At 31.5% G+C, this 60,948-nt stretch overlaps 1 protein-coding gene across 1 annotated transcript; it reads right to left on the reverse strand.

The window, feature by feature from the left end:
• Positions 1-37,047: 37,047 nt before the first annotated feature.
• On the reverse strand, positions 37,048-56,189 carry LOC131129478 (fidgetin-like protein 1). The gene is made up of 6 exons (XM_058073096.1): positions 56,088-56,189; positions 55,565-55,814; positions 49,113-49,547; positions 48,762-49,064; positions 44,782-44,883; positions 37,048-37,082 (listed from the first exon to the last, which is right to left on the reverse strand). Exons 1-6 carry the CDS (start codon positions 56,187-56,189, stop codon positions 37,048-37,050), a joined length of 1,227 nt encoding a protein of 408 aa, XP_057929079.1.
• Positions 56,190-60,948: the final 4,759 nt, after the last annotated feature.

Below are 60,948 nucleotides of genomic sequence, written 5' to 3' on the forward strand. Positions count from 1 at the left end.
ATTTTGATTTGATTGATTAAAAATCCTCAAATTGGTGGCCTCATGTGAATCTATAACATATAACTGTCCATATCTACGTGTATTTTCTAATGGATGTGCATTATATGCATTATGATAAGTTTGACCGTGTATTTTGAAAAATTGTGGTCCAAAGCTCATTTGTTCTATATTTGCTCCCATTGATGCAAAAGATAGTGCACCATTTTATGATATTATGCTTTTTAAGAATTTTTTTATCAGTTAGAAGTTTTTTCAATAAATTTGGATATTTTTTTTCTATTTTTGTGATTTTACCGAAGTGACAGCAGCTTTTATAGATTTTATTTCGATTTTTTTCTAATTTAAAATGTAAAGCGTGGCAGTTTAAACACTTCTGATCAAGATTTCCGAGAAGAAATTCATCAACAGAATTAGAATCAGTTTTTTGAACAAAATCACCAAGAAACAAATTTAATTTTTCGTAAATAGTCATTTCAAAAAGTTTTAAGACATTTTCATGTCCAAATTTTTCAATATAAACTTGAGAAAATGATTTTGTAGAATTCAAAAATGCGAGAGCTTCGCTAGAAGAACTATAAGACTGTTTATTAATATAAATTAATTTATTATTTGCTGAATCGAAAAATGCCAAGGCTTCGCCCAAAGAAATATCTTGTTGAGTTGAATCTTCAAATTTGAAGTAATGATTATAATTTTTATTTTCGTGTTTATCAATTGGTTTCGCCAATGGCGTTTCATACAAAAATGATAGATTAGATGTCAATGAAAAAACCAATTGATTTTTATTTTCATTTTGTGTGTGATTTTTTTCTGTGTTTTTATCTACCATTTTTGTATGTCTATTGATATTTTCATCGACATCTTTTTTGTTTCGAAATTTTTTAGAAGAATTAGAAAATTTTCGAGACATTCTGGGGTTGATATTAATCGACCAATAAATATTAAAAAAGAACTTCTTTTTATGGAAAGTGTCAAAAAAAGAATTTATTGACGTTTCAATTTTAATGTCAAAAAAAATCGAAAAAAGACTCAAAAAACAAAGAGAACTTTAAATTCCTCATGTTTTGTTAAAATATAAAAAATCAAAACACATATTGTTTGAAAAATTAAACTGTTTCAAGAAAATTAAGACAAAGAAAAAAAAATTTGATTAAAAAATGTAAAAGAGAGTAAAAAGTTGCAAAGAGAACAGAATAGAATGATTTTTCGATCCAAGTTAATTTATTTCAGTTCGAATTTGCGATTTTTTCAGATTTTTTTTGCAAAAATTCTTTTGAACAGGGGGTGTTTTTTGTCAGACGTTATCTTTTTATATATATGATTTGTGGGCTTTCCATGCCGATATTGACAATGTAATTGGATGAAACCAAATTGCTTTGTTCTGAATTTTGTTATGAATTAAAACAGCCATTTTAGAAACAGCAAACCTAATTTAGCATTATGATCCCATAGAGGGTTTAATATTTTACTCCTTTTTTGCATCCCGGGGAACGGGATACAAATTTGTAGTGAATAGAAAAAATCCAGCGAATCAACCTTTTTGAAAAATTTGCCAGAAAAATTTAAAAGCGTCGATAGATGGATAAAATAGCTCTAATTTTGCCTGGTTGAATCTTTAAAGTATTATCGCAGGAATATCATACAGTCAACATTTCGATCCGTCAATCTTGTTCGCATTTTTGTGACTAAAAAACTGGTCGATGAAAATGTTCGTTCCGCTCAAACGGAGGTCGGCGGAATTGACTTAAGTGCCTGTAATAATGCTTTTACAGTATCATTGGTGGTGCCCGTTGCCTCAAAAGTTTCAAGGTCAAGAATGACTTTGTCTTCGATGTTGGCTCATTCTGATGAATAAACCAATAATTTGACATAATTGGTGGAAGTTTCCATTTTTGGAATTGATATTCCTCTATAAAGAAGTTTTTATTTTGTTTCTATTGGATTTGATCACCCAATTGAGACATTTTCTGATTATCCCACCAATAGAGTGGTAGACAGATGACAGAAAAGGGAAACTAATCATCTTGTTTCGGTTGCCCACCAATGGGGTGGTTGATCTTGTGATAGTTTCTCCTTTATTGTAAACTATATAAACAAGATGATTTTAAATAAAAAAAGAAGAATTTTTATTACCGAATTTATTTTTTTTTATTTCTATTTATTTAGTATTTGCCAGTAATGAAGAAAAAGCAGCAGGAGCCGTCTGCCTCCTCTACCGTTCCCAACCAAGAGCATAATCAATCCTTTATGGAGTCTTTGCAACAAAAAACTGCACAGCCATGTCCTGAAACGCGTGCGAATGAACCTCCACGTTTAGACATGGGTAGAGAGGTTGGAGGCTATGAAAGAATTTCACTCTTTCGGGGAATAACCAGAGATGCGGTAAGTGTTCAACTATTTATTATTGAACAGTTGAGTCTATTCAAGAAATTAGACTACCAGGTTAGAGTGGTTTACGTTATGGACCGAAGTGATCGGTCAATTCAAGAATGGTATTATCGCAAAGGAGCATCCAATAACCTTCCAAGTAATTGAGAAGAATTTGAGTGTCTACTTATCGATTACTGTTTGGAGACCGGATTACAGGACTGTAAGAAGTATTTGGACGAGCCATGGTCTTAATATTTTAAAAAGTTACAGTTGGTCGCAAAAGTCAAAGGACTTGATGAATCTGAGGAGATTGCAAAAATTAAACAGTGCAATGCGCCGTCAAAATTTCTGATTTTATTTTTTGCAGGTAGTCTGAGTGTTTCGCACTTTATTTCTACAATTAAGTCTTGGGAAAGAAACACTGATGCAAGACAACCAACGGTGAAGCAAGAAAGAAAAAAATTCTCAAAAGAAGCAAAAAAGGACGTGGTTTGCTACCACTACAATGAAAAAGGACACATTCGCTCAAAATGTCCTAAAAGAGGATCAAACAATCCTAGAAATCTTCTTATTAGTGATGAAAAAACAAAGTGAACACAGAATGCTGTATGGACTAAAGTGGTAGGCAAAACTTTTCGAGTAGTTTTGGACACTGTTTCCAAAAGAAATATAATCAGAGATCGTGTTGCAGAACAAGATTTAAGAGTTGAGGTAAAACAATATGAAAGCTTGAAAAGAATACTTCATTGGAGGCTTCAACAATATTAGAACAGTATGAATTCACCGAAATGGTTAAATGTAAGGATACAAAAGAGCAAGTTATTCTACTTGTGGTCGAAGGAATTAACGTTGATTTAATTTCAGGTGCAGAGTTTACTAATAAAGTATCATTTAGACGGTGTTTTTTTTTAAATGTTCTATTTAAACTCTTCTTGGTAGAATTGTATCTTGGTCTCGTCCTATATGGAATAAAAAGGATAGAGACGATTTTCGAGTTTTGATTTATGATTTGGAAAGTAGAGGAATAGGTAAAAGAGATGTTCACTTTGGTTGAGTCTTGTTTCTTTTTCTAGGAAAAAGAATGGAGCGCTACGTTTTTGCCTAGAATTAAGAAGACTGAATAATTTGGTTGAATTAGATGAATTTCCCTCACTAAACATTCAAGAAGTAGTGATGTCTTTGAGAAATCAGAAAATATTTAGCATTATTGATTTACAGGATGGTTACTTCCAAACAAGTTTAAAAAGAGAAGACCGAGTCAAAACAGCTTTTATAGATGCTGATAATCACTTGATGCAATTTTGTAGAATGCCACAAGGATTCAAAAACTCCCCGGCAATTTTTCAGCGGGGAATGCAGGAAGTCTTGCGAGATTTGATTGGTAAAATATGTTTTGTCTATTTAGACGACATTTTAGTATTCGGAATGGACCAGAATGAACATGACCGAAATGTACAAATTTTTAAAGAGAGGTTGTTTAGATATGGATTGAAAATTAACTATGATAAATCTAAGTTTTCTTTGAATGAAGTAGATTTTCTTGGTTATAATATCCGTGAGAATAAAGTTCGTTCGACTATTAAGCGAACACAAGGAATTATTGATTTCCAGACGCCAAAAAATAAAAGGAATCTCAGACAATTCCTTGGAACTATCAACTATGATAGAATGTTTATACGGAAAGCCTCAGAAATTGCTAAACCACTGTGGGATGCAATAAATGGAAAAGGCAAGAAACTGCTTTGGAATGATAAATTGCAAACAGTTTTCGATGAGGTAAAAAAGGTTTGGGCGGAAAGAATAGAATGTGTGATGCCTGACTATAATAAAGAGTTTGTTCTTGAAACTGATGCCTCTGATTTTGGTCTTGGTCCCGTTTTGCGCCAGGGAGGCAAGCCTGTGGCTTATGCTTCTCGGCTTTTGCGTGGTTCAGAAAAGAACTATGGTATCACAGAAAGAGAGTCATTAGCCGTTATGTGGGCAAAGGAAATGATTCAAATTTATCCTTAAGCTAAGAAATTCACATTAATAACGGATCATAAACCGTTGGAGACGCTTTTTTCTAAGCGAGAGTTTGAATCCAAGAAAATACAAAGATGGATTAAGAAAATATCTCATTTCACATTTGAAATCGAATAAGAGGCTGGAGTAATCGTAGTTTACGCGTTCATCTTGAAGCGCTCATTGCAGGAAGATGGTTCTGATTGTGAATGGAACAAAAAGATACTCGAAATACATCCTAAATAGGGACATAGACGGTCAATTCTAAGTAGTCTAAAAAAAGATTTGTTCATTTGTAATCGGTATTAAAGTGCTTTTAGATCTATGGAAATGTGTTAACGTCTAAATAAGACATACTGATTCACAAGCCTGCTGTATATAAGCATACTTTACATCCAAGTTGGCGTTTTGCTATAGATCTTATGGATGTTAATGAAAATTATGAGGTTCTTGTTATAATAGACGAATTAGTTGTAATCCTCGCGCAAAATACTTGTCCTATAAAAGATAATCTAAGATCCGTCACGTTTTGAAAGATGTCTATGGTGTTTTTAAATTTAAGTAATTGTAAAGATATAAATGAGGCAGATTAATAATAGTAATTTGAGAAAATGATGCTTAGAGAAAAAATAAAGCAGAAATTGACCATCCCTCACTATCATGAGACTAATTCTCGTGTTAAAAGGTTAATAAGAACCCCAAGTGCAGCAATTAAACGGCTTAATGGCCCCCAAATCGCGTATTGAACGCCAATTTAAGCTTATAATAGTTCGAATCATTGTCGTATTGATATAACACCAAAAGAGGCCCTCAGGAAAATAAATTGATCGACTATTTCTTAAAACTCAAAATTATATAGTCTGACTAAAATTTAATAACTGTAAAAAGTTTTCTGTTGGTGATATTGTTCTTGTGAAAAATAAAACAAGCAGAAACAAGATAGATGATGTTTTACAATCGAAATGTGGAGTCACTGAAGTGTAGTAAAGCGATCGTTACGTCATTCGAAATGTGGATTCAAATTTTCTGGTTAGACATGGCTTTCATTTGCGTGTTTGGTAAGGGTTGGACGTTCTTTCTGATGAAAAAATCAATAATTTTTAATTATATGTTGTATCTCAATTTTGGAATTTTTATTCTTCCATAATTAAAGTTTTATTTCTTTTGGACCTGATCACCCAATTGAGACGTTTACGATTTAGCCCACCAATAGAATGTTTAACAGATGACTTAAAAGGAAATCTTATCATCTTGTTTCGGTTGTCCACTAATGAGGTTGTTGATCTTTTTATAATTTCTTCTTCATTAAAAACTGTTAAAACAATCAAAAAAAGCGAAAATTTTTTTTATTACCGAATCGATTTTTCTTATTTACTAATTTAGCATTTGTCAGAATTATACATCATAAAAACACTTTGAGTTCAAACAATGAGGAAAAAGAGAGACGAACTGTCTAACTAATCTCCCGTTATGAACCTATTTTATGAAACAAATTCTATTATCCCAATAATTACCAATTTTTTTGTTAATGGTAATGTATATTGTTATAAAAATTTTTAATATCAACTTTCATAGATGATTTGTGTCTGTTTAAAAATTCCAGAAAAAATCAACCTGAAAATCTAATTCATCAAATCATTTCCAATAAATTGGATACAAATTCGAGGTAGTGAATAGACCAAAAAAATTAACTCGTGATTTTTCAAAAATAGGATTTCCCCTTGTGCTTCCGTCATTGGCAGTTAAGTGTTAACATTCACGATATCACCTTATTTTTCTCCGTGGAGGAGAAAGAGACTCGAGCCAAAATGTTGGAAAAAAAAACAAAATGATATTAAGCAAAGATTTTTGATCAATATTTTACTGAATATAATTCATCAAAAAGAAAGAAAGGAAAAATCGGGTATTTTTAGAGAAAAAGCATTCAAATCGACTTATAATGACGCATATCCTAAAAAAACATACGAAAACATATACTCATTTCAGATAAAATCTGGCAATAACACTCATTCTAAAACGGTTTTATCTTGTTAGTATACCAATAAATTGTGTAAAAATTTTCACATGTAGAAAAATAGACATGGCCTCCATGACATATTACAAAAATATCTATAATTTCAGTATTTTTTTCGTTGAGCAAAACGCCAAGAATACTCAGTGGACATTACAATCTGAAAAAATCATGAAAATGAAATTTCAATGTCTCTTTATCGTATAAATGTTCTTATTGACGTTAAATGAGAATCTAGATCTCACCTTCAAAAGAAGAAATTCTCTTCAATATCGAATTAAACACTATTTTCTTGAAAAATTTCTTTTTTTTCGCTGAAATAATTGAATAAACGAGTGGTTCCCAAACTGAGTGCCGTGGTACCTTAAGGTGCCACAGGCTCTTCAAATGAGTAGCACAGGAGTAGAAAAATGCAATTTTAGAGGCATTTTCTAAAATTCAAATTTTCAAAACATCAGAACTTTCTCAATACCTCAACATAGGATGCTCACAGAACTGCTGAATTTGAATTTATATAGCATCAATTTCACAAGACCTTTGTTTGTTTATTTTTCTCCCTATGAACTTCGACACGTTCATAGTTTAAATAGAAATTAATTTATCACATCTCACTTTTAGATAAAAGTTTTTATTTGAAATTTTTCATACCCACAAATGCAGCCAGAAAAAATGAATTCAAATGGTTCAGGGTCGAAATAAAGAAGTAAAAATGTGACTATGAATACAGGAAAATCAAAGATCAGTTAGTGCTAAAAAGAAAAGAAATTACCAACAAGATTTTTTATATTTTGGATTTTTATCAAAGGAGTGTAAGAAGCATATTGTAGATGGATATTGCTTTTTTTGTGGTACTATCCTTGATAATAGGTCATTGGTTCGATCTGAACCGAAAAGGCACCTCGCAAAACAACATCTCGAGCATATATGAAAAAACAAATCTTTTCTTGAGAAGAAAAAAGCAGGATACGCCAAGAGATCTCAACGAATGATTAAAATCTGTAAAAATGACAATGAAAAATATACGAATGTTTCTTTTGGAATAGCGTATCAGATTTCTAAAAAACGGACTTCCCCATACAATTGCAGAAAAATTCCTCAAAGCAGCGCTATCAGAAATCGGAAACACACTTTCCGATGTCGTCAACAACACAAAATGTCACAACATTGCTCTTTCAAATAATATAATAAGTCGAAGAATAACTGACATATCCATTCAAATAGAAAAAACGACAATTTCTCAACTCTTGGCTAGTGAAAAGTTTTCTTTGCAATTAGACAAATCAACAGATGTTGCTGGTCTGTCGATCTTACTCGTAGTTGTTAAATATGAAATCAATCACAATTTTGAAGAGAACCTCCTTATTATCGACCAAATTGAAAAAAATGCGACAGGAAAAAATATTTTTAACATAATCAATTCATATTTCATAAAGAAAGAAATCTGCCATCTAAAATGAGTTTCTGTTTGTACGGATGGTGCAGCAGCCATGACAGGCAAATTAACTAGTGTTGTGACCCGTATAAAACAGAAAAATCCATAGATACAAAGTACTCATTGTGTTTTACACAGACACGCATTAGTTGTGAAAAAAATGCCACTGCAATTAAAAATGTTCTCAATGAAGCTATAAAAATAATCAATTATATAAAATCCAGACCTTTGCAAAGTAGATTATTCAAACAAATATGTGGATCAATGGAGGGATCGCATGACACTTTGCTTTTCCATAGTGAAATTCGGTGGTTGTCTCGTGGTAATGTTCTGATGCGAATGGCTCAATTGATTCCTGAACTACTTACTACTTATTTTACGAAAAACAAATTTGAACTATCTACAAAATGAGATGATGGCTTTTGGATCTCGCGATTGTTTTACCTTGCCGATATTTTTGCGAAATTGAATGAAACCATCCTGTCACTTCAAGGCCGCAATGTTGATTTTTTTTCAATCGAGAGACTGTATCCGAGCACTTTTAGAAAAACTCAGATATTGGAAATCTAGTGTTCAAGCTGATCAATAGAGATTGCCAACCAGTCTTTAATGCGTCTTTGCTGCAGAAAAAAATAATTGATCTCAATGAACTGGAAGACGAAATTGTTCCTCATGTTGATCAATTGTCAATATCATTTACGAGGATTTTTTCATCCATTGAAGCAGAATTTAACGATTGGATTCGAAACCCATTCAATTCCTTCCGAATCAGACAAAGTTAGTTCACTTTCTTACGAGCAGCTGCTAGAACTCAGAACAAACTCTGAACTCAAAGAGAAATACTAAAAAAAGAGTTTGAAGAGTTTCTGGTGCTCAATTGACACAAAAAATTCAATGAACCTAAAAATTTCGCTTTAAACAAGCTAATAGGGTTTACGACAACATATCTATGAGAATCTGGGTTTTCAAGATATGATGCCATAAAAAACAAATACCGAAATCGTCTAGAACAGGGGTCAGCAACCCGCGGCTCCAGAGCCGCATGTGGCTCTTCAGCCTCTTTGTTGTGGCTCCCTTTGCAATGCTTGAATATTTTTTAACACCACAGTGGGGGAAAAGCATGTCTTTGTAATGAGTTTAAAAAAATCCAACTTTGTGTGAGTCCATGAATGCATCCTGACTGAGTTCTGACTGGTGATTGGATGAGTACAAGGATGAGCAGACAGGATGCTATTCAGTTCTCTCTCACAGGTAAACATTAAGGAAAATACTTTTCATACTTTCCCAAAGCTATTTGACAATTCTAAAAAATAAATTAGAGATCATATAAAACAGCGACATTGGAACTTCAGGTATCAGGTAAGTTTACAGTAATTTACACATATATTTATGTAAGTTTATATTTAATATAATACTAGCAAGAGTACTCCAACTTGTTTTTTTCTTATCTGAACTACTTTGATAGCCCCAAATTCCCTCCAATTTTGTTTTAAACATACTATGTTTTGCGGCTCCAGGCTATTTTTCTTTAGTGAGCAAGGGGGTGAAATGGCTCTTTTCATAATAAAGGTTGCCGACCCCTGGTCTAGAAGCAACATGCGACGTGAGAATTCAGCTGACTACAATTTTACCCGATTTTAACACTTTGACATCTATAAAAAACGATACCACGTTTCTCACTGAAATAAATTCAACAGTACATCACCATGTTTTCTTCTTGTAAAAAGTACCTGAAACAAAAAAAAGTTTGGGAACCACTGGAATAAACCACTTCGAATCGAATGATTAGTTGTGAAGTTTTCAGAAGTGTGACCGAAATAATAAATTCTTCAATCAATTGATCTTATAGATTATATAACAGAAAAGAATGACTTAATGAAGACTTCGTTATTGCATTAATTAAGAGGGTTCGTAATGACCCATCAACGAATGTTGTTTTTAATTTTAAAAATTTATAATTAAGCAGTTACAATAAAAAAATTGTGATTACTAAAAATGATATTATAAATTGCATGATGACTTGTCAACTTGAAGAAATTGATACATCTCAATATTTATATCAATTGATTTTCATGAAAAAAATGCCTGAAAGAACAAAAATAGAATTTCTTCTGTCTCAGATGGAGCTTATCGATGATGTAACAATACAATCGATCAGAAAAGATAACAAAATGCGACTAAATTGACTCTTTCAAAATTATCTAATCAAGCCCCATTAGAATATCTTTTCATTCTTCTTTATTGTAAAAGTATAAAAACAAACAAAATTTATTCAATATGCGTTCTTTCCAAAATTTTTCTCTTGAGTAAATTAATTTTTTTATCCATAAATTGTTTGCAAGGATATCGTAATCAATCCGGGTACGTCAGCTTTCAACACTTAAGAAAAAGAAGCTGAAAAAGTCAGCAGTAATTTTTTTCATCTGTGTATTTAAACTGTTCTGAAAGAAAGGTTACTTAAGATATTCCCGACAAAATAGATTTTAATTATGAGCTAATGTAATATACATAACAATCGTGATAGATAACATAGAGATTAATGAGTCAATTTATGCTTTTATTTGTCATCGTGAAAAACCTGTCACAGTTGACAAAGGTTTTTCAAGTCGGCACGTTGATAACCTTTTGATCAATTTAGATGGTTGAGGTATAGATTAGTGGTTTCTTTCAATATAAAAACATATTCTCTTTGAATCTGATACTTAAAAATTGTTTCGTGAGCATTTTTTAGATTGTTGTCGGAGAATTTTAATTTTTTAAGTTTTATAGAGATTTTCTATGTGCGAATAATCATTTTTTAGTTATGATATTAGTTCTGTTCAGTTTGCTAAACGATATTGTAATCGGCAGATGCTTGGGTTGAAGGCAAGTGCGTTTCTGTAACTTTTCCTTTATTCTTCTTCATGGTTGATGAGGGGTAAAATATTTTCAGTATTTGATCCTTCACCAACCGCAGGTAGACAGCGGTCTACCACATCCTCCTCCCCTTCCCATTCGAGCTCCTCTCCGTCTGCAATAGGCTGCAAGTCTTTCCTATTTAGCTTGTATGTATTTCCCGAAATATTTTTTATCACATAACCGCTTTTTGCCTTTACCTCGACAATCCAGAAGTGTTCTGGCAACCACGTTGAATCCAGTTTCGAGACTCACTCGTGTGGTGGTCGTCGTCTTCGTACTAGTGTGAATAAACCAAGATCTTCCAGATATACATGGCTGCCTGTTTTATTCTTTTCTCTAATTCCTAATGCCTTTGCCTTCTCAATATAGTGATTGCGAACTCTGTCAAGTTCCTCGATTGTTTGGTTTGGCTTCGTAAATGGGATTATATCCTCCAAACTGAACATTTGAGGCTCACGCCCAAAAATTATTTTAAATGGCGATGCTCCTATCTTTGCCATTAGTGAACTCTAGTGATACAAATATCTTGCAAGATCAACGTATTCTTGCCACTTATCTAGATCTCTATACGCCAATTTAACAAATTTTGCCAGAAATGTTCTGTTGAATCTCTCAACTGCACCGTTGCATTTAGGGTTGTAGGCCGATGTGGCCGTATGCTTGGTGCCCAGTTTCTTGCAGATCTCACCCACAACATTATTGACAAATTCAAGGCCTTGACAGAAACAATTTCTTTTGGCAAGCCAAGTCTGAGAACTATTTCTTCAAAAAGAAATTTTGCGGGTGTTTCTTTTGTCTTGTTTTTAGTTGGGCGAACTTCTGCTCACCTAGATGTATAATCTGTAGCAACCAGCAGATATCGATATCCTAAATCGGTTTTCGGAAGTGGTCCGATGACATCGACTCCCTTTCTGTAGAACGGATCTTTGAGATCCATCCAATATTCCTTGAAATTGGTTTTCTTTTTGTCGAATATTTTGCACGTTGTACAGTTTTTAATCAGATTTACAATGTCATCTCTCATCTTTGGCCATTTTACTTTTTCATTTAAGAAATTCTGCGTTGTGTCTCTTCCTCCGTGCCCAGTAGCTACATGAGCTTCAAAGAGCAATTTCTGCCACTTATCATCACTGATTGGACCTTCTTCTTGCAGTTGCAGCTTGTGCATTTTCACAACTCCTCTTGACAGTGAATCTGCTAAGATGTTATCCTTCCCCCGGATATGTTCAAACTCATAATTATAAGAATTCAACTACATTATCCACCTTGCTAGTCTTTCCTTTGGTTTTTTTATTGATAGAAGCCACTGAAGGGCCTGGTGATGGATGAGCATCAACTCGCCATGGGTTCAAAAAAGGCAAATTTATTGAAATTAAATTTTATGATATAGCAACAGTTTTCTATTTTTGGTGCTATATCATTTTTTTGTTTTATGGTTGATAAATCTGAGATGGTTTAGTTCTTTCATTTTTTTTCACTCTTTGTAGTGACCATTTTTTAGTTTTCTTTCGCAAAAAAAGTATTGGAAACAATAAAATTTTTCAAAAGTAGCTTTATTTGTGTTAAATGCTATATATCATCTTTTTATATGTTTTTGTTTCCATCTGTGATAATGATATATTGTGATGTGCTATATTTGAAAAATTACAAACAGATCCCTCAGATGACAGAAGTAAGATATATCAACGGTCAAAGAAAAGATTCTCGGATCTTGGTCCATGATCTCTTCCTTTACAACCCAAATGGAAAGCAAGATTCGCTTTTTAAATGGCGTTGTAGGGATAGAAAATGTCCATCCCGAATCACTGTTGATGTAAACGACATAATAGTGCACAAAACGGAGCACAATCATGCTCCGAATACTCCAGCGTTTATCATAGTTTTGAAACGAGACAAAAGATCAAAACTAATGCCAAACAGTCAGTTGAGGCCACTAGTCACGTGGTTTTTCGATCAACAAAAGACTGTAATGACGACGAGATTGTCCTTTTACCGAGTGAAAAGGCACTTGTGAACATGGTCGGCCGGGAAAGAAGAAAATTTTTCCCAGACTGCAAGCCATCAATTCCTGACATTCCGAAGTCAGTGAAATACGCTTCTCAGAATCGACTCTTCTTCCGAATAGATTCTGGGAAAGAGGAAAGAGAAAGATTTGTTGTCTTTTACACCGACTTTCAAGCTGATATACTCATTAAATCAGAAAGTAAGATAATTGATGGGACATTTAGAAGCATGTCTCATCATTTTACTCAACTTGTCACAATATCGGGCTTATATGTGGGTAAAACATACCTACTTGTCCATATATTTCTTACTTTGAAGACAGAGTCTTTATACACGAAAGCTTTCTCGTTTTTATCGCACAATATTTCCGAAAAAAACCTAGAAATATAATTATTGATTTTGAAAAAGCTCTTGTTAATTCTTTATCTTCAATATTTTCAGAATCAAAAATTTTCGGATGTTCTTTCCATTTTGGTCAAATAATTTGGACTAGAGTTCAGAATCTCGGCTTATCCACCACATATAAAGAAAAAGGTGATAAAAGAAATTTAATCCGAAAATGTTTGCATCTTGCCTTTTTTCCAGAGCAAGATGTTAAAAAAATATCCTATGAACGTAAAACAATCAATACTGTTCATGGAACAAGATGAAATAATCGATTCTTTCATAAAGTATTTTGAAAAACAATTCATTGGAAGTGAAGATGGTTCTAAAGACCCAACTTATAAAATTTCCTTCTGGTCATGTTACGAGCGTGTAAAAAATAACTTACCTCGTACCACTAACATTCTTGAAGCGTGGCATCGTCATTTAAATAGACTTTGCGGCGAGCCACATCCAAATCTCGCCAAATTGTTTTCAGTTTTAGTTCAAGAAGAATTCAGAACAAAACTGAATATAACTCAAGTCATTTCTGGTAAATGTTTTAATATAAGTGAATCCAATCATAAAAAAGAAAAGAAAATATTTATTTCAGTTAATTCATTTTTGCTTCTTTCACAAAACAGTTATTTTTCTATTTTGGATAAATTATGTTGAATAAAAACAGCAGAAGAAAAGGATGAAGAAGAAGAACAGCCTAAAACATAAAATAAAGTTCATTTGTTTACGTTTCCTTTTTTAGTATAAAAAGCACATCAACTCGCCTCGAGGCGACCGTCATTGTCCTTTCCAATGACTGAAGAGACATAAGCAGAAGTGGATGGAATTATAGTTTCTGGACTAGCTGCAGTCCATGACTAGATGGAACAGCACAATAATCAAAGTAAAGTTGAAGTTCGAAATTTTTCTTCTTCGTTCCGTCCACGTGGCTATGTCAGATTCCTTTTTGGTTCAACATATTTTTGAGAATAACCTATAACTAAGATCTATTTTTTATGTGCTTTATCATAGTTTTTCAGGTAAAAATGCGCTGTTAATCGAAAATTTCTGTCTTGTAGATAGCTTGCATTAAAAGTGAAAAGATCAGGAAAACATCTGTTTTTTCGTGTTTTTAAGAAATTTTGATATTCCTTTAATCATATATGCGTTTGCTCAGGTTGAAAATAAAATAAAAAAGTCTATTTACTTGTGAGCTGATTAATCTCCTTGGTTTCGTCTTATCTCTTTGAGTACTTTTCGTCCTCGGTATGATAAAATTTGAGGGGTTCGGATTTACTTCCTTTATATAGAAGGTAATGACATCATCATCTGTTGTGGGCAATTTTTCAACTACCGCTGTCGAAGAATTCTAATTTATTCTTGTCTGCTTGCTCGTCCATTGTTAGGGGTGAGCATTTTCATATTTAAGATTGAAGAGATCATTAAGTTTCTCTTCGACAACCGCAATATGGGTTTTCCTCATAAAGTAGCCTAAAAAATTTTTAATTCTCCTACCTGAATTTACACATAGCAGACTAACATGAAATGAGTTTTATCTATCTGTCACTGTTGTGTGATTCATCTGGTTTATATACGCAAATGATGTTGCTTTAATCCAACCAAGAGGCTCTCAAGATATAAAAGAGCCTGGTTTGCATTAGGAACTGCCTTGCCTTTCATTAAATTAGACTTTTGTATAAGAAGCTTCTATTTTAAAAAAAAATATATATCATTTATTTCTTTCCTAAACACCTATGACACCTTATAACTTTTCTTTCGATCTTGTTTTATCTTGTAAATCTAATATAATTACTTTAACATGTATCTTCTGATTACTGTTTGTCAAAAATTTTATATTAATCTGTTTCAGGTAATTATTTAAAATCTTTCTGGTCGAGCGTTGTGCCGATGTATGGTTTAATATTTCTTTTTTGAATGCTTTTTGATGACATTTGATCCCATTGTCCAATTTCTGGGTATTATTTGCGAATCAAACCTATCATAGAGGTTATTAAGGCTTTCTTTATTAAGATTACTATGATAGCATACACCTAGCAGATGCAAAAGTTGTTTTTGCTTGTATTTGAAATAATTTTGTTCTTTGTTGCTGGCAAAAATGATCTTGACATTAATAATCAATTGTTGAGTATAAAATGAGAGTAAATTCATTTTCCATGCAAATTAATCTTGAATATTCGAAACAACATCCTTTTTAGTGGTAAATACTTGATCACTGGGCGTTCTCCGAATTAACGCCACAATAACATCTTTGGTTGTTTGTGTACTTTATCGCAAATTCATTGTAAATTTATTTATTTCAAAATAAATATATATAAAAAGATAATTACTTTGATAAATTACTTTTTTTGCTTTTCTGATTTTTGGTTTTGGGAAAAAATCGATTTTTTTGCTTGAAAGGAGTCATTTATTGAAATATCTCAATCTTTTTGATTTATAACCGAAAAATGCAGTTTTTCATGATTCAAAATAATTTTAAGAAATTTATATCAGCTTAAATTGAAATAGGAAATGTTTTAAATAAATTAATTGATGTGGATAAGGTGATTGGATTTATCTTTGAAATCAAAAAAAAGCTTCTATAATTTGGAGGATCATTCAAACTGCATATCCCCATCTCTTCCATTTTGAATCAATTTGTGTGAATTTTTCGTCTTCATGCTTATTTGGTCCTTTTATGGCAAGTGAAAGTTCAGAAGTTTCTGTGACAATCCGCCCCTTCATGGGAAGAAAAGGAACAATTCTGTTTTATTTTGAGCCATTAAATAAATTTGAGTAAAACTTTTTTAAAAAAGTGTTTTCTACGTTGACAGTCACGATAATTGTTTGTGTCATCGCAAAAGCTTGTTTGAGACTTCTTAATAGATATAAAACATTAAAACTCTAACACATTCTCATATCAAAGAAATTATAGTTCTTGTGTCAATTAGGAGTTTCTCATATTTTAAAGCAGATTTTTTCTGGTTTGCTCAAATACGCGAACTGAAATTAATCATTGGCTTCAACTCTGAAATGAATTGAATGAGTTCAAAACTGCGTTAATCGAAGTAAAGTGACAAATTCAAATCATAAAGTCGAATCTTTGATAAACTGTTTTCTTTTAAACAATTCGGAAGTTTTTTATAGCTCATTAAAAGGTTAGAATGCTCTATCTATTCAACCAGTGAATTTAACGACATATATGCTTTGTTTTTCCAATTTTATTTCTTTTGATTTTGTCAACTAATTCAAATTACACACAGAGAAGACCCCAAAAAATTGATGGCAACAGCACCTATTCAGATAACACCTAGTCAAAAATTATCTATTACTGAAGGGAAAGGACTTATTGAATTGCAAAATGATTCTTTGAAAGGATTCGGTTATAAAATAAGGACAACTTCGCCAAATGCGTATAAAGTAGAGCCAAACATTGGAATAATCAAACCACTAGATTCAATCAAGATACATGTTACGATAAAAGACAAAAAAACAGGCTCTAATGACAAATTCAACATTTTGATCTACGAATTCGATCATAAAAAAAGTTTTGAAGAATTAAAAGAATACATCAGTCACGAAAAAACACCTTACATCTCAAAAATATTACAAGTTGATAATGTCGTGAAAGAAATTCCTACATTACAGGCAGAAAAGGGCTCTCTGTTCACAATTTTGACTCTTTTAATGTTTATCTTTTTGTTGCCATCACTTATAAAAAACTTTTTAACTCTTTCAATAAATAAACTTATTCTTTCACAGCATTATAGTTTTTTTTACGATATTAATCGGGATTTGAAAAATTCTAAAAAAATTAATGTTTTCATGCAATTAAATTTTATTATGAATCAAAAATTTGGCTCAGGCACAATAAAATCACCCACCTCGACTCCCATCACAGATTTGATTATATTTGCACTTCCTTCATAATCGTAATTTATTTTGAGAAAATATGCTCTCATAAGCTCCATTTTCTTATTGAGTGATCTTAAAAGTAAATGGTTTTTCTCTAAAATGACAAATTTTGTTTTAATTATATTCAACGGTCTTATTCCTATAATTTCTAAAACAATTGCTATATTTTCCAGTTTTTCTTCCCATTCTGATTTATTGGCAGCTGTACTTGTTTGATCTGTCGAATCATCTGTGATTGAGTCCAATTTTTTTTAAATTTCATTTGTTAATTGCAGATCGTTTTCTTTGAATGCGCGAACGCAAAATTCTCTTAAGATCTTTTTATTGAAAGCCTCTTCGATATTTTCCGTGTAGTATTCGACTGCTTTGGCAAAATCTGATCGAATGAAATAAATGAGTTTGTATTCCTCATCAAGTTTGTCTTCTTCGATAACGATAAAATCTAGAGCTGTATCAACAGGCTGCATCTCTTCTATAGATGCTGGACTGTCTATTAGATCTGATTTCTTCTTTAACTCAGAAATTTTTGAACTCGCACGTTTTCTTTGTGTTGTGATATCATCCTCAAAGAATAAAAAATGGAAATATATTTTTTTAGCCTCGTCGATACCTGAAAGAAGTGAGATCAAATCACTTTTATCATATTTAGTTTTCATCAACATTTTTATGTAAAATAATTTGTTGACCGTCTTATCTAGCAAGCTGCAAATTGTTAAAAGTTGTGTCAAGCATTTTTTATACTCAAAATAATTTAAATGGTAGATTGTTTGATTGAAAAGAGACATTTTTGCTTTGAAAAGTTTTTCTAATTGTGTTAACTTTGTTGTTTCCGCTTTGAGATCTTTTTCCAATTGAAGAACATCCATCTTTTCAGAAAGTCCTTTTTCGTAGGTGTCAATCATTGTGATATATTTTGAATATTCTAAAATGAAATCTTCGAGCATCTGAATGCCGCTTTCACTCTCCATACACTCAGAGATCCTTCTTTCAAATACAACTTCCTCTGGCTCCTCTTCCTCTTCGGTTGCTTGTACCTGTTGTACTAGTGAATCTGCTGTTTCTTTTTTTGACACGGATTTATTCAAGACAATCAATGTTTTCTTGGGTAAAACAATATTATTTTCTTCGACGAGCTCTAATATTTTTTGAGCAACTTCAGTTTCTAATTTTCTGTTATTTTTGATATATTGTTGAATGAAGTGTGCTCTTTCACTTGCAGGTGGCAAAGAATCAAGTGTATACACAACCTGCTTCTTCTTTGTTTTAGATTTTTTCTTTTGAACCACATCACTTGTGGAAGAACTATCGTTTCCAAAAAAATGTGACATTCAAGTGATATTTCAAACTTGTATAGCTGTTTTCTACCTTTTTCTTATAAATTTGTGGAACTTGCTCAGATCTGAATTCTTGACAATTTTTTAAGATCTTTTCTAAGGGTATTCAGATGATGAAATTATCTTTTTTTGTTCAAGTCAACAAAAATCGAATAGAAATGAAACTGTGAGAATTGACACAAGTTTCAAAATGTGCTCAGCAATTTGATTTGTTCAGTGAAGGTCCACGTCCATTCACACCCCTCAAAAATCCAAAAGGAATTGAAATATTCACCTTTCAGTGCTCTTGTATTTTATTGATCAAAAATGAGTATAAAACCATTACCACAATCACTAATCAATCACATTCAGTGTAGCATGGCACTGCCTGACAGATTCACAATTGCAAAAGAGGTTTTAGAAAATGCAATTGATGCCAGTCTTGTGTGTGAGTGTGAGAAAGTGACACCTCTCAATCCAACAGATGAATTAGAAAACGTTCAACCTCATGATAATATTCAGAAAATCAATCGTTTCGTAACAATCGATATAAAACCTGCTAGTTTGACCATTTCTGACACTGGCTGCGGTATTCCTCCTTCTGATTTAATGACAGTTGGTAAAAAGAACTGGACAAGCAAAATACCCAAAGAATTGGTTGAACAGGAGACATTCAACACTGTGAATAGTGATAATCAATCTTTTCTGAATACCTTTTTTGCCAATCCAACTTATTTAGGTTTCAGAGGCGAAGCGTTGGCTCTCATCAAAGAAATCGCCAATGTTGAAATCAAAAGCGGACGAGATAATTTTGCTTATTCAGTTAATCTATCATGTAAAGAAACTAAGGAAATCACAAATACGAGTTGTGAATCAGATAAAAAATCAATTTTGCAGAGAGTGGCTTTCAGTCAAGGCACAACTGTGATTATTTCAAATATATTTGAAAATCAAATACTCAAGCAGAAAAAAATGCACAGAGAGTTCAAAAAAGAAAACAAATTGATCTGTCAAATGATACTGGGCTATTTTCTATTTATATTCTATCAAAACACTTTTGAATTTATCAAAAAATCATTTGATGATTTCTCCACGAGAAAGAAATGTTCTAAATGCTATATCTCCATTTCTTTCTCGTTAAAAATTAACGATCAGACCGTTCAGTCCTTGACATTTGGAAATCTAGGTGGTTTGATTGATAAAAATTCAAAAATTGACATTTCAGATATGAAAAACAAAATAACTAGTACAATGATTTCAAAAATAAAATGTGAACTCGCAAATTTAAACAATTTTACTTCGGCATATACATTCAAAGAGGAAATAATTCACCATCAAAATCTGTTATTGAATTCGAACGGTCAAAGTTCGTCTTTACCGGAATATACCGAGCCAGAATCTGATAATAAAATAAAGAAATCAAAAATTTCTATTTTCAAAGGTTCTTCGACCAAGCCACTTGTTATTACAATGGTAAATGGCAGATATTGTAAGAATAAGCAGATCGAAAGACTCGGCCAGAACAGGTATATTGCAGATCAAGCTGTTGAATCCCAAATATTTTATTCTTGTGCTAATAATACACCTCACAAAGCGGCCAGATCGTCATCAAAAAGAATTTTGCCCGTGCCTAGAGCTCTGATTATTTTTATCACGACAGATCTTGTTGATCACAATATAGAAGGAAAATTAGAAATAATTCTTGCACAAGAAATCATTGAAAAAGTTTACGAAATGTGTGTTGAGGAGGGAGTTAAATCTCTCGAAAGGATACCTTCAAAATCTCATAGTCAGATCAAGAACAAAAATGAAAGAGATAGTCAGCCAATAAAAGTGTACAAACAAGAGACCAGCTTATTTGATGTTTTTAAAAGGAATGACGCAAACAATAAAATCGATGACTCCAAATATTTCGACAAAGATTCTACACAAAACCTGAAAATTAAAAAAACCGATATTATCGGATTATTCGAAGACCAATTGTTTGTTCAGCAACGCGATAAAATGCTCGTATGTTGCTTTTCGGATCTTTTACTCGAATATTTGTCATTGATTATGAACTTTGAAAGGAAAATCGATACAAGTACAAAAGAAAATGAGTCCCATAGGAGTAATACCGAATATTTCAAAGAAGTGATAGATTCGGATCACGAAAAAAGAATTGATTGCAAAAATTCTGAAGCTTTTCAATCACTAATCAATGTTGTGAAATATCTCATTTACGAGGAGTTTGCACTGTTGAGATATGACCGTAGCTCACTCGAAAAGGCGATCAATCGGTTACAAGAGATTGAAAAATCTCAAGTAATTTGCGAAAATTTATCAAATAAAATTTCAAAATCACTCAAAATGGCCTTGACCGAGGCCTTCATAACAAAAAATGATCTTTCAACTCTTTTTTCTTATTTGAAAAAACGAATTGACGCTCAAAAATATTTCAAGGAATTGACGGATTTGAAAGCTATTTATAGAGCGGTTGGACGGTAAGTTTGAAATCAATTAAATTAAAATACATTTTTTCAAGATTCAACACATATTTTTTAATATGAACAGAAAAATATCAGGTTTGAAAAAACAGCTCAGAAAGTAATATTTTATTGTGATGTGAAACAAAATTTGATCGATTCAGAGAAATTTACACCACCAATCATGCAAAGCATTCGTTTTGTCTCTTTATCAACCAAGATATATTCTCTATTTTCATCTAATTTCTGAGGTTCAATATTCGATTGCTGGATGTTTCCTTCTGCGATTTTATCGAGATGTGGTGTTTGATAGGCCAAAATTCGTCTATCGACATATAAAAACACCCAATTTTCTAGCTGAATAACTTCACACCCGATATTTGTTTCTCTTATTAGAGTTGTAAGAGCTTCATGTATAAAAAGTGATTTTGTTAAAAGATCATCTAATTCCGGCACAGTGCTTGGCAAAGGAGGGAATTCTTTCAGATTTTTTATTTCAATTGGTACAGGATTCTTTTTCGTGGCAACAGTTGAATTCACAACCTCTAAACCTTCTTTATTTTCCTGATTTGCAATTTCACCGTCTTTTTTGATATTTTCGATCTCATCACGAACCTGAAGCAAATTCACCGTTTTAATCTGTCTAATTTCTACTCTTATCATTCTCATGAGCTCTCTGATATTATAACAGTCGATTTCGATGGCTTTATTCCATTCAAATGTTTGATTTCTGAAAGTCACAGTTTCAAAAATCACGTCTATCAAGAATTTAAGTAATTTTAGTTTGGATTCGAAGCGTATCTGATTGTTTTTTTCGGCCAATTTCTGCTCTTGCGATAATGAGATATTTAAATTTTGATCAATCTCGGTATGTTCAACAGCTGGAGAGTTTTTTGCAGGTGATTCAGGTTCATCAACGGCATCCTGACTCAATTTTACATCTTGCGAGCCATCTGGTCCTTGTTTATTGGTCAAATTACTTTTTTTACGGCTTAGTTCTTTTTGAATGAGTCTTAAATCAACTGAAAGTGGCACAGTTTTTCTAAGAAATCGCCGAACATCTGAAAAGAATGACAATAATGTGTTGAAATTAGGCTTAGATTTAGTCCAATCTGTTCTTGTGTGTTCTAAAATAAGACCATTATTGGTATCTGTAAAATTTTGGTCATCTACTTCTACTTCTTCCTTTTGATCATCATCCTGCTGGTTTTCTGGTGTTTTTTCCTCCTCTTCCTCAATTATCGCCACGCATTGATCTTCCCAAAACAAATCTATCGCTTGATTTACCATGTCCATAATGACAGCAACTCTCTCTTTTTTCCTTTCCAGCTGCAAAAATGTGAATAATTTCTCAAATAATTCATGATAAGCTTGATCAAAAAGATAATGAAAGTTTTCCAATGTCAAATGTGTATTTAAGAGATGATTTTTGTTTTTGTATGGATCTATTTCTTTTAAACTGTCATAAATACCACCTAATATTTGATTTTTGTTATTTAACGTGCCAAAATCACCTGATGTTTCCTTCTGTAGATATTTTGTGTCTATTTTCAAGATTTCCCTAAGTTTACAAAAAAAATCATAAACAACCAAGAAATCTGTCAAATCTGTGCCTGAAATATCCTTGAACGTGAAAACTGGGCTAGTTGCTAACACCTTAGAAATTTTTTCACTTATAGTCACTCGTTTTGGTAAAGGAGGCGTTTTTTGGATGGGTCTTATTGCCATTTTCTCACCGAGATGGCTGTTTGCAAAAAAAGAATTCTTTTCAACCGCAGGTGTTTCTCTGATTGGTATAATATCATCATTTTCATATAACCTTTTATGATTAGAATCTTCAGATTTTGGTTTCAGATAGTTAAGTGATGTGGTGTTCATGTTTGAATATTCTTCTTGTGTTTTATTTGGTATTTGCGTCTTTTTGAAATATCTTTCTAAATTATTAATGCGCCTTGCGGTTTCCAATTTCCTTTGAACAGCATTTTTCTTATTTGCCTGTGTATCTGGTATAGGCGCCGTAAATTGACTAACCTCTTCAATATCCGGCCTAGGTCCATTCTTTTTGTTTTGATTGTTTTTCGTTTCCCGAAAATGAAATTGATTGTTGTTGGTTGCAGACCCTAATTTAGAATTTGGAGTCATATCTGGCGGTGTGTGTTTCGGCTGTGAAACTTTTGAGGATTGCTGAATATATCTAGCATTTTCTTCTTCTAAATCAGCCAATACATTTTTCTTTAAAAGTCTTCCAAACACTCTTTTTTCAGTGACACTAGACAAATAATTTTCGATCACATTGGGTGATATTTGGAGTGGTTGAGACATTCTTTGGCTTAAAGTGGGTAATGGTACCAAAGGCGACTGTAAAAATTGGTGAATAAGTGTTTTTTTATCAGATGGTGAAAGATGCATATTTTATTCAACTAAGAATTTATATATTTATCTCTGAAACAGGAAAATTAAAATAAGTTTTTTTCAAAAAGTTGATTTCAATTGACAAGAAATTTCTTTTGTACTAATTGACCGATTAATAAAAAAATTTTCAATAAGAAATAAGGGTTAAAATCGGAAACGTTTTTGTACTAAGCTTTTTTATAGCATCAATTTTGTAAATGGCTCTGAAAAAAAATTATCACACAATTTTGTACTTAATGAAAAGAATTTCAAATGATAAACACGAATATTTTGATTAAAGACGATTATTGAATGTCAGAAAATTAGTTTCTTTTAAAATAAATAAAGAAGATGAAAGGAGGCATTGTCAGGTAAAAACACCATTTTTATTCAAAATTCATGAAAAAATAAATGTTTTGTGAAAATTAATTGCTCTAAATATCATTTGACATTTATTGATACGTATATTGATTTTTCAAAAAATATTCTGAGAGAAGCTTTTGTAAGCAAATCAAATATAGAAAATCTGAATTGTCTAAAATTCATATTTTTAAAACTAATTTATTGATTACGTGCTCGGCACCAACCACTGGTTAATACAAAAAGTACAATCTCACTTGTAACACCTTGATTGACGAATTCTTCGGCCTGAGAGACTAAAAACGCTAATTTGGCTTTTCCTGATCGATCAAGTGTGAAATTTCCCTTATTTTTGATTTTTTCATTTTTATAAGGAGATTTTTCATCAAATGATATGACACAATCGTTGACAATTAGAAGATCAGCTAATGACAAAATCAATTTCATGACAACCTGAGCAGAATCGATGAAATATTGTACAAATTCGTCTGTTTTTTCGAACTCAACCGTAAGAAACCAGTAGATCAAGTTTTCTGGAATGTGGCCTAGCAAATAATTCAATAGAATGGCATTCGAATTCGATAACTCGTTGCTTGAATTCTTAGACGCATGTGAGATTTGGATTTCTTCATCTGAAAGTGATATATCGTCGAGCTCTTCTGCGGGTTTCAAAAGTGTTTTATAAGATTGTAAAACATTGAGACACCTGCGAATATCCATATCACATTCCTTCCATATCAATTCTTCATCTACCACAAGGTTTTCTTTGATAATTATTTCATTCAGATGCTGTTTCATTCGATCCTTATTAAATTTTATGACCTGTGCTCTAGAACGAATTGGTAAGGACAACCTGGACAGATAATTTGCGCAGAGAATGAACCTGCCTTTCTCCATAATCCTTCTTAGACAGTTTTGTGCATCGGGTGTCAAATAATCGCATTCATCCAGAAAAAAATATTTATTAGAAGGCAGATTACGAATTGTATCAATACCACGATGTGAGGAAGCATTTAACTCTAAATCAGGTGAAAGTTGCAGCGCATAAGTAGTTTTGCCTGTTCCTGGTGGTCCATGCAGCAATAAATTGTGACGAGGTGCGTCTATTTTAAATTTTGGTCTGTATTTTTCTGACCAGAGCATTTTCAGTTGATTTTGTTCTATTTCCTGTTCAACCTATTTCCAGTCGGTCCTCGTTTTTCAAGGGTTGGATTTTCTCAAATGATTCTATGAGTATTTGATCTTACAAAATCATTACAGTTTTCAGCTTCTCATTCTCAACGAGCTATGACCAAAAGAAAAATTGCACTTCATTCAAACAACAAAAATCTGAGAAAAAATGATCGCAAAAAAGCTTTCAACAACAGTTTATTTCACTAATTGAGCAGTTTCACTACTTTTTATCCTGTTTGTTTTTGATTTCTTGAATATTCTCGATATAAACAGCATTTCCTTCACGTCTAAACTGACAAATTAAGTTCCCATCGAGAATTTCTTGTTTGCTATGCAGAATAAGATGTCTTTTAGGCTTAATCTTGATTACCTGTCCAATATCTGGAACAAAAATGTTTATTTTAGTTGATTTGGACAGATTTTTTACATTTTTATTTTCTTCTGATGAGCCGTCAACCACATCACAAAAATCACTGATCTGCTCATTGCCTTCTTGATTTAAATTTTGATCGTGTTTTATTTTTTTCGCCTCATCTTGAGATGTTTTTCTCTTTTGATGTAAATTGTCACTCGTTTGAAGAGTATTTGTGAGATTTTTTATTTTAAACTCGTTTTCCTCTTCATTTGTTGAATCATGAGATGTGTTCAATTTGACTTTTTTTGGATTTGAAACAGAAATTTGCTCATTTACGAGATCAGGTTCTTCTGAATTTTCTTCATTGCTTAAATACTGCTGCTCTGTTGACCCGGTTTTATTTTCAGAAGAATCGAGAATTTCAAGTTTTTTATCGATGACTTTCTCTTTCTTTGAGTTTTTAAATTCTCTAGAAAGTAAAAATTTGAACTTTTGCATCCGATTTTTATGGCCATGAACAAGTACAATATTTTTAGGACTAATTGCCTTGAAAAATGTCATCATCATATTGCTATCGGAATGTGCTGAAAATCCAATTGATTGGATTTGGCATTTTGCATCTTTTACCTGGACATTTCCGTCATTTTCTTCTTGTTCTATTTCTGAACAACAATTTCCTGGCAAAATTACCAAATTTTCTTCCTCGTTGCAAATTGATTGAAAAATCTTTTTGGTTACACCTTTCGAAATGAATCCTGGAGAAGAAAAAATTATAGGAGATTTTGTCTCATCCATAGTCGCGTTTTCTGTTTTAATATTGTTTTGTTTTTTATTATTTCTCCAATCCTTCAATGTTTCATTTCGAAATATTTTGAGATCTTTCATTTTTTCACAGACATCATTGTTGAGAAAATCGGCATATCTCTCATATATTTTTATTCCCTGTTCCATTACATTGCTAGCATAGTAAAAATCGCACCTATTTTTATAATGCTGTGGTAAAAATTTGTCGATAATAAGTTTGATCTCGTGCAGCCTACCCAATGCATAGCACGGTAGAAGAATAACACCAGATTTGTCAATATGCTCCATTATAAGAGAGATAAATTTTGAAATCTTGTTCAATCTAGAGCGCCTGTTGATTGTTGCGAAAGTAGATTCGGCAATAAGAAGATCTGGTTGTTGTAAAGATGTGAGAAAATCAGATATTTTTTTTCTTTCTTTTATTTCAAATTCTTTCAACTGATTTTTGTCTACAAGTGCCATATTTTCAAATTTTCTGAGAAATTTTTGCGCACCTGGTAGGTGTAGCTCCCCCTCAAAACAAAAATCACCTGTATAGACAATTTTATAGGTTTCTAAGCATTTAAATTCTGTTTTGACTATGTCTCTCTCACTATTTGATATTGAATTAAGTGAAATGTATCGTTCATTTTCATTTTGAGCGATATTTTCTTGTTTTGTACTATTGTTGCAATTTGTAATAAAAATTTCAAAAATTGCTGCGCCAATGACATGCCCGGCGGTAAAAGCCGTAATTTCAATTGTTTCATCACCAAAATGGTATTTTTGCTTGTCATAAAAGCCAATTGTGTCAATTAGTGGGATAATATGAGTGAAGTCTTCATAAATTGGTGTGAATTTTTTGAATTCGTCCAACTGAACAGATAGAACAGCCTTTGTTGGCATTGTCATAATAATTTTCCCTTCAAATGGTTTGAGTATCATATATTTATCGTATTTGTTCTTAGAAGTTATAAAAGGGAGAAGAGCCGAGTGATCTAAGTGAAAATGTGATAAAACAACGATGTCAAGCTTAGAAAAATCCAAATGTATGATTTCATCATTATTTTTGATCGTTTTACCAACAGAAAAGAATTTTTCAAAAACTGGGAGTGAATCTGTTTTTTCTCCTAGTTTTATCCCACAATCTAACATTATCATACATTTTTTGGTTTCTATAATGTGACAAGACCGTCCCACCTCTGCAGCAGAGCCCAATGCCGAAAATTTTACACTCATTCAAAAAATGCCTGGGGCAACTGCCCTTCACACTAAAAGAGAATCTTAAAATTCCACAAGAGCCTCATTTTATTTCGTGAATTAGAAAAGAAATATTTAACAAAGTTTACAGCTCATTAAATGGAAGTAGAAAACCAGAAATTGCAATATTCGTTGCCATTCGAGCCACGTGCCAAATTTACTGATAATTTGAGTAAAATATTTGAACAAATCGAAAAAAAGAAAATCACACGTGGTTTAAAAGCATTTCATAGACACATTCAAAAGAAGAAAAATGGACAAAAAGTCAAAGGAATTCTCCTCATTCCATACGATTATACACCTATAGATCAAATTATTCATTTACCAGTGCTTTGCGAGAATAACGAGCTGCTATACTTTTTTATTGAAAAAAAGAAATTGACCAAACTTACAGGATACAAATCAACCTGTGTGTTTATAAAAAAAAGAAAATAGTATCTTAAATATTATAAAGAGTTCATTTCAGAAAATGAAACTGGAAAATAAATAAAAATTTGGGTTTTTTACCAATCAATTTACCAATCTTTTAGTATTTTTTGGTAACATTTTTTTTATTTGATCATCTGAAAGACCAAAAACTTCATCAACAGGCATTCCCTTTCTGATCAACTCTGCCCGTTTAAAATCTGTTTCTTGAACAAGATCTTGCAATCCCTCAAGATAACCACCTTGAAATTTCCATTTTTCATCTTGTTGCATGTAAAGTGTGATTTTACAACGTGTTTTTTACTAGGGCTGTAATAAAAAGAAAGAAAAAATCTTTCTAGTTGTGAAAATCTTGTAAACAAGATCGAATTTCTGTTTTTTTTTGTCGAGCCGAATGAAATTTTTCTGAATTCTTATTCGCAATTTATTTTACAAAAAATGTCTTAAAGTTGATTTGTTCACAAATTTATTTGCAAAACAAACACCACTCCTTGTTCAAAATGGCAATTTTGTATTTTCAACAGTTAGAAAACAGAAAAATTGTTTCAAATTATCACACAGATGTTGGAAGACGACTCAAAAGAAATAATGATATAGTTTTTAGCAATTTGCTCAATATCTTGAAAGAAGCGATTGATTCTGCCAATCTTAATCAGAACAATTTGTATAAATATGTGAAAGAAAGTTATTTCTTCTATATTTATTCAGGTAATACTATGTTATTAGCATTTATAGCAGACAGCAGCCTAGACGAGAAAAAGCTCAATATTGTCATCAATCAAATAGAAAGTGGCCAAACATCTGACATACAAAAACTTTTAAACGATTTCAACAATGATAATCTTATGGATGATATAACATCTGAGCTTGCACAAACTAAACAAATGGTTTCACATTCACTGAATCTTATTCTCAATCGAGGCGAGAAAATTGATCAGATGAATGTCCTTTCAGATGAACTCGGACAAAAAGTGAAAAAGTTTAGAAAAGAGAGTGAAAAACTTCTAGGAGGTAAAATGGCGGATCTTTTCATAGGAATCGGTATAGTTGTGTTCATTTTCTTCCTTTATTTCTGGTTTGTCAGGTAAATTTTGTTTCGAATAATTTTATGACAAAATGTGTTGCAATAAAATGTCTTTTTTGTTTGATTCATTTCAAATTCTTGTTTTAACGATATTTGTTTATATGATTTCCAAAAGGATTCACTGAAACAAGAATTTTCGTCATGCATTTGAAACAATTCTAACCGAAGAGGGCTTTGACCAGTTAAAATTTTGAGAATTTTCTGATCAATTTATATTTTTGAAACCTTAATGTGTTCAATCAATTTTACTTTTTTGTTGGTGTTTTTAATCCAAGTTTCGCCCTTCTTCTAAAAAAAATCAAACAAAAGACTTATTTGAATTTTATCAATTTTATGATTGAAATATTACTTTTAGTGATAAAAACATTCTTAAAAATAGTTATAGGTGTTGCGATCTTCGTTTTCGGTCTATTTTTACGCTTGAAATATGATAGGATTTTCAGAACTAGACAGATTGAAAAAAGGCGGCAAAGAAACAAAAATTTCGATGCTTCTCCTCTATCTTTACATAATAATTCATGTAAAAACAAGTACGAGCTCGTCAGACCTGATTTTTTTAAATATTTTCCTTTACAAATTGTTTCATTTGTGCAAAGATAATCCTATTTTTCTGTATAGACTCAAACAAAACGTCATCTATAATTTGAAAAGAAGCTCAAAAATGCTAACATCCGTGAAAGTTAAAGATCTTTGGGTCACTGAAGATTTGGGACCGTTTATAGACCGTATACGCATTCTGACAAAAGAAGAAATCGAAAGTAAAAGTTTCATGAAGATACATAAAATACCAAAGCAAATAGATTATCCCTTCTTAACTGAGTCTGATGCAAAATCTAGTAATTCAATCAAAAAATCCTACATTCCAAGAGAAAAATTTCCTTTCTATGAAAAAAGACATAAAAATACACCTTCATCTTCTTTTAAAAGTCAAAATTCATCTAATAATGAGACAATAGATACCAAAAAATTCATACAAAGTTCTTCAGATCGTGAAACTACCACATCTGACGAACAAACAGAAAAAAATATCACTGAACAAAGCGTATCAGATCAATGTGAACTTTTTGTAGAGAATGATCAAAATTCGATTGATAATAGAGAACTTGAAGCGGAAGTCAGGAAGACATTTCAAGAAATTAGAAAGAAAGAATTTATAAATTCAATAAACGAAGCTTTAAATGAGCAAATTTCGAATGACGAAGAGCGAGAACCAACTTGGCATGATGTGTTTGCACAAAAAGATTTCAAAGAGCCTGAATTAGAAGATCTTTATGATAAATTTTCGAAAAACCTTGATTTAGATCCCGTTTATATCCTTGTACACTTTAATTGTCCAGCTAAAATCAATTTGATACTCAATTTTTCAGTATTTCTTAATGTTGAGCTCAAAATGTCAGTTGGTAATTTTTACGGACCACTGTTGGTAGCTTTGCCGCATGGCTATAAAATGGGAGTCTCATTCTTGAAATCACTCAAATATGATTTAACTGTGGAGACAATTGTTAAGAAAAAATGCCAAAACAAAAAAGAAACACTTTCAAACACAGAATTGCTAAAAGAAGAACTTCTTAAATACGGTGATAGAAAAACAATCACAAAAAAGAATACTTCAATTAACAATATTGTTAAAAGAGTTATAAGATTCAATGCTAAGAAGAAAGGCTTCTATCCTAATTTTCAGTTGCGTCCTATTTCTCAACTTCTGCCACGCATTCGTTTAATTGAATTTGACATTCCAGAGTTTTCAGTTGGCTATAGTATGGCGACCTCAAATTCTGTTGATAAAATTATTCAAAAAAATATTTCAAATTTTTTAAAAATTGGTAATGTACGTTCGGAAATAGCCGAAAAGCAAAGAACTGATGTAAAAAAATGTGATTTTCTACAATTTATTGCACAGATCTTTCAAAATTCTCTAAAATCAACAGCTTATCTAGATGGAACAACTTGGACGGCTTTTTTGCATCATCAGATGAAAATTATGCATGCTTTTGAATTAAGACCTTTGGAGAACAATATAATGCGATCATCTTATGGCAGGCCTAATGGAATGCATCTTTACAGGACGAGTTTTACCATGAAGGAGATTATTGAAGAGATTTCGTATCGCAATGAGATCTTAAATCAATTTCAAGCATTGAATTCTGATACAATCTGTGTAAAAAAAGAAGTCAAAATTTCACAAAATGACAATTTTGAGAAAAGGGATAGTCTTGAAGAAAAATCTCTTGAAATTACAGAAAAACACGCCCCTTCACTAATTAAGGAAGAACACAAAACAGAAACTGATAAAATTGCAAATATCAACCAGGCTGATAAAATTTTTGAACCTCCATTCCACCCAGAAGAAATATCTGATGATCAATCAGTCGATTTTCTGCAAAAAAGTGTGGATTCCATCTCTATTCACACAAATCAAGATACAGAAATGGAAATAGACCTAGGATCTGATTTATCGGTACCTAAAAACCTCAATGACCCAGGAACAGCTTATCATGGCAACCTACCTGATAAAAGCCGAGTAAATCTGTTCAATCAAAAGTATAAGATGGGCCAAATAACCAGAAAAAATATTCTCACAAGACTTTCAGACTATTTCAAGCACTCAATTTTTCATAAAATATTTCCTGATGCAAAAATCACGTCTACAATTGAAATAACTCAAAATCTGACAATATTTACGGTATTAAATGAGTGTTTTGAGAGCAAATGGATCAGATTTATAGAAACAAACCATTCGAAAGAAAATTTATCATTTTGGCTCAATATGAAAACGCAAGAATTTTTTACTCTACAAATAATTTCACAAATAACAGACGAGATCCAAAATTCTTTTTATGATTCGATTGTACATCTGAATTTTTCACTCAACAGCCTAAAAACACTCAAAACTGTTCAATCAATAAGAAATTCTTTCTCAGACATGATTTACACGCCTATAGAAACTTTGAGCACTGTACAGCCAGCCTATCCAGATTTTACGAAAACACTTAAGGATTTCGTAAACAGCCTCCTCTCTCAACAACATCCAAACAATCATGAGAAGGTTCAGTTTGAAAAGATGTCACTTTGCGCAGAACAGGCTGAACAATTTAAATCAACAGATATTTTTTGTAAATCTTTGTCGCCAACTGGAATATTCTTAGACAATATCAAGATAAATCAATATCTTAGCAAATTCAATATTTTGGAAAACAATCAAAATTTTTCTGCTTTCCACCTTGAATCAGAAAAGTCGACGATTCTCATAAAAGACAACAATCCTCTTAATAATTCGACTTTTTCGTTCATATTTCAGAATCCTAGTTTTATATTTGCATTTTTATCAGATAATGCACCATTTCTGCTTTATTCTACTGATCTGAAAAGAAATGTCAATGATGCACTTCTTCCAATGATTTCTTTCAAGAAAATGATTCGATCTGAGCAAGACCAATTCAATATTTTCGATTATTTTGATCCAGCCTCGACTGTGGAAAGACTTTCACTAGAAAGAGAAATGTATACACAAGATGAGAAATCTGAAAAGATCAACATTTATGAAGGTGTCAACACAAAAAATTTCACTTTTAATTTTGAAAGCTACTCCACAATAAAATTGAAGATATCCACAAAAATCCCTGAACGAATAAGCCTTAATTTAGAATATATCATAGAGAATCAAGCAATTGACAATGAGATCGTTATATCAACGGAGCATACATGTGAGATTCTCTTGAAAGTATCAGGAAAGCTCAGTTTAACTGTAAAACCATCGACTGATCAGAAATATACCGTTTCATCTGAATTGTTCTCAGATAATAAAATTGAATATGAAAAACTCGTGGATAATGTGTTGAAGGATGAAAATAAAAAGAAGAAAATCGCCACGCTCGGTGCCGTACAAAAATGTGAAGAGTGGCAAAAAAATGACGAGGGATTCGAAAATAATGAGAGAAAAGACATTCAACAATCAGGAAATGAACATCCAACAAGATTTGAACAAACAATTTCATCGCTCGATCTACGAAAAATGGACACAAAAATCAATGCAGGAAATTCTCTTTCGATAGATGCGGTTTTTGAACTGAGCAATAGCAGAAATCGAATATTTTTCTCATGTAATCAGAAAAACAAACTTTTTTGGGATATTGCACAGCCATATGAAAAAAATGATGCAGAATTCACACTTTCACACTCTCAGGTTACCGTTCCATTGAGCAATTTTGGTATCTTGCAATGTGAAAAGGATCTTTATCGTTTTGAAATGAAAAGTCAAGATAAAACAAAAGCTCGCGTTTTTTGGGGGCAGGTTTATGAAAATCCTTAGAAAAATCATTTTTCTACACCTCTGAATGAGGATTTTTCAAAAAAAAAACAATAGTTTCAGTAAAAAATTAGCAAAAGAACTTTATTGCTTACAGTTTTTTAGTTGATTTGCGATTGTATTTCTCGAATAATATCTATTACCACATTATGTTGCACATCAACACGAGCACAAAGTTCTTTTTGTAACATAACACTCTCACAAATGAATTCTTGAACCATTTCCATGTCAATAAAAGATTTATAACAAATTTCTTCACGAGTGTCTAATAAATTCACGCCAAGTGATTCCTTTTCTGATTGATAAAGTGTTCTTCCAACGGCGATGTATGCAATGAAGTAGCGTGTAAATTGAGTTCAAACAATAGATCTGAATAAAATGATAGAATATTTCGTTTTTCATCGACAAACTTTTCTTCATATTTTGCTATTTGTTGTTTTTCATTTCCATATCTTGTAGTCTCTGGAATACGATGGTATTCTTGATGCACTTTTATCGATTGTCGACCAATTAGAGTTTCACCATTGTTTGACAAAATATTGTATGGTGAATAGCTATAAACCAGCAAGTATCCTGTTTTATCCATACATGCTATGAAAAGTTCTTTGTTACAGTAGAAAATCGAGCTGTTTAACAATCCTTTAATTTGAGCAGATGTCCCCAAAACATGCATTTTAACAGGTTCTGATTGAAAATATAGCAAAGTAATTCCCATATTTAAATCTGATACGACAATAAAAATTTTTATGACATCTAAACCAGTTGTAAACATGTAAAGATCATGAAATGCGATCGCTTGAATGCCCTCATTTTTATCGAATTCGTAGACCATGACACGTGTCGCCAGAATAGCAACAATTTTACCTCTTACGACTGATAAAGCTTGGATTGAACCTTTCGTTCCTTCTGATGCGAGTAATTTGAGAGCTTTTTTAGTTTTTGTGACAATTTTTTGTTTCTTCTGATGTGTATTTTGACTCCGATTAAGATCTTTTGTTGCTTCAGTTTGAGGTTGCTCAGCCTCTTTTTGACCGACAGATGAATTTTTATCACTGGCTATCTCGTTTTTCGAATCAGTTTCTGTTTTGTTTTCATGTATCTCGGTAGATTTTTTAGGTTTACTGACCTGTTTTTGACTGCTTGAAACGACATCAATCACTTCAAAAACAACAATCCTTCCTTTTATTATTTCATCTGAACATCTTTCACTCAAACCGCAAACAATAAATTCTGAAAAATCATTATTTTGATCAGAAAGTGTGAGTATTTCAAGACAACACACATATTCATTGAAAGGCAGTAGATACGAACTGAGTTTATTGAAGTTGGATGTTGCTAAAATGATTTCTTGTCGTTCATTGGCATATTCAATTTCTCTTAGTGTCATCTGTTCATTGAAATAAAAAAACTGTGATTTATAATTTGGCTTTGGTAAAAAAGTGAAAACAAAAACATTATTTCTGTTGTCATGGACCATTTTGTCAATATTTTTTATTTTGTATGATTTTTGCGTGTAATTTTGTGCGTTTTGTTCATAATTTATCCTATAAAGTGTTTTATCACAAAAAGCTAAGAAAAAGTCAACATCCTGATCTAATTTTGCATCTTCTCCCCTTGAACAATCAGTCAGATCACTAACAATTGAGTCCATTTCCATGTTTATATGCGTAAACTGCCCTGTTTTTTTGATGAGCACTTTTTTGTTGTCAAAAACCACAAAATCTTTCGTATTGAGCATTTTTTGTGAGAAGAGCACAAATGTCTTCGATAAAAACTTGCATCCCTCATTTAAAAAGAGACCAGAATAAAAAGAAATTTGATCGCCATCCCTGATCATTACATGTAAAGTTTTTTCGTCCAAATATGCCAAGATTTGATCGATCTGAACATGACATTTTGTGTCTTCAAAGCTTTTTTTAATCTCATGATCAAATCTTTGAGGCAAATCTCGAAATTCAGCCGAGAATATCTTTGAGTTCCTAGAAAGAATTTCCAATTTGTAAGTGTCGCTTTCAAAGTAAACAAAACTTGTTATATCCGAATCAATCGATACGTGTTTGACATTATGATTTACAAAAAGAGGTTGATATTTTTCTAGATTAGATAGCTCAAAGAATAGAAGATCGTCGTTATTTTGTTTGATCAAGAGAAATATCTCATTTTTGTATGCTTTTTCAATTGCAATCTCGAATTGACTCTTTCCTAGTAAAGCAATTCTCTTGTCTGTGACTTGTATCTGCTCATTTCCAATTTTGAACAACAACAGTGTTTTTTCATTCAAAAATGGATTTTGATCAATTATTTTGGATGTATTTAGATCAAAAAGTGTCAATTTATCATTCCAAAAAAGTATATTTTGATCAAGTCTGTGGCAATCAGCAAAAACATCTTCAAAGGTGAAAATCTCACTCGATTTCAAGTTATATATTTTGTTTTTACAAATAAGTCTATCTGTTACTTCGTATTGCTCTTCGAATGTCCGGTATTTGTAAGCAAGCAGTCCAGTTGTAGATTGTTTCTTCAAGATTTGAAAAGCTTGTTTGGAAGACTTCATGCTATTTTTGACACAATCTTGTGGGAACCCTAAATCAATTTGAACATTAAGCAGGTCTGTCTGATCATTCAATTCATTAAAGGTAATTTTTTGGATTTTTTCTTCTTTCAGCTCGGTAGATTTTTCTAGAAGAGCCCAAGAGCCTGAAATTGTCATGAGAAAAGCAAAATTTTTGCATTGTGTTGTAACAATGATATTTTTGTAATCAAAAAAGGTTTGTGGATGAGAAATGCTGATATTTTTAACAATTTGGTTTTCAATCAATATTTCTACATTACAAATGGACTTTTCAGTGAAAAGTGTCAAATTATTGTTCAAAATCAGATGATTCAGGAACTGATATCCGAGATTGATAAATCTACTGAAAATTCGATCTTGATAAAAGAAAAAATGTATCATTTTTCCAACAGACACAACATATCTTTCATATTGAATAAGCCTCTCACCTTGAACATCACAATATTCTTTCACAATTTGATGATTTGTCAGATTGATGAAAAATATCTTCATTTGAATGTGGTCTGGACAAAACAGTACGTACAAAAGATTTTTATACACGATCAAATCAGAAATATTGTTCATTTCTTCGGATATAGAACTAAATGTAAACATGCCAGTTTTAATTTTTAGGAATGAATCAATCAAGTTCAATTCCGTGAAAAAATCTACTTGACAATTCTGAGCTGTTAAAGTGGTGTCATTTGAATGAAATGGTTCAATAGATGTCGCTTTTTGTTCTTTTTTATCGTTCGAAAATTCAGAAATATTACTCAGCAAAGGATCTGAAAAATTTTCATCTTGATTCAGATGCACAATTTTGAATTTAAAAGGACCATAATAGATCAAAAAACTATCATCTGAAATTTCTCTTATGAAAGTGCACAAATGCGTTTCATCGTCGAAAACAAGACCATATAATGAAAAATTGAGATTTTCTGACAGCACAACTACGGAAATGTCACCGCCTTCAAAACAAATGATGAGTCTGTTCTTCAATGGTAGAATTTGGATAATTGGTCTGAAGAAATTTTTCTTTAAAATATGATTCACTGGATCATAAATGTTTAAAATCGTGTTGTTTATCGTTAGAAAGAGTGTTCTTTCACCATTTTTGAAGAAAAGCCCCTTTTCAAAATTATTTTGTGCCTGTTTACGATTCAGAATAAACGGCATTTTAGGGGCTCATGGCTTTCCAGCTTTTTTATATACGAAATGTTTTTTCAAAAGTCTTAATAATGCTAATTTGTGTTATAACATTTAGAAGCACAAAATTTGGCACCCATGACTCTGGATCAAAACACTTCAAAAGAAGATGAAGAAACGGTTGGAGAAAATCCGAAAAATAAATCATCAAATAAAACTATACCCATTCCTGACGTACAACCGTTGAGAAATACCCTGTCTGATTTAAAGGAATCCAAGAAAAATCAACCAAATTGCACCACTGAAAATGATATCAATAGTTATGAAATTGTTACAAGTATACCTGAAATGGATGATTTTGTTAAATGCATCAACAAACAAGAGTCAGAACTTTCATTGTTTAAGAGTCCATCGAGGTTTCTCAACAATATAGAAATTGACAAAACTCAAGATAAAACTGTAGAAATCTGTGCAAAAGGATCTGTAAAGGACATAAGAGAAAATTCACATTGCGAAACAGAGAAAAAAGAGTCAGAAGATGTGGAAATAGACGAGCAAAAAAAGAAAGACAGCACAAAACCTGATGAAAAATATACACAATCATCGATACAAACAAAATTTGAATCGCCCATCGAGTTCATTGAAGCATATTCACATGTTTTCAACGAGCAAGTAAATAAAAAAAGAAAATTTTTGTTCAGCACATACAAATTTCGAGATGATTTTGAAATTTCATATTTAAAATTTCTTCATAAGCAAAATTTAAATGATTGCAAGCAAATTGAGAAAATTCTACTCAAAATGAGAGAAATGAAATATTTCGACGAATTTTTTTATGAATATATCAAAAAACTCTATTTACAGAGTGTTCTTATACTTACTGATCAATCTGATACGAGAATTTCTCAAATGCTGAGTAAAAAGAGCATCTGGGATATAAAAGGGTTCTTAGATGATGTCATCATATTTTATACATTTACTGATCTAAATGTTGACATAAATCTACTTTTTCTTGAAAAAATAACAAAAAACTTTGATATTTACTTGCAAAATCCAAAAGGTCTGCTTAATAAAGTTTTAGAATACCAGAAAATACTCGATCAACTCAATGATAGATTAAAAGAGCTCGAAATCTCAGCTTTTGTATTCGATGCAGAGCTGAGGCCAAAAGTAGATTTGTCATTGAACATTCAGGGATTCAAAAGAAGAAACTGTTATGATTCTGATTTTGTCATTCATTTTATAAATGAATTGAAAATTCACATTTTAAGATTAGACATAAATACGGCCTTTCTACATGTAATGAATATCAAGAATGAAATGGATCGACGTAATATGAATTATAAATGTGTTGAAGAACTTGTTCGAATGGCAGAAAATCTTGTTTAAACAAGTTACAAGAATAAATTGTTTTATATGTTTTTCAAAAAGTTGAGATGTATATCATGCTTTTGAACATATTTTCTCGAATGGTTCAATTCACAGAAATGAAATTCATCAATACCTATATCTATCTTTGTACCAGCACGTAACCCTGAAAATGGTTAAACTGATTTCGACTGAAGAAGCGAAAGAAATTGACAAAGCGCTTGTGGAATCCGGTGCGTCGATTGATTCTTTGATTGAAATTGCAGGTTTCTTTGCATTTGATCTGATTTCTAAACAAATCATTAAACAACAATCGAATGTGTTGGTGGTTATTGGGCCTGGCAATAACGGATCTGATGGTCTTGTTATTGCACGATACCTACAAATGGCAGGTCATTCGGTTTCAATAATACATAATAAAATAAAGCATGAGAATTTGTTGAATTTTGCAGTATATTGTGGTGTAAAAATAGCAGAAAATATCAATTATGAAAATTTTGATTTCGTAATTGACGCAGTTTTCGGATTTTCAGGTCGCATGCCATTAAAAGCACCATATGACGAAATGGTTCTTTCATTCGAAAAACATGATAATATTATTTCGATTGATATGCCATCTGCAGAAAATTTGAAGGTTAAATATCTAATTACGTTTGTTGCGCCAAAAACATTAAAAACTGTGAAAATGTGTATTTGACCAGATGCTTCGTGCCAAAAACGATTTACGATGATGAAAATGATTATTTCGATCATAAAAAGATAAAATAATCTGAATAAAATCTCGATTGTATTTGAAACAGTGTTTCTTCTGCAAAATTATTACATTTTTAAGACTGTCAGTCCTTTTGATTGGAAATAGCAGCCATATATCGATTTTGTCTCGTAAGTCTTTTTTCAATTAAAGATACCTTTTTGATGAAAAGGCATTTTCTCAAAAGAACCATCTTACCACCCTTGAATGCATTTTTTTCACAGGCAACTATTTGATGCCTATCAAAATGAAAAAAACACCAAAAAATTGTTGCCTTTCCAGTCAGAAATATTCGAACGGTTAAAATACGAAATAGAAACACAAAAAAGCTACATTCCAGAGGTTAAAGATGTCAAACAATATAAAATAATCTATGAGCAGGAATTAGAGAATTTAAACTATTTCTATGTTGATTATTTGAAAATACGGCTGGAGAAAATTATGGACGATTTTTACCTCGATACGAGTTTAATGTCGACTAACGAAGCAATTTTCTATGAAAAATTCGTTAATTACTATAAGGAAACTGATCTGTATGTAGAGAAAGGCGAGCAAAGAAAAAGTCACGAATATGTTGCTTTCATAGCACGTCAAAATATAGGAAATGTTATGATTGAAGAAAACTCTGTTGATATTTCTGTCGGTGATTTTTTTATTGTGAGATTCAGCGAAATTGAAGATCTGCTCGAAGAGGGAAAAATTGTGCTTGTTTGATTTACAAAATTGTTTTAAAAGTAATAAATATAGATTTCTAGAGTATATTTTGTTCAAATTAGTATTATTTTGTGTTTGAGATCGTTTTCACGAAAAACTTTCATAAAAATTAGATTAAATTGCCCTGCTAAAAACTGATGCTTTTACAGAATTCTGTAACTGATACGATTACAGACATACAAGTCTTCAGAACGCAAATATTTGTAAGCTCATTCGATAAATCTATTGCTGTTTACAATAACACAGAAATGAAGTCAAAAATTGAGCACAATCTACCAGTTACAAAAATTTGTATTTTGAATGATGAAATAATATTTTCTGATATAGAGGGTGGTCTTAAAATTGGTCAAAATTATTGAAAAACAGCATGTGGTGGCATACAAGGACTTTGTTCGTATCAAAATGCCATCATAGCAGGTGGTTGGAACAAAAACTTGCAAATAATACAATCTGGTCAAATAGCACATACAATAGATTTGAAGAATAAAATATACGTATGCAATGGACCTAAACAATCACATTTTATTAGCAGGTTGTGATTCTTCAGTTTATTTTGCAATGGATCTTAGAAAACCAAATCAGATAGTTTACAAAAATATGAAATGTCCCGTCACTTCAGTCGCTTTAGGAAAATGTGCAGCGATTGGAACAACAAGAGGTAAAATAAAATTAGACTTTGATCCCTTAACGGAGAATCATGAAAATTCCTACACATTTTATGGTCATACCATAGAGACATACGATCGAAAGACATTTTATCCTGTTACTTCTATGATTATGGGTGATACACTGATCTCTGGTGGCAGTGATGGCAGAATTATAGAAACTGATTATAATCAAAGAAGGAAAATACGAGAGATCATCCACTGTGACATCCCGGTTTCAATCATAAGAGAATGTGGCAATCATTTGGTGGCTGGTTTCAGTGATAATTTTGAAAAGAATGAGCTGCTCGGATTGCAACCACAAGTAAGAGTTCCTGAGAAATAATGTTTCAATCTCTATAGATCTATCAAATAATGATCAAAAATGTGAATAAATTGTCTTGATCGACTATATTTCCAAAAACAAAGAGTTTTTTTGAAGCAAATAATTGAAAAACAGTTAAAATTTATTGCCCTTACATGTTCAAAATACAAAAATTGATTAAAAACTGTGCAATCAGTTGCTTTTTTGAAAGAAAAGACATTCAATTTGATTGTCCTGCAGATATTGCAGATTTTAAATACAAAATGGGCAACAATCCTATAATGGTAAAACCATTAGAGAAAATTGCCTCAAAAATTTTGGTATCATCCGAAAATTCTCTTGGCATCTTCTTCATAGAACACAATGTACAGATTTATATAACTCGTCCGTTATTTGAACTGTTAGTTCTAAGATTAAAAGAGTTACAATCTTACCTTGTGGACTATGAAGAAATGCCATCAGTAAATTATAAAAGCATCTTCGATGCTGATATTGAAAAAACAAAATCTAAAATTATTTTTGTTTCATATGGAGAAGAATTCCATTTTCAACGCTTGTCCTTCCGTGTTGAATCATCAAACACCTTTATTGGTTGGTGCAATTATATTTTATATTATAATCAAAAGAAAATCTGTTATATTTCCACTTTCAGTGATAAAAATAGGATAAGCTTCACAGCTAAAAAAGAAAATGTCGATATTCTTGTTATAAACAGCCATCTGTTGCCAGAAAACATGTCAGATTTTCTTGAAAATACAAATTTTAAAATAGCAACACAGAATCATGAGCAAAATATAAATATTTTACCTGAACATTTTTCAGAATCACAAGCTGACAAAGAGGAAATATTACTCAAACAAAACGAAGACAGAGCTAAAAAACGAGGTCTTGAGCATTTTGAAGAGTTTCTGAACAAACCTGTTGTAAAATTATTACCTATGAGATATTGTTACATAGTTTAGCGATAACCAGACAGAATTTTCAAATATTTTATATTTGTTCAGAAAATGCTGAAAAATATATAAATTTATTAAATTCTTTTGGCAAATGGCTACCTGATAAATTTAGAACGGACATTCATGATATGGTGCCGAAAGATAATAAAAATATCATTTTTTCGAATTCTTTGGTTGATCTAGAGAATATACAGCCCAATTCTATCATTTTCTGCTCTATAGATGAATATAAATTGGTCCTAAACACAAGAGACACCACATTTTACTATAAAGAGGCATTTGCGCAATTTTTAGACCGAGAAAATAACGATCATACAATCGAAGATGCTTCTCTTTCTATTTTACCATCATCCTTTGTATTAGAAAACGATGAAACAAAGAACGATGATTTGAGCGACACAGCCACAAATAACAAACAGAACATGGAAATTTTAGAAAGAAACATCTACGATCCAAATTTCTCAACAGAGATAGCAATTCGTGCATGTAATTTCTTGGAAGAGAAAGAACGTGACAAATTTCTTAGGAAATCTCTTTCAAAAGGTAAATTTGATAAAAGAGCAATTTCAATGGAGCATATTGTTATAAATCTGAATGATGAATCCTTTCAAACGGATTACACAATCAAATTGGATCTTTATTTTGATTTAAAATCTGCTATAAATTTTTTGAACCCAAAATCACTGTTTTATCAAAAACAAGGTATTTTACAAGAAAATAACACCGTTGATCTTTCAAAAAAGAGATATCCACACACTTACATCCTCAACACGGCAAATCTAACAATTTTAGAGGACACTTTCTTTCTAGAAAGAATCCCTTCAGAACATCCTTATCAAATAGAAACGAAACCTACAAAAATATCAGAAATCTTAAATGATTTTTTCATTCAAATGAATGACACATTTGATTTTATTGATAAAAGAAAAAAATTAAAAATCGATGGCAACGATGTGACAATTGAGAAATTTTGATTCAATTCAATTTATTGAATAAAAAGTAAATAAAATAGAAAATATTTTATTTTTCATTCTCTCTTTTTCTAACGATTTTAATTTTTATAACCGGCTCACTATCGAAATAAGGAAAAATCGGATTGTGATCAGTTACAAAATCTCTTTTCTCATATTTTTCCTCTTTCTCATCTTTCAACGGTTTGTTCTTCTGATTGGAGCCATTTTTATCATTTTTTACACAATCTGCTTTTCCGTTCAGATCACTCGCCATTTTAAATTTCTCAACCGATTTGTTTTCTTAAATCCTCCTTTGAACAATTTTTTAGGATAAAAAAATAATTTATTAAACTTTTAAGGCATCCCCCCTTATTTATAAAAAGTATAAAAGTTGCCGTTTGTGGTAAGTCGGACTGGACAGAAACATTTTCTGATTTTCACACTAAAATTTAAAATCTGATCGAAAATTACACTGAGACTTAGAAAATTTGATCAAATACACATTTCAATAATCTTACATCTAAAGATTCAAGTATTCAAAGTATTTCATAATAATAAATTTAAAAATATTTAAAAAAAAATATTTTTCATAATGAGTATTTTTCTTTTATTTCTTTACACAATCCATTATACCCCATCTTTCTCATCTGATATATAAAAAACATCTATTTTATCATTATTTACATTCATTTCAATGGCATATTCCTCTAAAGTATCTTTATTTTCTAAAAATGTCTCAGGTGGTGCTTTTACAACAAAAATGAGCTTGTCTGATAAATTAGGGATACTCAAAAGATCCTCATTATTTACAAAAGCATTTGTTATAGAAGATTCTTCTTGTAACATATTCTGAACGGACACGTTCAGTTCATTTATTTCTCTTTCTAAGTTTAATTCTATATTTTCTAACATTTCCATCTCTTCGTCTGTCTGTCCGTCCTTTTGATTTGAGGAATTGAAAAATGTCTCATTTTCTTTGTTTAAAAATGACTGATTGTTTGTCATATTTTCTTTACAGACCTTTCACTGTAATCAGTGATTTTATTTTGACCTGTCACAGTTTGTTGAAATTGATCATTTTTTTGATTAGGCTCATTTACAATAAACTGGTTAAAATCCCCACCAATCCATTCCATACTGTTGACACTCCTTTTTCTGAGATAACCCAGTCCTAAAATATTTGTCACATCATAAACACGTCTTTTACTGACACAAGGGAAAGATGCCAAATTGTTTGTGTTTATTGGTTTTGGATAAGTTGCTTTGAGAAATTCGAAGAATTTCTTTGTTAATGCATAAAGTGAGTTTTCTACACGTGTTGAGGAAAGTCTGTCTGAAGAAGGAACTGCTGCCATTTTTCTTTACAATTATTTTTTCTTGAATTCTAAATTACAATTATTTTTTTTTAATTGTGAATTATTTTATTTTTCAAATGATTTGTTCAATTAATTTAAACTTTTCAATAAGCTTTAAACTGTTCAAACAAGTGTTTAATTCCTTTTTTTTATTTTACTGTTTGTATGTGTTATTTTCCTTAATACGGTGTAAAATCAGTTAATTGTACGTAAAACAGTGTTATTGCCTCTCAAAAGTATCGATTCGTAAAAAGATGTTTCCCTCTCTAAAACACGATTTGTTTGGGCAATTCACAATTTTTTTTGTATTTTTATTGTTCGAGTCTCTTTGTAAAAAAACAGGTACCAAATCTGCTCAATTTAGAAAGATGGGCTCTTTTATTGAAAGAATGACAGAAAGATGGATTGATAAAATTATTATGGGAAATAGCAGTTTATTATATTTTTTTCATTTAAATTCAATCATATCTTTAAGGTAAATTTGTTATAAATTGATTCGTTTACATTTTGATTGAAAAATGACAAAGAAATCATAAAAAAGTGAAATAAAGTGGTTTACAGTGAAAAGACTCAATATTTTTAGAACTTACGAAGCTGTAAAGAAATATATTTTACAAAAAAATATTTTTAAAAAATAAATCATGAAATTTTGATATAATTCTGATATAATTTTTATTTTATAGCATCATAATCAGTTGCTCACCCATCATAGTCCTACACCTTTCACCTATTCCTATAGAATTACACAGTTTTGAAAATGTCTGTGCCATTGGCAGGTCGTCCATTTCTGTGATTGTCTGTGTTATAATTGGTAAAAGTTTGGAAATTACCGGTTTAATTTGTGTTAAAATCTCTTTATTTGGATTGTTGAATAAAATACAGTTTTTTAAGGTGGAAATTTCTCTGTTATTACTGAAATTTATCAAATCGACTAAAAGTAGCATTTTTTCCTTTTCTTTACTGCTACTGCAAGAAAGAAAATAATTTATAACATCTAAATGTTCTGTGATTTCTTTTTTATCTTTTAGTATCAGTTCTGTCAGGTACTCGTTTAATATTTCTAAAATCTTTGAATTATCATCGAATAGATGATACAATCTTAAGAGATTCTCACGATCTCCTCTTTCGTGAAGGATCTCTGCAAGATATTTCACAACATTCTGGTCAATCGGACAAATATCCCCTTTGAGATTGGCCAATTCAAGATTGTCTGATTCTACAATGAGACAGGCAATGTGTTTTGCTAAGTTTTCATCATGAGATGGGGAATTTTGTTCTTGAACAAGTGAATTAATGAGCGAAATTTTATTTTCCATTTTAGAGAACTGTCCGATCAAAGAAAAGACCAATTCAGCAAACGGCTCTAACATTTTCAATGAAAAACACATTTTTTTGAGTGTGAAAAACAGTTCTGTTATAGGAAAATCTTTTTTTAAGAGAATCTCAAAAGTTTTTTTGTATTTTTTACTGAAAAGTAAAGTTACCATCTCACATTCATATGTGGTTTTTAACTCTTTTTTTGAGGATAATTCTGATAAACTATTGCAATGTAACATTCTGAACCATAAAAAATCATTGAAGGTGCTCATCACATCCGTTATTTTGGGATTCTCTGTCAATATTTGATAGATCAATATTTTGAAACGGTCACTTTTTGTTTTAAGCAATTTTGAGTGTTCGATTGAGGGAATTTTCTCACCATTGTAAAATGAAATTATTAAATTTTTGAGATCCGGTGCATTTGAGTCGAAAAATACGGAAAATTCTGCGATCAATTCTATGGTCTCCGTGATTTTACCACATCTCAAGAGAATGAATATTTCAGCAAACAAAAATCTGCCATTGAAAGATTCTACGAAAAGATTGCTATTAGAATATTTCAGTTCTACATATTGTTGAACGATATTACTTTTATAAGGCACAGATTTCTTTACAAACTCATAAAACTCTGTTTCTAAAAAACTGAGCTCGTTATAAAAAATTGTTTGTCTCTTGTTTTGATATCATATTTTAATGAAAGATTCGTATTGAAAAATCTGTAAATCATAAACAGAAATGGATTTGTGAACTCAATGAGTGGATTTTTCTCATAAAAAGAATTCTCTATAAATTTTATATCATTATATGAGATTTTTCTATATCTGATTGATAATTTCTTTTCAGCTGTCTGCTCAACCATTTTTTTGTTTTCAATTTTCTCTTGAGCAATTTTTTTACATTTTTGTATAAATCTTTCATTGTGCTCGACCGTTTTATCCTCAAAATATCCGGATAATACACTTTCTATATCAATTTTATCCTTTTTTTCTATCCTATCTCTTAACATGCACTTTTTAAGATCAATTTCACCATCTTTGAATATTTCATCTAAGAATTTGCTGTTCCTCGTAGAATGTCTGTATTTATTGATCAATGTTTTTATTTGTGCGTTAAAATATGAGTAATTTTCTATTCTGATGGGCTCAAGTGTTAAAATTGGTGTGAATGTGCTTTTCTTAGGAGACGGCGTGCTCATTTTCAGGGGGTGTAATTTTGTCCAAAAAGAATTCGAATCCTTTTCATTGAAAAAGCAAAAATATACAATTGATTCAAAAATCAGAAAGTTTTCATTTCAATTCACAAACTTGATGAAATTAGATTCATTCCCGTTTCTTCGGTGGTTTTAACAGGTCAATTTTAGCAATTTGTTTTTTCAAATGGTCAATATCATCTGATTTAAGAAGATGCAACACTTCTTTTACAATATTTTTTCTTAAAACACGCTGTGTTTCTCTTTTTTTATTACCGGCCATTACTTGAAGAAAATCGGCTTTTAACTTTTTATCTGTCAGCTCAGCAATTCGAACGAGCTGCTCCTTTGAAAAAATAAGATGTGATTCCTCGTCTCTTACACTTATTCCTTGGATTAATCGATCAATATCTTGTTGATCTCTGTTTATTCTTGTTCTGTTTCTAGAAATGATGGTATCTAAATCAGATTGGACTAAAATTAGGCCTTTCAACAATACGAGATCGGCAACAATATCTCGAAATGTCTTGTTTGTGAAAAGTGCTTCCAAAATGATCAAACTTTCTATCAAAAATGAAGATTTTGCTAGGTTCATTTCTTTTTCAGGTATGATTTCAAAATCTTTGAAAAGTTTAAATTGAGAGCATCCAAATTCTCTAATTTCATTTTCTAAATAGGCTTTTGTATCATTATAGTGACTTATCATTTTAAATGAGAAATTTTCTGCAAATTGTTGTGAATGGTCCTTTATTTTGATTGCTTTCTGTTTTGGAAGTTTTTTGAGTCGTTGCTCGTATTTTTTTAAGACGTGCTGGCTGTGTTCCTCAAGTGTTCCTTGATAAACGAAGAAATTCTCAATATTTGACTCAATCTGTACGAGCTCATCCTCATAATCCATATGTTCAATAAGTTTATCATCAAAATCATAATTATCATCTTGTTGCTTCCTTTTCTTCGGTTTTGGATGGTTTATCTCAATAACTGTCGATTTTGTCAAATCTAATTCGTGATAAAAATTCAATTTCATCTATGAAGGGCGTTTTGAACACGAATTGATAATAAAATGCCGTTTTTTTCATCAGTGCTTATGATAATCTGTTTAGGTTTAAAATGAACGATGGACTAGATAGATTTTTAAATGTTAAATTAAGATTAATTGCCATTAAAGACATTTAAGCTTAAAAGAAGAAAAATCTTAAGTCTGAAATTGATAAAGAAATAATATTTCCGTAGATTATTCAGAAATTTTTTCTTGAAGTGTCAAAATTGTTGATTTCCTCTGATAATTCGTTGAAAATTTTTAAATTTATCAGCATTTGAGGTAGAAACAACTGAATTAAAAAAAAAATATGGAAATGTGTGCTTTTTCGTTATTAAAATTGTTTTTTCATGATTTTTATTGTTTTATCAGAGTTTGGTGATGACGTAACAGAAAATCATCTATAAAAGAGAAAAAAACGATCCACCATCTAGAAATACTGTTTCTCAAGAACATAGTCTTTTTTTTTCGATTCTTTAAAATGATTGGTAATTTGTTGACACTTTTCATTTTTATGACAAAAATGATGTGCACGAGGTCCTCATCTTCATTCAAAAACTCTTTAAATGTTTTTACAATACAACAGGATATTTTACAACTTCTTTCTAAAATTGAGTCTCAAATTTTCGAATCAGAACAAATCGAGAATTTTTCACATTTAGATGACAATTATTTACTTCGGCTCATCAAAGAGAAGCAAAATAGAATTAAAAAATATCTAAACAGCACAATAAATACACTTGAAAAATTCGAAATGACACCACCTGATTGCTTTGTTTCATTTTTTACTTTCTATTTTATGTTTGACGAGTTTATAGAAAGAGCGCTCAGACATAAAAAACTTTTCATGGATGAATTGTCTTCTTCTCAATCTTTCAAGGACAAATTCAAGAAATTTGTACATTTGAGAAAGAATAACACAAATAATCTTTCTGAAATACGAAATATTTTATCAAAAGCTTCTGTCAAATGATGCGGCTCAGCTTGGAAAAATCAGAATTTACTTGGATAGAAATATGAATCTCTTTGACAAAAATAGATTGTTCTCAGAATCAAAACCTTCTACAGCCAAGATGGATATTTTTGAGGTTGATATGAATTTTTTACAGAATTCATCTTCGAATGATGATTTTCTCAACGAAAAATGAAAGCAAAATTCACTTATTCATTTATTTTCTTATAAAATTTTGCAACTTTTCAATTGTGAGTAAAATGTAAAAGAAGTGTGAAAAATAAACTTTATTCATAGAGCAGGATGCTCTGCCAAAAATTAACCATCAAAGATGGTAGTTGATCCGTGAAAGCTTCCTTTTAGCAAAGATCCGACTCAACTAAGTCTCACACTGCGCAAGGACAAGGGGTCGAAAAATTTGTTTTTTTTTTTGAAACCAAGTAAAATACGAGACGAAATTGTCAAAAATACATCATTTACTTCCATATTCATCATTCCACCTTTCATAATCTTTGAGATCATCTTTTGAGACACTTTTTCTGATTTGATTCATTGCCTTGATTATATCATCGCTTTTTATCGGTCTCAACTCACTCATCCCTTTGGAAATGTCGATTTCTCTCAATGGCTCCATTACGGCCTCTCTACACAAATTATAAATATCCGATCCTGAGTATCCGATAAGTTTTTCACTCAACTCTTTATACTCGTTTTTTTGAACATCACAATCATATTGCGATAATAAAGACTTTAAAAGGTCTTCTATTCCACTTTGATCAGGTAAAGGCACATAAACGCGTTTGACAAATCTTCTACGAACAGCTTCATCAATTTCTTGTGGCCTATTTGTTGCCCCGATGACCAAAACACTCTTATTATTCGGCTTCTTTTGAGATCCTTGATCAGCATTTTTATCAGCAGTTTCATTTTGACTTTCCTGTTGACCACTTAAAATACCATCAAACTGGACCAAAAATTCTGTCTTAATTTTTCTACCACCTTCGGATTCACCTTCGGCCCTTTTCGACAGCAACGAGTCGATTTCATCAATGAAAATGACAGATGGTGCTTTTTCTCGTGCAACTTCGAATAGAAACTTTACAGTTTTCTCACTTTCTCCCATCCATTTAGATGTCAAAGAACTGGCAGAAATCGAGAAAAATGTTGAATCAATCTGTGATGCAATACACTTTCCCAGCATCGTTTTTCCCGTGCCTGGCGGTCCGAAAAGTAAAATACCTTTTGGTGGCGATCTTAATCCTGTGAAGAGATCTGGTCGTAGCATTGGCCATATGACTATTTCTTGGATAAGAGCCTTTGTCCGTCCTAAACCTGAAATATCTGACCAATTTACTTCTGAGATGTTGACAATTGTAGATTCTACACGAGATTTAAGATGTGCATCCTGATCATTTTCTTTGAGCTTTTCTTTTCTTGGCATTCGTTGTGAATTAACCTTTTCTGGTCCATTTTCTGGTGTTTTTTTAATTGTTCCGGCTGATCTGAAGCCCATTTCAACATTTGTGTTTTTTTTCTTCAGGCACCTTTTCATCAAAGAGGCCCTCTTCAACAGGCTCAGCATCGACCAAAGCTTTTTCAATAGAATCTAAATCTAAAAATTCCTCTCCTTTTTCAACCACTGCTTTTTGATAAATTTGTAAGAGGACATTTTCATCAATATTTTCATTTTTCAAATATTCTTTCATCAGATTTGTGTATTGATTTTCTTTTTCAGTTATTTTGATATCTTCAGTTATATTTTTACCAATTACTGATGGATCTGCTAAAAATGGATAACCTACTCGTTTTTTTAACTCATAATATTTCTTGTCCATTCTGGGGCATCTTGCGATCTAAAATATTTGAATTATCCCACATTTCCTTTTTGTCATATCACATTCGAACGGGATTTAAACTGCACGATTTTAATCGAGATTTTTTTGCTGGAAGGAATGAGGTTCTTGAAAATTTTTTTCAAAAAAATCTGTCAAAACAATTTAAATCTATTTCAATGAGTTGTTATTCTTTTAACCAAATTGAAATGAAAAAAATTACTATTTTCTATTAATTGATAATTTATCAAAAAAATGAGAAAATTTTCCGATAAACATCTCAATTTTTTTACGATTCTATCATTTTACACTTATTTTTTTGTTTTTAAATAATACAAACTGATCAAATGTAAAATTTTTGAGTGTCCTGTCATTTTAAATCTTCTCTTTTTTGATAGAAAAAATGCGCACCACCCATGGACAACAGTATTATTTGTTTTTTTTGTCAAGAAAATGATGAATTTGTGGTATCTGCCTCTGAAAGTGGTGAAATCGATCAAAAAACAATTCATAGACGGCCTATCAAAGGAAAAACTTATAATTTATACGATAAATGGTTTAGTCCGTGCAAATGCAAAGGTAGCATGCAATATGTTCACAGAGAATGTTTTAAATCGTATATCATTAAGACAAAACTGAAACAATTGGCATGTACAAGATGCCAAGCTCCTTATAAAATTGTTATCAAAGAATATTCTTTTCTTCGTATATTTGATGTGGTAAGAAATTTCATAAAAATGTTTCTTTTGGCCTCTTTTGTGATGACCACTCTGCTTTTAACATACATTTTTTTATTTTTTTACGGATTTCTGCTTATTATGATCACGAAAAAGGACAAAGTACTTAGCAATTTGATTTTCTCATCTAGTGAGCATATAAGTTTGACAGATCTTAATTTGAGTTATATTATGAGTAGTTTGGTCCTTTTTCCACTAATACCGCTCACATTGATCCATTTAAAACCTTATTTTTCTGGTGTAATTTATGTTTTGATCAGTTTTTTCACTTATCTTGATAATTCTGAGTCACTGAGAGACAATTGGCTCTTCACAATCTCACCGATAATATTTTTTGTCTATGAAATATTCCTAAAAATGATAAAAGACTGGACCATACCTGATTTGGATGAATTTTCTCCAACATCATCGTTTTACATGGATATATTTCCAGGAACACTGCCAGCAACAGTAGAAAAATCGTACTTTGCACTTTTGTTACCATTTTCTGCTGCCTTGGTGTCATTTCTCATTTTTAAAAACACTTCTGTTGTTTCTACAATGTTCAGTGCTCTGATTTTACTTTTCATCCGTGATTGCTCATCGATTGTAAACGCTTATTTGACAAAAAGAAAAAGACAGCAAATGATCATTGAGGGATATCCGTAAATGAACAATCAATTTGTCTGTATATTTAAAAAATGAGTGTTCATTTACGCACATCCTTGCTTATGTACACAAAAATAAACCATTTATTTGAAAGAATAAATTATTTGAAAGCGTAAATATTCTCAATGGCCTGTCCTCTTAAGACAACCACCGGAAATTTTTGATTCTCTTCATCAGTCACATCGATTAAATTCATATTAAAAAATGCATCTGTCGATTTTAGGATGCCTATAAAATATCTTTTCTTTGTTATTATAACTTTTACTTTCTTATTTATCAGGAATGTTACGTCTGGAATGGCGAATTTCATGTTTAAGATTCTTTCAAGGGTTTTATTTGACATCTAAATTATTTTAGACCAAAGAAAGAGGATCTGGAAAAAATTAGATTTCCTGATTCAATATCATAAAACACCGTCAAATTAATCGAGAATACCTTGAGATCACATTTGACAACAGATGTCGAATTATATAAAAAACGAGCCTATATGCTAATTTTCAATATTTAAAAAAAAAATGAAATTTCCATCATCGTATCACCCTAAAAATGTTCTGTGAATGTGGACCATATCTGCCAAATAATTCAACTTGTAGAATCTGTAAAGAAAAACCAATTAGAAAACCTATAATAAGTGAGAAATATTATTCTATACATAAAAAGTCTAAAAATGATGACAAAGGAGCTAAAATTTCTGAAACGTGTCCGAAATGTGGTAGTGAGGAAATGTATTACAAAGCCGTTCAATTGCGAAGCGCTGATGAAGGACAAACAATTTTTTATACGTGTGATTGCGGTTATAAATTTTCCACACATTCATAGAAAGACTCAATATAAAACAATAAATTATAGAATATCATTTAAACATTTTTAGAAAAAGAAACTCAATTTAATCTTTCTTTTCGTTTTCTTTTAATTCAACAACCGGAATAGTAAAAATTGAAATTCCAAGAATTTCAGAAATCTCTTTGAAAACGGCATAGACCACAATAAAAAGAGAAAAAACACTCAAACCAGTCAAAACATACAATTGTTTATCGTGATAGGTAAAAAGAAGCATTAGGATAAAACCTATGGTCGTTGGTGAATAAGCAGGTATTTCTAAATGAGCAAAACTGGTATATATCATTTCAATGATCAAAATTGAGAAGTTCGACATTTCACAAAGAAGTAAAACGTAGAACTTCCAAGGTTGATTGAGTTGTTTTGTTAACATGAAAAATGTTATATAGAATGTTATTGGTGTGAGTGCATGGAAGATGACCTGAGATCTTTCACTTACCTTTGGATCTTTTAAAACTGTGAATGTCGTCAAAATCGCAACGAGAGCTGCCATAAAAAGACCAAAAATTGCCAAATTGGTCAAAACTGGATGCAAATCGTTTCTCAAAAGGAAACTGAAAAAATCTGGGCCAAGAAAACCTGCCAATAAGAAAATAGCAATACCTGATAAAATACCCCCTGTTGGTCCATTGATTGTTCCTAAAACGAATTAGTGTGTAAAAAATTCCTCTAAATTTGCGAAAAATGCACAGAATTTGAAATTGGCAATGAAAAGAACCATTTCGAGTGAAATGCCTAGGCCAAGTGCGCTAGCTAACATTATAGGCGTCATTGAAGCAACAAAGGAATCAACGACGTGATCGAAAAGCTGTCCAAGTGGCGATCCCGTGTTTGTTCGTCTGGCTTGCTTGCCATCAACAGCATCACACAGCATATAAAGAAAAAGACAAAGTGCATGAGTAAAATAAACCCATGACGGTGCTTTTCCAAGACATTCAAAATCGTAATAAAGACTCAGACTTAAAGAACCCACCATAAAAAAACAATCCAAGCAATGTTATACAAATGGGTGCAAGCCATCTCGGAAAAAGATTGACAGAAAAATTCCAAACATGGCTCATAATATATTTAAAAACAAGTGATTTATCAACTCCGTTATATTTATACTTGAAAAGTGCCTTTTTTCGCTCTTCATGAGCCTCATCTGAAATGAAACGAATGTTTTTATATCTGAGTGCCGCCATTGGAAGGCCTCCAAAATTATTCTTTATAAAAATGTCGATGCGATAACAAACAAGAACAAAACATCTCAGACAAATAACAAATATTCTGGAACAAATAAGAAATTTTATTCATTAACTTTTTTTAAGATAATCTTTTGATGGAATTAATAGACAATCTTCAATCATCAAATATTGACTGGTATGCAATAGTTTGTTGAAAACAATCAATTCTGGCTGTGCATCTTGTAAAGATGAACCACCAAAGATATTTACTTTGATATGACGATCGGTTTCTCTGATGTAGGATTTGTCACATTTCTTTGCAAGATTTAATCTGAAACCATCACAAAATGCGCGGATGATTTTGCTCATGCTTCGTGTTTTTTTTCAGGTTCTTCAACTTGAATGGCTTCAAATTGCCTTGCAGGAACAATTTCCTGGTTTGATTGAACACCATGTTTACTTCTTTCATAGCTGAATGTTTGATATAATTATCACTGCAATATTTCTCTGAAAAGTTTGCTCGACACGCTTCAATATAATATTTAAGTAACTGATATGATCACCAAGACCCTCTGATTTTACTTTTAAGAGAGTTTGTATCTCATTTCGGTATCGAAAATCATCGTAAAAGATTCGATCTACCTCTAGAAATGCACAAATTATTGCGACTTCGTTGAAAACACCCAGTTCTTTCGATCGTACAAGTGTTTTTGAGAGTTCAACCTTCATTGGCAATAATGAGACAAATTTTCCTATATCAGTGAGTTTTCCTTCATCATTGATACATTCTAATCTCATCAATTTGAAACATGTCTCTTTATAAAATCTGATCTGTTTATAACCAAGCAATTTCATCGAAGAAGTGAAATCCAAATCAGCACGTAAAAATTTAAGAACTAGAGATGTGATATCACCACAAACAGTATCTGGTTCTAGATCCTCTTCAAATATATTGAAATCATTTTTTGTATACATTCTATAAACATTTCCAGGACAGACTCGTCCGACACGACCTGCTCGTTGATCTGCAGATGATTTAGAAATCTTGACAGTTTCTAACGATTCAGCCTTTCCTCTAATTATACACCTCCTTACTTGACCAGAATCAATAACATAAACCAGATCATTCACTGTAACACTCGATTCTGCAATATTTGTTGATAAAATAATTTTTCTTCTGTCCATCTTTTCAAAAACTTTCATTTGATTGCTCAATGTATAAAAACCGGCCAGTTTGATTATTTCTACTGAGGATGTCACCGTATATTCAATCTGTGTGGCAATTTTCTCAATTTCTCTGACACCTGGCAAAAACACCAAAATATCTCCTTCATTAGATTTTCTACAAATATTTACGATGATTTCAATAATTTCCTTCTCATAATTGAAATTTGATTCTTTCAGGTAGTGAATTTTATTCGTAAATTTTCTGATCGGTATTTGTATGAGAGCTGCATCAAATAATTTTTGGTATTTTTCTACATTGATAGTTGCACTCATTAAAAGCAATTTTTGATCTGTGTGACGATTTTCATTGAGCTGTTTTGTGATATAGTATGAAATTATAAAATCGTAATCCATTTTTCTTTCATGGAATTCATCAATGACAATCAGGTCATAATTATTTAAATTACCATTTAAACACTCTAAAGCGAGAATACCATCTGTTACAAACAAGATCCGAGTATTTTTTGATTGTTTTTCATCCCATCTAACTTTATAACCAACGAGATCGCCGACTTTCACCTCAAGTTCCTCGGCGACTCTTTCAGCTATGCTTATAGCAGCAACTTTCTTCGGCAACGAAATGATTATTTTCTCAAAATAAGGATAGATCATTTGTGGCACCTGAGTGGTTTTACCACAACCCGTGTCACCTGCAATTATAGTGATTTTATTTTCTGCAATTTTTTCAATGATTTCGTTTTGATATTTGTAAATCGGCAGATTTCCATCTAAAAGATCCTCAGCTGATTCATCTTCCAAAATGTTTTCAGAACGATTTTCTGATAATGTTGAAAAATTTGTTTTGCTGTATTGGCCAGTGGCGTGTTTCAATCTGACACTTGTTTGAGAAGAAAATTCTTCAGGTGTGATGTTTACCTTTTGTTCTACCTCATAAATCGATTCTTCTGTGTAAAGTGTCTCTTTTGACAGCATTTTTTCTAATTTACGTTCACTTTCTGTCAATCCAGACAAATTGCCATCGTCAGCCTCTAGATTGTGATAGTATGTTCTATCATCAGAATCGACTGTTTCACTTATTTCATCATTTTCCTGTTCAGATGATTCAACATAATTGCCATGAGAGGGATTGTAAGGAATTTCTTCTTTCGAATTGACTATCTGTTCGTGAGCCTCTTCTGATTCAGTCTCAGCAGATTCTGGATTCTCTTGTAATATCTTCTGAATGCGATGAGATTTCTGTATGTGTTGTGATTTCAGATTGTGCCGGAATTTCTGTATTAGATGTATCAGTGTTTCTCCTTTGTTGCTGAGTTACAGTGAATGGCGAGTTGTCATCAGACATTTTATACAATACTCCCCCTCTGCTTGTATGATCCACATGTTTTGATTGTTCAGCCTTATCACAAAAATCTGCATCTGACATCCTTAGTTGAACATATCGTTCAAATTCTCCAGAATCTTTTGCTCTTTGAAAATCTGCCATTTCATCAAAATGAAAAACAGCCTTGCCGTCTTCAAATCGTTCTGACAGCCCACGTGGACAGCCCGGTGGTCTTTCACCACTCCACAGTCCTTGAAAAGCATCATCGAGCTGAGACGGACTCGTTCCATCTATGCTGAAAGGTTTTCCGATACTCAGTCTAAATTTTACATTACGAGTTTGCAAGATAGATTGAATTACGATTCTCGTTATTTCTGGTCCAACAACCTCCTCCAATCTATCGAAATGTCTTCCTTTCAATAAAGATTCCACAATGTTTATAACATACGGATCGTAAATTTTAAGATTCTCTTTTACGATATGGAAATCTCTATCTTGATATTCCTCAAGTTTCATTTAAGGGTATCAAAAATCGTTGTTTTTTAAAGAAGAATCACTTATCTGAAAAGAGAATCGGCAAATTCTATTTTAGAAAATGAAATTTTTCTTCAAAATGTTCAAAAATGAGTAATTTAACTTTTAGAACCAGTCATAACTGTTCAGAAATCTCGTATTTACTTAACTTATAGTTTTTTTGAAAAAATGTTTTATCAATAAAACAGAAAAGGAAAAATGAATTTCAAATGAAAAAATCGAAATTTAGAGCAGCAACAATCTAAATTTAGTTTTTTTTACCACTCTTTCTTTTCAATGTCCCAAAACTAGGTGGTACATAAGCTTTTTCCTCCTTATGAAAAATCGGTTCTTTTGGTGGAGTTAATTCTTTGAATGGACAGGTCGAACCAATCCATTCACAATCAACCAGGTTCTGATAATCTTTTCGCTGTATTTCTTGACCGAAATAGTCATAAACAACTATTTTATTTTCCACTTTTAAAGCATTTGTAATTGCAACCGCAAAAAATCTGCTGCAAGGTGACCAAATCACACGAAATGCACCAAGCATCCTTGAAGATGCCACCATTTTACCACTTTTAACATTAAATATCTCTATCATTCCATTCAAATTATCAAACCCTGCAAAACAAACGAAATTACCTTCATTATTCAGATATATCCTATTTCTTGGTCCTTCTTTAAACAATTTCTTAGTTTCACGAGAATAATGAAAAATTGCTGCTTTCGCAGGTTGCACACCATAAGAAACAGTATAACCACCTTTAACAAAATCGAAATAATTTATATTTTGTAATTGCACCCTTTTCGTACTTTTCTCTAATAAATTAAACAAATATAATTCTTTTAAACCAAAATACGAACCACTAGCAGTGCTTGTCGAACAAATCAATACAAAATTACCTTTTGGACTGATTTTCACCTCTAATGAGTCTATCTGTGCAAATGTAAATGTCATAAGCTGTTCAACTACCTTATTTATATTTGATACGGATTGCACAGCCATATGATCCCTATAAATTGTTACAATCTGACCTGTCCACAGTATAAACACACCATTTCCAATAAAATACTCATTAACACCCTGTACCTTCAATCTTTCCATTAGTTCACCACTTAAAATATGTGAAACAACTAGTTCACGGCCATATTGTACAAACAACAGTTTGTTGATCAGACCGATGGATGTAACATTCTCAAATGTGCCCACTGTCACCACCTTACATTCATTTGTGATATTCGTAATATTCAACAATTTCATTTCCTTTGTATGTAGCAGACAGCCAATAAGAATTCCATCCGTATTTTTCTCTATTTCAATTTGTCTTATTCTGCCATATTCCTTCTGATAGATCATTTCAGTTTTATAATTATTTTTAAAATCCATTTTATAAACCATCAGGTTCGTATCAGTGCCAATAACAAGAATATCATGTTTTATCTTGTATAGTTTTGCTGAATCTAAAATAATATCTTCTTTCAAACCAAGTGAGAGACCCTTTTCGGAGAGTGTCACAAGGCCTGTCAGTTCAGGTAATAATGCCATTGATAGAAAAATAAGCTGTTATTTTTATTTAATAAATGAGAATATTTTCTTTCAAATGATAAAGAATATTTATGAAAACCTGAAAAAACTGTTTTTTTTGACCGGTCTGATACAGACAATTGTTTGAGAATTAGAAAATGAAGGGTGAAAAAATTATATCATTTTGAAAATGAAAAAAATTGTTAATTGAAAAAAAAGAGGAATTTTATCTTTTTAGAATCGGATTCGAATTTTATTTTTACAATCAATTGATATTTTCAGTTAAAAATTGATTGGCATTGCTAATAATTTTTAACAGATAGCTTGACTGATTCTTGTTCCTGTCATACAGTTCAACGAATCGTTTTTCTCTCATTTGCAAATCATCAATTGATAATATCTGCATCGCCTCTTCTTTTGTCATATACTGTTGGTTGAAATACAAATCTGAGATGGTCTTTTTCAAGGCGGTGAAAAAACAGCCACAAACTGCGGATAACATTTTTTGAGGGTTCTGTAAAATTTAACTGATTTTATAAATACTTAATTTAATTTTGAGAAAGTATCCATAACCTTAAGAAAAATAAAAGTATTTGTGAAAATAATGTATCATTTTGATAGACACGTTTCCTTAAAAAAGATATCAAACGATTCGTTAATTCTTAAAATGAATTGAATGAAATATTAGATTTTTCAATAAATATCGGGATATTCATTGATTGCGGGCTTTTATTCATTGATAGCGACCTGTCATTCGTGATGACAGCCTTTTTTTTTATGATAACGGCTTTTGAAGGGAAAATACCGCAAAATTCGGACAATATCTATTAGAATATAAAAAAACATAAAACAAGTTCTATAAGTAGAATGTAATAAATAATTCATTTGTTTCATTAACTACCAACCATCTTCTCATATTTCTGAATAGATTAAGATAAATACAAATCCTATGGCAATAATCGAGTTGCAACGACTGTTTTGATATTTTATTATCCATTTTTTGGCAAACGGGATCTTTTTTAATTAGATTTCACTATACTATACTGAAGACATTTCCAATTGGGTTCAATTGCGGTGAATAGGCTGAGAGGAATCTTTTTGTTATTCCTTTTTCTTGTTATGCTTGGGCAGCATTTCCTTTTTGTGAAATCGTGCGTTATCAAGAACCAAAATTTTTTGTAATCTTTGTTCTGAATAGTTCAGTAGTTTATCATCAAAATTGCTGAGCATTCACAGGACCGTTGTAACATTCATTTGCTGGACAACCACGAGTAGATATAACAGTTAGAAGACTTGCATTTCAGCCTCTTGCAAAACAATTTGTAAGAATAGCCTTCGTTTACCTTTAAAAATTTCATGATTTCTCGTTTTATTCAAATTGAAACCATTTTATTCAGAAATAATAGATTATCATCCGAAATGTGTTTAGACCTATAAAATAAAGTATCCTTCTTTCAATAATAACTAGTGTGTTTCTCTGAATTGGTATCTCATCCAATCATTTACTTGTATAATCAGCATTTTTTATTTTTTAATATGCCGCTCTGTGAAATGTTTATGTGTCACGCATTAACTCAAATCTTATTTCACCTGAGTAATGCTATTGTTTCATCAACTATTTTTATTATTTGGTTTTTTGTGGTGATATTAACAGCATTATTGATTTTCACTGTTTTCTAAATTTCTGATATATTTCAGTATATTAAAAATTAAATCAGCATATTTCCTTACTGTTGTACATTTTAAATGAAGGTAAATTGTGATATATTTTTATGTTACTTTTCGGTCAATATTGCTTTTCATTATAGTGAAAAGTTGTTTGTCATTTTTGTTCTATGATTTGGATTTGACAGTTCGAGTTTTTGCTTTTATATTAATTTGCGAGGTAAAATCACAGAAAATATGAATTTATTTAATAAATTAATTGCATTTTTATTTCAAAATGAGTTTTTGAGGTATTTTTCTCTTCGAAGACCGTTATCATAAAAAAAAAGGCTACAATCAATGAATGACAGGCCGTTATCACGATTGACAGACAACAATAAATGAATAGATTGCCCCAATCAATGAATAGAGCGTCGTTATCAATGAAGAACTTTATTTCATTTTTTAATCATATTTTTCATATTTCATTTTTTCAGCCCTCAACAAATTACTTCAGAACAAGAAAAACCTATTTTTAAGATAAAAATAAACAGACAAGTCATTTTATTTGATATAAAACACTCTTCAAACAAAGAAAATACTCTTTTCAAATATTAAAATATAAAAACAAAGAAAATACATTTTTTAATATAAAACACTCTTCAAACATAAGAAAATACTCTTTTAAACACTCTTAAATATAAGAAAATACTCTTTTTGAATTATATGTCAGAAGAAATCGCCCGTTTCCATAGAAGGGAGTACCCCGTGCCCGGTGAGCTCGTCATCGGTAAAAATGTGAAAATAACAGAATTGGGCGTGTATGTCAATCTGTTAGAATACGGTAATTTAGAGGGCCTGGTTGTTATTGGTGAATTATCTAAGAAAAGAATAAGAAATATTCATAAATTAATAAAAATAAATAAAATAGAGGTTCTTTCCGTGTTAAGAGTGGACAAAGCAAAAGGATACATTGATTTAAGTAGAAAGAAGGTAATTGAGACAGATTTTAATAATACGTATAGATTGTATATTAAAAATAAGATAGCAAATAATATAATTGTAAGTTTAGCAAATCGTTTAAACGAACATCCTATGAAAATGTACAATGAATGGGCCTGGGAGAAAGGAGAGAAATATAACACACTATACGAATATTTTGGTTACTTACAGGAGGCACACAATTTTAAACAAGGAATAAAACAGGAAAGGATCTTTTCTGAATCGGATGACTCGGATGACTTGAAACAAAGTGATGACTTGAAACGTAATACTGATTTGAAACGTAGTAATGATTCGAAAAAAAATGTACATTCAGATCAGATTAATCATTCAGATCAGATTGCTTATTCAAAAAATTATGA

The sequence above is a fragment of the Doryrhamphus excisus genome, chromosome 5, assembly GCF_030265055.1.
Source record: "Doryrhamphus excisus isolate RoL2022-K1 chromosome 5, RoL_Dexc_1.0, whole genome shotgun sequence".
NCBI lineage: Eukaryota > Metazoa > Chordata > Actinopteri > Syngnathiformes > Syngnathidae > Doryrhamphus > Doryrhamphus excisus.

What these genes read in the sequence shown, in the direction of transcription:
- LOC131129478 (XM_058073096.1), bottom strand. Translation starts at nt 56,189, where the DNA reads ATGGAACGAGTCCGTCTCAGCTCGATGATGCTTTTCAAGGACTGTGGA. An exon ending in GTCAGAACGATTTGAAGACG is followed by an intron (nt 55,815 to 56,087) that starts GCAAGGCTGTTT and finishes CAACACATACAG; the next exon opens with AAATCTCATCGCATTCAGAA. An exon ending in CCTTCACGAAAGAGGAGATC is followed by an intron (nt 37,083 to 44,781) that starts GTGAGAATCTCT and finishes TGTCCTTTACAG; the next exon opens with ATCCTTTTGCACAGATTTCT.